The sequence below is a fragment of the Silene latifolia genome, chromosome X (genome assembly GCF_048544455.1).
Source record: "Silene latifolia isolate original U9 population chromosome X, ASM4854445v1, whole genome shotgun sequence".
In the NCBI taxonomy this organism is placed as follows: domain Eukaryota; kingdom Viridiplantae; phylum Streptophyta; class Magnoliopsida; order Caryophyllales; family Caryophyllaceae; genus Silene; species Silene latifolia.
This window is the reverse complement of record NC_133537.1, coordinates 243,296,521-243,368,609: the sequence shown is the minus strand read 5'-3', so window position 1 is coordinate 243,368,609 and position 72,089 is coordinate 243,296,521. Positions and strand designations below refer to the sequence as shown.

The 72,089-nt window shown below is 36.3% G+C and overlaps 1 protein-coding gene across 1 annotated transcript; it reads right to left on the bottom strand.

Annotated features, from left to right (window-relative positions):
* Positions 1-37,912: 37,912 nt before the first annotated feature.
* On the bottom strand, positions 37,913-39,334 carry LOC141619842 (uncharacterized). Its single transcript, XM_074436863.1, has one exon. It carries the CDS (start codon positions 39,332-39,334, stop codon positions 37,913-37,915), a length of 1,422 nt encoding a protein of 473 aa, XP_074292964.1.
* Positions 39,335-72,089: the final 32,755 nt, after the last annotated feature.

The window sequence follows — 72,089 nt, the reverse complement described above, 5'->3', positions numbered from 1 at the left end:
GATCATACATATTATAATGCTGCATTTTATTTATGATTGTCATATTTTAATTTTATGTAATTTTTGAATTATGTAATTTTACTTAGTATGGCCTTAGTTTTAATTGATATTACCCGAAATGTATGGGAATATCGATTCGGTTGTAATTTATTGTGATCTCGTATCACCGTTTTGTAATTTAATAGATTTATTTTATTTTAATTACAAATGTATAATAGGAAATTATGTAATTTTTTATGTAATTTATTTATTCCGGAGTTCCTTGAAGACGGTGCCATTCGAGAAGGCGACCCATCAAAGAAAGCGTTGCCTTGAAGTGCGTGCCAAGACGGAAGTTCAAGGGACCAAAGGAGTTGGTTTCCAAATTTGTAAAATAGTTTATTATATTTACTATTTTAGGAAGGCCATACTAGGATTTTATTTATGCTTTGCATTTTATTTATATGTTGCATGCATCGCTAAATCGCCATAACTAAAACATGCATTATCATTTAGTCGAGTTTATCGACCGTGTCAATTACAATTATCGTAGTTCACCGCTTTAGTTCACTTAAAACGTGATAGATAATAAATTGACATGACCTCTCGCTAAAATAAACAATTGAGACTTAGCCTTACCAAAAAGTAGAAACCATGAAAACCTATTTCATGAGGGAGTGCGCTCGGCCACACCGGGGTACAAACCTTGTTACGTAGGGGAAGTGGGTGATAAATGTCTATCCACCGAATTCATGTTAATAAGGGATGAGTCGGCTACACCTTGCCCAAGTTGATGTGGATTTGGATCATGGACACATTTATTCGAAATTTGGGTTGAACTCAACAAAAGTATTGATAAGGGATGAATCGGCCACACCGTGCCCTTATCGGATGTGTTTTGGGCTAAAGATAAATGTTAATGTAATTTTATCGACCAAGAGTTCTAAAAGTAGAATTGATTAAAGAGTTAATCCACCGAGTTATATTGATAATGGATGAATCGGCCACACCGTGCCCAAGTTAATATGAATTTAGATCTTGGAATCATTTATCATAGTTGGGTAGAGGTCACTATGTAAATGCTATACTTGTTTACAAGTATTATTATAACGATAAATGTTAGTTTTCATCATTCCGTTGTCGCATCGTTCGCATCATTCTATTTCTTCACCACAATTTATATACGATATCATTTCGATTTTAATTCAAATCTCCATTAAAAAATCGTAACTAAAGACAAATATGAATTTTCTTCTAAAAACCTCGTGTTATCCATTGGAAGGATCTCTTGTGAAGAGTATAGATAAAAGTTATTCGTGATCAAAAGGGTTATTGATTCTTGACTAACATATCTACTTACAATGAATTGTTTCTCATATGCTTAATTGAATTAAGTACTTTGAAACGTTAAATAATTTTGGTAACTAGATTTGTAGGAAATCAAAATTGACCAAAATACCGCAACCACTTCAATGGAAGTTTTAAGACTAAAACGAATGAATGAAGAGTAGTCTTCATGAAATTCAATTTTGCTTCTCTAAGCAAAGACTCATTGAAATAAGTGGGAGCATTCTCTTAACCGTTAAGAAAAGGGCGAGGTTCCAAGAAGTATAATTAGAATGGAATTGATACAAGGTAATTGTAAAAGGTAAGTTATTGAGAATAACGATAAATAACCTATCAATCCCGACCGATAAAGTTTCCATTGTCTTAATTGTTGGACGCTAGGAAGGAAACTACCCCAAATTATTGAAGAATCGACAAGTTAGTTGTGGGACATCTAATGGGACCTTCTTCTTTAAATGTTTATTTGATTGACATAAATTTTGCTAATACTACTTCGTCAATAGTAGAAACCGATGGTGGTTTTCATCATTGTATTTGATACATAAGATGATTAAAATATGACGATTAGCAACAATGATGTTGAGAGATAGAGTCATTGTGTAACCAATCTAGTTTTGGGTTTATAGTTGTACTTAATTATGACTATTAAGTGCATAAACTCTAAATAAGAATATAAATTTGTTAAGATACAAAAGAGGTTTCACTTTTGTGACCCTATAAACCACGATTTGATGTATGGCTAGCCCATTATCAAGGTGATTATATTCTAAACCAAACTAGAATGATATATCATGTAGATGATGCAAGACTCAAATTGGTAACCCAAGATTAAACCTTAAATTCTCGCATGATGAACGCAAAGAGTTATCGTGTACTCTTGAAACCATTAGAGATTATGGTATATGCGTATCTTGTATTCAAGGCAAGATGTCTCGTGCCTTTTGGTTGAAAAGGAGATCGAGGTTGTAAATCATTGATCCAAAATAGGTTGATCATTTTCTTTTACCAATGATTTAAGTTGACGCTAATGTGTTTGCTTAATAAGGTAAATAGAGAAATCTTTGAAGAAATTCAAAGAGTTCATGGAATCACGATTTAGTCGTGATGGGATTATCAAAGTAAAGACTTTGATATAAGCCAAATGAAATACGATATAGTATCACAAGTTAATCTCTCTTAGCACGCATTATGGGATAATGTGTGGTTGGATAAGAAATCAAACGCTATTCGATATGGTTTGGACTTCAATCAAGTTACCTTGAGTTACTTGAACCTTTTGGGGAATTTTGTCTAAATTATTTTTCCACTAAATCTAAAACGATTCATATGAGATATGAAATGGTAGAGTACCATGTTTGTAAGTTTTCAAAAGAAACAAGTGCTCATTTTTTCTTACTATAATCACAAGTACAACAGGTTTGTAGCTCGTGAAGCTGTCTTTCTAAAATACAAGTTTATTTCTAGAAGACAGAGTGGGAGAAATTATTCAAGAGCCACAAAGAATGTTATGTCGCAAGTCGCAAGAAACTGGTCTTTCTTGGCGACATGAGACGTTTTGTGTAAGTTGTTGTTTCTTCAAAACCTAGGAGGTTAAAGTCATCACTTTGTTGAAGTTGATGAATTAGTGTTACTTTTAGAAAGTAAAGAGCTTGCAACTTACAAAGAAATTGTTTAATTCAAATTACTTCCGGAAAGTAATGAACATATGACTTACATGAGAGTGTTTAAGTCACAACTCAATACAAGGCTTAGAACCATGAAAATCCGAAATAAAAGGCTTGATTAGTGACAAAGGGTTTTGAACTAATCAAGAGAGATTTCAAAGCTTGATTGGTTGCAAAGGATTTTGCACTAGTTGAAATGCTTAAGTCTATTTGCATCTTCTTAGGGATTGTGTTTCATTATGATGATATACATATAGCAAGTGAATCTAAAACCCACTTCTTCAATTAGAAGGAATGTATTCAATACATGTCATGAGTTTTATAGATTCTTACAATCCTAAGATAATGTGAAACTTAAGAGATGTTCTTGAGTAGGACATCAATGAGTTGAAATCAATGATTTGATCATGGTATAAAAATTTTCCCGATAAGTCGAGAAGTTGTGTTTATACATGAAGTTTAGTGGGAGTTACGGAAATTTTAATTAGTCTTATATGTGGATGACATATTGATCATTGGGAATGATTTAAGACTTTTGGAGTAATATAATACATCTTTAATATCCAGATTTATGTAGATAAATCCACATGATATTAGCGTCAAATAAGAAGTCTTATGTTGATAAGATTCATGACTAGTTCAATCAAGTTGAACATATTTGATTGATTTCATTTGCTTCCGCTGCCGAATCAATTAAATAGGACATGATGTATAACACTTCATATACTTTGAGTATGATGAATTGTTTCAAATCGAATTTAAGTAATAGTTACCAAGTAGCCATATAGATTAATCTTAAGTGCTTGAGGAAGCATTAAGGATGGAAAGCAAATTGTTTTTGATGCAATTTTGTGTAAGGGTGTTACACAAATGACAATTGACAATTGAGATTGCACATGGTTTCAGACAAAACCATAATCAAAACACATTAGGATGGTGAAGGAACCATTGTGGCTATGTTATTTATGAAATGGATTTGTTAGAATCGTTCTAAGCAATAAAGAACAATGAGGATGTTTACAACGGAAATTGAGTACACTTGCAATCATGAGATGTGCAAAAAGGATGAGTCCCGCACACTGTGAAAATAGTGGGAGCTATTCTAAGACTAGAGGGCCTATGTCTAGATTGGATCTAGATACGTACTCAGAAAGTTTTGTAATATAAATGTATACATTACAAAGGAAAACGAGTATGTAGTAAGGTTGAGTTAGGTACAAGAAGTTGATAAAACCTACTAACCAAAGCCTTCTCATAGGCTTAACATGATGAGTCATGTCATTTCAATTGAATTGAGATGAACAACTACATTCAAGATCAAACTGGATTATAGAATATGAAGTAGTAATAAGGTATTGACTATTCATATGTGATAATCACATTTGTCGTTCGAGTTTTTAAAAATATAAAAAACTCCTTTTATACTTTGTTAAATGCAAACGGGTTGTGGAGACAATATTGAACCCTGTTAAAGTGAACCCGGATTAACATGGTATTCGCCCATAGTCACTTATATGAGGTGACGTCTCGAAGTGACTAGAGTGTGATGCGATTGATGGCAAGTTCAAATGCCATACAGTCATATGAGATGACTTGTCGACCACATAGGCAGACTGTTTGGAACACTTTATCGGGCCTTATGACCGCATATAGAGTTCTGGCAAATTTATATAGCCTGGTCGTGGCGAGAGCTACTATAGTATTCTAATGAGTCGATTCTTTTAACTAAAGACTGTTCGCCTAAGGTGGCACATTTTCAGATTAACTTTGATTTGTGTTACTACGACCTTCGTAAATGGGGTCAAATGGGCATATTTTGGGTTATGATGACTGTGGCTAATCAAAGGGAATAAGTGCGATAGGAATTGTCCACCCCCTTGTCAGGGTTAAAACAATATCTCAGGGCCACTCGAGGAGTAATGAACTGGAAATGCGTGGCCACGCTCGGAAGGTATCAATGTTAGATGATTCCGGCCAATCAGTTATTCTCCAGATCGAGGAAACCACTATCGATATGATCACTTGCAAGTACGACCTGAAAGACACCTTGCATTGAGTGGGAGATAGTAATAGGACAAGAGAATTGGTGACGCACACTTGTCGAGGACAAGTGGGAGATTGTTGGATTAAGTGTCCTCCGACAATAATGCGATCACAATTGTTGATCATAATGATCACATGTTTAAATCTCATTTTAAGAATACATGTGGGATGTAATATTTTATAATCAACTGGTCCACACATATCGGTAATGATTGGCTGACTAGAGTTTGAGGTTACTGTCGTGCGATGGTGGTGATCAGTTGATCCCCTTAGGTCATACCTATAGGGAAATACTCTTAATTGATTATTTAATTAATCGTATGCCGATACGAGTTAATTAACTTGCTTCAAATTGACGGATGATTTTGTGAGTAAAGTTAACGTATCTTATTGTAATTAGATTAAATGAGACACGGTCTAAGTAATCGAATTGTTTTATTACTTAGATGAAATTATTGTTTACGGAAACAATTGAAACGGAATGAATAAATTATTATAAATACAGAATGTTGTAGTTTATAATTCGGAAACACTTTTGGTCAAGTAATTATGAATTACTAAGTTAATTTTTATAAGTGACATATTTTATTAATATGTTGATTTTTAATTGTTAAAAATACATTTTATATATAAGATGTCATGTAATGTGTCACATGTGACATATTGACAAAATCACAAATAAAATGGACTCATCCATTTTATGTGTGTGTACCGAAATGGAGGGAGTTTTAGGATAAAAATTGTGTTGATTATTTTTTAAGTGGAAAACACAATAATTACCTATAGTCTTAGCCTTGCATGCCTATCTTTTCTTGGGTAGAAAAACTAGCCCATGCATTGGACATCATACTCCCTCCAACCGGTTTCATCATGGTAATAGAGGATGTTTCCTCTACAATTATTTATTCAATCTTATCATAAAATTTGTAGTGTAAGAAATTAATATACTCTCTACAATTTGTGAAAATTCTAGAGAAATAAACTCACATAATCACTTCCTCTTGAACCGATTTTTCAAGAGCAAAACTATAATTTTTGTGTCAATTTTATAGTAAGACTTATATTATTTCTAGTACAAAATAATATTAGTTATTAAGAGGTTTCCTTGGGTATATGCTTTTGGGAGAGATTCTAAACTTGAATCTTGTTCATCCATTGTTGGAAAGCTCAAGAACTAACAAGAAGGAGATCTTGTTGGTGCCCATAAAACCGAAATCACATAGTAAGGAATACGATTTTCTTATCTCTTCTTATTTAGTTTGCATGCATAAGATTTGTATTTAATTTTATGACCAAATTAATTGTAACATATAAGAATATGTAAAGTAATGAGATATAGATTTCTAACAGTCACCTTACTCTTCTTGTGTATCAACGAACCCAACTTCCATGGAATTTGATGATAATGGGCAAAGTGAGAGTGATATGGATGTGAACTTGAGTGAAAACTCACTCTTTGAGGATGACATTTTAGAGGGAGAGAACTGTGTTGAACTTGGTGAGCCTTGTTTTGACAACCCCTTTGATAATGGTCCTTGTTGGGATGAAGAATATGAGGACATTTGGGAACCCCAAATAGACACCCTTGAAATCACCTTGATTGATAATGAGAGTACTTACATTAAAAGTGCTGATTTTGACTATTTGGAAGATAAGTTGAGTGAATTGCCAACCAACTACCCATTTCATGTTCCTATCATCCATCACATCTCTTATGATTTTTGTCATAGCATTCTTGACATGCTTGTTCGGTCTTTTACTTGGGCATTATTTCATTGCATAATCTTGTGTTGTTATCTATGCTTATTTATATTTCACACCCAAGAATTTAACCGACTTCTACGTGCTTTGAGTGCTAGTGATAATTTCCTATGAAATTGTTCCTTGATAATCTTTAGTTTGATGGAGTTTCTCAATAACCATTAATTTGTATATATGCATTTAGTGTAATTTTGCATTCATTCATTCATTTAATAAATTGCATGAGAGATGAAAGGGAGGGATCTCATATTTTAATTGAGCTTTTTGAAGGAAATTAATGAAAATGAGAAGATGGAAAATGTAAATAAATGAAGAAAAAGGAGATTTTGGGCTTGTGAGCACCTTAGTTATCATTAAAAAGGTGTTGGGTTGAAATTTTTGGAAATCTGCGCATCCCGAATCCAATCTGCGCGGATTAAAAGACAAGAAAAAAAGGAAAAGCTTCCTGCCTCAGAATCCGAGCGGATTCTGAATAAAATGCGCATCTCAGCTACCAACCCAAGCGGGTTATTTTCTACCAGAGTGGGTTGACTCTAAAATTCATTTTTTTTCTCTCATTTGGCTCGTATCATGGCTATATATGCTTCCTATCTACCATCTTCATCTCCTACAATGATTGTAAGAACCCTTTTCTTTCCCTATCTCTCATGTATAGTTGCATTTATGTAGTTGTCTCATGATTAAACCCCTTTCTTCCTACATTAGCAATAGTGTTTAAAATCGGTTTGGGGAGGTTAAACCATGAAGCGACATACATATATCATATAGTTTAGGCTTTCATTTGTATTATATTTCATATTGCATTTACATTAGTTACTTCATATAGTATAGTTGCATTGTAATATATCTCATATGATTAGATTAGTTTGCATTGTAATATATCTCACATGATTCATATAGTTAGTTGCATATAGACTAGAATTCATACATAATCACTAATGACCAAACCTATTCATTTCTACACTAGAAATAGTGTTTAAATCGGTTTGGGGAGGTTTGATCATAGGTGAAGAACATGCATCATATAATATAGTTTAGATTGCATTCATTTGTTATATATGTCATATAGAATTGCATTTAGTTAGAGCATGCATTCATTCATATCATTACATTTATTTAAAAATCCAAAAAACATGTACTTTCTTTTTCATTCCTACTCTTACATGTACATTGAGGACAATGTCCAAAATAAAGTGGGGGATGGGAATTTATAATCCAAAAATGATAAAAATTGAAAAATTTGAAAAATACAAAAACATGTCCTTTTGTTTCATAAACATAAAAACCATAAAATTTTTTGAAAAATGCAAAAACCCAAAAACATGTTCATTTCCTTTATAGTGTAGTCTTGATTATATATTGTGTTTGTATATATTGTGTTTGTCCATCTTTTTTTTTTCACATTGATCGATTACGCCAAATCCGAGACATGAGAATATAGAAGACCGCATGGTATGATCTTTCCAATCTCCTTTTTTCTCTTTATGTTAATGACTATGTGGCTTTATTTTGATTGATGCGATATAAACAATGTGATTATAGGATTGCATTTAGATTATTTGGCATACTAGTTGGTAGAAGCATATGCATTAGGTTGTATATATGTTAGTTGCATCATGGCATATAGTTGCATTTAGGAAAAATTTTGTGAAACCGTCTATTTGGGAAGCTTGACAAGTGTATATAAGGCCCTTCTAGATGCTTTTTCTTCTTAAGACTTTGCTTGTTAGAATACTTGTAAAACACCCTAGGATGTTTCATGCTAGTATCCTTTGACCCATGGATTAAGGCTTAGTCAAGAGTACCTTGTGGTGTGATAACTCTTTGGCTACCGTTTATTCCAAGGTGACCCTTGAAACCATCTTCCACATTCTACCACATTTTGTCATCAAAGGGAATGGGCACAAAATTTGTTCAAATTTGAGTTCAAGAAATGAAATGAAAAGTCAAAAAGTTTGCAATTACATCAAAAGAAAAGAGAAGTAACAAAAATGAAAACTCATATGCTTCAAATATAAGAACCCTCACTACAAATGGGGTGACTTTGAAAATGTTCAAAAGAAAATGCAAAAAGTTGAAAGTTGTCAAGTATTGAAATGCCAAACATCAAAAGAAATGGCAAAAAGAAAGTGGTCTCAAATGTCAAATGCCACAAGAAATTGGGGGAAAAAACAACAACAAAAAGCAAACTCCCACATGAAACTCAAATTCAAATGATCCCTTTATCCATCGAGTCCACTTTTGTGCATGGTAGAGAGGGGACGACCCTTCTTCTTGTCTAGGCAAGAAGGGGAATTCCGCGATCCTCCAATGTTTCTAACACCATAGGGAGTCTTTTCTTGACAAAAGCATTTAACGATTGAGGACTAAGGTACCCTAGCTTGACACAACTTGGAGGTGATTTATTTGTATCCTTCTCGGCTTAGTAGTTCTATAATGGAATGTGTACCCTTAGATTGCTTCCCCTTTAGATAATTTCAGCCATTTAGATGAGGAAAGTGGCTATTCATCTTTGTAGATGCATCCATTACTTGTTTTGTGTGCTTTAATGCTTGGATGTGTCGCCATTTTGGCAAGCCCCACCTTGACTTGCAAGAAGGCATCCTACCTCATAGTTGTCTTGTTGTGAGTTTTAGGGGCGGAGTGAGACCTGCTAATTGTCTCATATCGGGTATATTATTAGGATAGTTTAAATAAAGGTCTAGTTTTGGTCACCTCTTTACTCGGGACGAGTAAATGTTCGGTTTGGAGATATTTGATGTGACTCATAATTGCGCACATTTAGTCCCCTAATTGGCCTATTTTGCATACTATTATAACATTCTATAGCCATTTTATCCGTCAAATGCTTTCTATTTTGCTTTCCTAGTGCATTTCGTATGTTTTGTAGGAAGGAAGATAATTAGGCATAAATTCCCGTCTCCCGTGCATATTCGGAAGCTTTTCGATGATATTGGATGGACTAGTATGAAGAGGAGGTAAGAATGATGACCAAGGCTATAAGAATAAAGAGTATATAGAAAGATCATAGGCTTAAAAGCAAGGATGACGAGAAGGAAGACATTGCAAGAAGAAATTGCTCGAAACCAAGAGTTGCTCCTTTGGCTCTGAAAGTATGATAGATGAAACGGCGTCGAAAAATCAAGTGGTCTAGGCTTTTGAATCACTCCAATAGGAGTCCGGATGAGGAAATGGCGTCCGTTTTACAATCCGAGCTCAAATAGACAAGTTGTCCACCAAGACGCTCGTCCCGAGACCAATCCGCTCGTCCCAAGCTGCAGTACCATTTTCAGAATAGTCTGCTCGTGGATATGCGCATCCCGAGCTCAGGATGAGCATCCCAGTCCTAGGATATGCGCATCTCCTTGGAGAGGAGCAATTCCTCAACTCAACACTTAGCATTGTTATTTACTAATCTACCCTTGCTTAACCTAATGATGTACCACTATATATACTCCATTTGTAATCATCAAACCACCATGTTTCCTTAGATTAAATCAAGTTCTCTTAGATTAGATTAAACCTTCATTAGGAGTAGATGAGAATAGATTACTCTTTAATCTTTCCACAAATCGCACATTAATCTTTCCTTAATTATAGTTCAAGTTTATTATTGGGTAGTTCAAGTTTATTATTGGGTAATTCAAGTTTATTATTGGGTAATTGAAGATTATTGGGTTATTATTGGAGAATTGACAACTCTTCATCAATCAATCAAATTCTCTTCTTTTATTCTTTGCTTTATTATTTGGAATCATCTACATAGGTATAATCTCTTTTACTCTTGTTTAATTATTGTTAATCACATCATTTATTCATCATGTTTGTCTTTGTTAGTATGATTGAAAACCTTATTGACATGTTAAACTTGATCATCAGTGAGTAGTCATTTAGCTAGGATTAATGGGGAATTAGGGAAACAAAAATGGGGAATGATTCATGCTTAATCTAATATGTTTTCATAATTAATTTGCTTGTTTGTTGTGATTCCAACTTATGCACATGTTATGTTTGATGAAATGCGAGCCTATGAATCCTTGCATTTTTTTTACCCATCACTTACCTTTTCAATGAGACTTGTAAGACATAAACCAACTCGAGTCTCATTAGACCATGCATATAGTTGGATAGGGAGGATTAAGTCGACTTGTAGGTGTTGTACAATCTAATCGATTCGGCTCCGGGACCCAAACCTTCTTAGGGATTGTAAGATATACACTAACTCGATCCCATCACAACAATAAGTGCTTGCATCTAGTAGAGAACATGTTTGTATGATCAACTCCCATGAATCCCTTATGAACCCATGATATCCTAAATTTTTAGTCTTTTGTTTACATCCTTCCTTTAATTGTATGTTTTACGTTCCATTGCTTCTATTAGATTAGAATCTTCAACCCATTACAATTGTGACAACCCCAAGCACAACTATAATTAGATTGAATAATTTGAGTACCCACCGTCTCATGGATCGACCTTGACTTAACCACTAACTAGTTGTTTGTTGAGAATATAAATGTGTTTGATTGAGAACCTCAACGACAGTCTCATCAAGCGTGAGCTGGCGAAGTCCCAGGAGGAGACGACCCATTTGCTGAGAGAGCTCGAGGTCAGAGATGTTGAGATCGTCGCCCTTGAGGCGACAGTGGCTGAGCTGAGGGGTTGTCAAGACTAGTTTGCTGGCCTATTTGTACATTTGTACATTTTGGATGTCATTTTGGGCATGAGCCCGTATTTTGATGTACATTTTGCATTTTGATTGTATATATGATGGCCTGAGTGCCTTTGCTGCTGGGTGTTTGTTGTATCTGCAGGTTAGCTTTGAAAAAACAGGTTTGGCATGTGACGGTTTGCGCCGTCATGCTGCCGAAATTCACGTAGCAAATCACAAGCAAAACATATAGCAAAAAGAAATAACGTAGAAAATTAAAATGGACTAAATAAGCGGAAAAAAAAAGGAAAAAAAAAAAAAAAAAAAGTGGCCGAAAATGGAAAAATGACGAAAATGAAAAAAAAAAAAGTGCCCGAAAATGACGCGACCGGACGGTAGGGAGGGCTACCCCCTAAAAAAAGAATTTAAAAGAAATGTCTAAGTGTATCAGAAATATTTTTGAAAAGAGGGAGTGAAATGATTCTCCGAAAAAAAAAAAAAAAACGAGTAAATGTGCGTATTTGGCGAAAATGTCGATTTTGCCTCGAAAAGTGAACCCGTAAAAGATTAGGAAACATAAATTTGGTAACTAATCAAAATTACCAAATTAAGTCCCTATAGGAATAGGAAACTTTAACTAAAACAGATTAGGAAAGATCCCACGGCTGTCAAAAGAGGAAAAGAGCCTGGGGAAGAGGCGCAGCAGGAGCGATCATTCGAAGAGGCGCAGCAGCTGCTGTGTCTTTTCTCCAGCTTGTCTGTTCTCGACATAAATTAGGAAACATCGAATAGTATAAATAGAGACCTCGGTTGAGCTTCTATTCTCACAATTCTCTCTTCCTTGACTCCGTCTATTACATAAAACCTTATATATCCTCTCAAATTTTTTCAACAAAAATATGGATGCCTTTGAAAATCGAATTAAGGAGTGGACGAATGAATTTACGAACGTGGAGAAACACGACATGGGTGCTTTTAACTTAGGATCAATCATAAGTTTGAAAATGGTGAAGGTAATTAGGCCCTTTTTGGATGTTTGTCTTGAATATTGGGACCCGAATTTTCATGTATTTGCTTTTCCGGGAGGCGAAATTTGTCCCTTTCCTGAAGAAATTGCTGCAGTCGGAGGATGGGATGCAGAAAGTGTTCCGGCTATACCCCCTAGCTCTCAAAGCTATACAAATAAATTTAGGGATTTGCTTGGATTGACCAAGGCTGAGGTAGGCCGTCTTGTAACCTCAAAAGGTGTCCGTATGTTTGAATTTGTCGATCGATTTATAAATAGGGAGGACCCCATTATCTCTCATGTGGCGAGGCGCAGAGCTTATCGATTTTGCCTTCTTCATTGATATGTCTTGCTAGAGCATGTGAACCAAGAGATGAGCGGTGACCCGCGATTTTTAGGCATAGTGGAGCAAATGAAACTGCGCAGGAGCTCAACATGCTTAGTTCTAGTGGAGACGATTCTAGGATTGGAAAATAGGAAGGCGAACCGCAAGCATCCTTATCTTGGAAGTCCTATCATTTTATAGGTAAGAACCTGTTTTCTGGTCCTATTCGGCCGTTTGTTTTTCTTTTTTTTTTTTTGCCGGTTTTGGGATATTAACTACCGTCCCCTTTTTTTGTAGATCTGGCTGATGGAAAGGCTGCGGTTGATCGAGCCCCCAGTTGACGTGACAGGATATCGCTCCCGATCAATTGCGATGAGAACAAGGTTATACATGGTGGACTTCACTCGAGTATGCAATTATTGGGAAAATAAACTGAAGAGTGAAGGTGGGCCCTTGATCAGGTGGATAGTTCCTTGGTGGCATCTTAGATCGGTGACTGGAGTATCGTCCTTGGATCCGACACGGTCGATTCGCGTTCCCGCCTTGAAATTCATGGTCCATACTGTAACACCCACGAATTTCTCATTTTAACATTTATAATTTATTTAACCCTTCTATTACTTTATTTTATATTTCAAATTTCTTAATTTAATTATAAATTTAAGCCTAATTTTTATAACATTATAATTTATGGCGTAATTTGTATGAAAATGTATATAATTTATTAAATTATATTTTTAAGGCATAATTTATATAAGAATATATATATATATATATATATATATATATATATATATATATATATATATATATATATATATATGTATATATATGTATGTATATATATATGCGGGATCTCGTGAGTTTGGTTCTTACGGTGAGTTGTGAGTTTGTGTGCTCACAAATCTCAGTCATTGAATAAAGGGAAATAGATGGCTAAGATTGAATCTAATAAAAATCTCATCCATTAGATGAAGACAAATGGATTGTTTAGATTAAACCTAATAATAATAAAAAAGACGCGGCTAAGCTAAACACAATTTCACACGCTGTATTTATTTCTCTCCCCTCTTTTCATCTCAATTCCTCTTTACAGATTATCAAATCAATTTTTTTTTTTACTTTAAACCTTCACCTCCTCCCCTACATCATTATCATCTTCTTCAAACCTAATTACAAGATCTGTAATTTAAAACTTAATAATTTTTTTTGTGTTACCACCAGTTATTTCACTGTTATTCTTTTGTTTTTTTTAATCCCGTGTTATTTTTTTTACCTTTTTGTATGTTACCACCTGTTATTCCACTGTTATTTTTTTATCACGTGTTATTTTTTTACCTTTTTTTTGTGTTACCACCTGTTATTCCACTGTTATTCTTCTGTTTTTTAACCACTTGTTATTTTTTATATTTTTTTTTGTGTTACCACCTGTTAGTCCACTGTTATTTTTCTTCTTGTTTTTTACCACGTGTTATTTTTTACTTATTTTTTGTTACCATCTGTTATCCCACTGTTATTCTTCTGTTTTTTTACCACGTAATATTTTTTTTACCTTTTTTGTGTTACTACATGTTATTCCACTGTTATTCTTCTGTTTTTCAACCACTTGTTATTTTTTACCTTTTTTTTGTGTTACCACCTGTTAGTCCATTGTTATTCTTCTTCTTGTTTTTTTACCAGGTGTTATTTTTTTACTTTTTTTGGGGTTACCATATGTTATTCCACTGTTATTCTTCTGCTTTTTTTCCCACGATTTATTTTTTACCTTTTTTTTGTGTTACCACCTATTATTCCACTATTATTTTTTTGCCGCGTGTTATTTTTTACTTTTGTTTCTGTGTTACCACCTGTTATTCCACTGCTATTTTTTTACCACGTGTTATTTTTTTACTTTTTTTTTGTGTTACCACCTGTTATTCCACTGTTATTCTTCTTCTTGTTTTTTACCACGTGTAATTTTTTACTTTTTTTTGTTACAACCTGTTATTCTTCTGTTTTTTACCACGTAATATTTTTTTACCTTTTTTTTGTGTTACCACCTGTTATTCCACTGTTATTCTTCTGTTTTTTAACCACTTGTTATTTTTTACCTTTTTTTGTGTTACTATCTGTTAGTCCATTGCTATTCTTCTTCTTGTTTTTTTACCATGTGTTATTTTTTTTACCTTATTTGGTGTTACCATCTGTTATTCCACTGTTATTCTTCTACTTTTTTTTATCACGATTTAGTTTTTTACCTTTTTTTTTGTGTTACCACCTATTATTCCACTATTATTCTTCTACTTTTTTTTATCACTTGTTATTACAGTGTTACTCTTATGTTCTCTCACGATTCGCTAATTCTAATTTTCTCATTATGTTACTTTTTTTACCACGTGTTATTCCGCTATTATTCTGGTGTTATTGTATTGTTACTCTGGTGTTACTGTGTTTTTACTCCGGTGTTATTTTGGTGTTATTGTGTTGTTATTGTGGTATTATTGTGTTGTTACTCCGGTGTTATTCTGGTATTATTCACGCACTCATACACTCGATCTAAGACATGGACAATTTAAGACAAACACTTGCATGAATGGTCGTTTATCGAAACATGGCCTACAAAGGTACTCAATTCTGAGCATCTCATAACAAATTAACTTGTCCTCATAAATCTGTTACAAGCATTTCTCATAGAGATGAGAAAAAAGGGGATCAAACAACCTTGAAGCAACTGATAATTAGATTTCTCAGTTAATGTAGCAGCTAATAATTAAGTTGGACGAACCAGTGGGGTAATTGACCATCACATGCTTTGCAGAACGTTCTACCAATAGTCTCTTTCGTTGCCGTGTACACCGAAATTCCACCTTCTTTAGTCAAAAATCTCGACCAAATCAGTTTATAATCCTGAAAAATCAAGTTCAGAAAGACAAAAATTGCGCTAAAATTCATAGTTCTGAAAACATAAAAAACGAATACACATTTAAATAATCGAAATAATTAAGAAGAAAAATCGGAGCAAAAGCGTTAAATTATGAAAACAACATCAATGAAGAAGAAGAGTAGAAATATTATATCAATCACTAAAACCGACACTTGTAAATTTAAAGTGACTATATTCAGGTAAGTACCAAATTCAGAAAATAAATGACGGGTGACCATATCTCGAATCTCATATTAGGGGCTATTAACCTGGAAAATCTAATTATCAGTTAACCTTTTGTTCAATTTCAGGATCTTAAACACCATTAAGTTAGCCTTCTTTTTTCTATAATCAAGTCAAATCACAATTAAGATAAAAGGTGCAGTGATCCAAAAATGAGGATCCAGTCGGATTGCTTCATTTTCATGAAGTTTGTACATGCTATCTCCATGAACTTTTGAAGGCACTTTCCTCCTGTAACCAGGTAAACTATATCCCATCAAATGACCCTAACCTGAAAAGCGTAACCTGATATCTGAACCGAAAAAAGGACTTGAAACCCGAATATGACCTGACTCGACATAACTTCTAGCTAGTAACCACCTGGCTTAAAATTGATCCATATAAAATGACCCTCACAGATACAAAATGGACACTCCACTCGAATTTTAACTATAGAGGACTGTCCAACTTAAGATATATTACATGAGTTCAAAGATGTTTTTCCCGATGATTTATCACCGGGGCTACCAATATAATATATGAACTATATAACTCTTAAAACGCATACTAAATTTTTGAGACAATAGCTAAAAGGGCAGCTGATATGTGTTGTGAGTATATGGAGCATAAAGCATCAACAAGAAGCAAACTAAAGGGAGTATAGAAAATGGTCTATAAACATATGATAGATTACCTGATTCAAACGATAGGGGTCCATATAAATGGTTAGTTTCTCGAAGTACAATGAGCTTCGCAACAATCTCGCTATGCCCGACATACTTCTTTCTTTCAAAGATTCGATTTCCAAAGTCTTGCATTTTAATGTTGTTGTAGGCATACCTCCTAACTCACCGACAGACAAAACCTGTATATTTGCATTGGAGGGTTCTCATGTAATATATGTATGGCAAACAGAAAAACACCGAAAGAGTAGCGTATTTACAAACCTTAACTAACAGGGGTTGCAATTTCAGGAGTCTTAAACACCTTCAAGTTAACCTCCTTTTTTCTATAATCAAGTTCAAATCACAATTAAGATAAAATCAATATGAAAGTACTGAAATTTATATCAAATTGGAAAGTAACGTGTTATTGTATTGTTACTCTAATTTGACCATTTTTATCCCATTGTTACTCTAATGTTATCACTATCCAATTGTTACACTAATCAAATTGATCCTCAACAAGTACACCAAATCCCACTTCAATGTTATACCGCTTGAGCCAGTAATCTACAATGGCCTAATAAGAGATACAGTGTAATAATAGACTCCCATTTTAAAAGATGCTAATCCTACACATACGACTAATTAAATGATAATGAGAAAGTATTATGCTCAACACTAATAGAAGAAACACATAGTAATCTCATTAAACCTACAACAGTTTTGCATTTCCGCGAAAAGCACAAAAATTACACATATTATCTACCATAAAATCTAAATAACAACATCATCAATTCAACAAAATGACAAATAATCAAAATCAATTATTATTATCGCCAACAAGAATGCGAAAGACAAGCAGGAAAGATACCAAAAGAATCAAGCGCCGCTTCGCGACGAAAACAAGACTAGATATGCGACAAGAGAGTGATGTTCATTTCGAGATCGGCGGCGTCTTTTTGAAGGTCGTGAATGGATACTTCTGACCTAATGATCAACAATTGAGAAAGAGAATTCTAGTCATGGTAAACTGTACAAATTAATAAAATAAGCAAAAATCGACATTATTAAACACAAGAGTAGAAGCGAATGCGTTAAAAACGTGAAATAAAGAAGTTAACAAAAATGACAAGAGTAAAAGCTCAAGAAATTACCAGCAATGGAAGGAAAATGGATGAATTTGAAGGAGAAAGAGAACAACAATGCACAGTAACACGGGAATAGCAGAAGTGAGGGAAAGTGGAGCAGCAGTTTATGATTTGTAAGCAAGAGAGAAAAGTTTAAAGAAGCGGAAAAAAAAAAGAAACGGCGACTATATACGACGACAAGATTAGATCTGGGCCATTGAGTTATAATATAATCTAGTGGCTGAGATTTTAAAGCGCAAACTTACAACTCACCATAAGAAACCAAACTCACAAGATCCTATCTATATATATATATATATATATATATATATATATATATATATATATATATATATATATATATATATATATTTAGGATCCGGTGAGAACGGTGAGAACAACTCTCCTCCCTTGGATAATAAAGAGATGAAAGGCTGAGATTATACATCTACCCCACGTCTTATTAACATTTAAATTCACACAACACACCCCAAACTCCTTCACTAACACAACCTACCACCAGAACCGCAACCAGCCGTCACCGCCTCATCAGCAGCTACCACATATGAAGCCGGCGACATCATCATCCACGCCCAAAATCAGATATGACATGTGACACCCTCATTCATTGCGGAAAAGTAAACACATAATTCTAGATAAAAACTGCATGGATATGTTTGTAATAGGTTCATTTGGGTAAAAACCTGTAATTTTTAAAACCGAAAACGAAACCTGAACCTGTTATAAAAATATCCAAATGGGAAGGTGTCAAACATGCAAGGTCTAAAGTAAATCTCATAAATAAAACATCGCTAAAGTCGCGAAACAAAGTTATACAACCCAAATATGAAAAAGGGAGACATATGTCCCTAAAAAGTATATGACATAAAAAGTGTTTAAGGGTCACAATAAAATAAAGCCAATCTAGGTCCCAAGGTTACTTTGCTCGCTAGCTCGTCCATGTACCCCATATATGCATCACCTACCTGCCAATCGCATTTTATACAAATACGAAAGCCACAGTCAGTGGGGAGTAACTCCGAGTTCTCCCAGCCACGAAATGTAATAATTAATATAACATGTAAACATAAGAATATGAATATGAACAACACATAGCCTTAGCATATAGATGCTAGACAATCGTGCTTATCATGTGAACAACAATATAACAACACATAGTCCTAGCATGTGAATACTAGACCAACTCATACTACACTATCATGTGAATCATATAACATCCAGGAATCCAAACTCTATCAACCATAGCCGCCTTGCATCTCACCTTCTATGATTCATAGAATCATCAAACAAGAAAAGACAATATATCTAGAGACAGGCATAAGTTCTTAGTACAGTCAATAGTCACTCTGTAACTCGAGTCTATACCACGAGGTAAGGTAAACACCCTAGTCCTAAACCTGCGCAGACCTAGCGACATGCGGAAAACTACCGCATCCAAGACCCATGATAACAACACATGAGTACCCCTAAGGAGTCCACCAAAGGGTTGGCTAGTACTTAAGCTGGCCACATACTTCTAAGAGTGCGTCAGGAGGTCATGCCCTAACTTGGATATAAACCCACCAAGCTAAGGCACAAAGGCTATTAAGCGGTGAACATATACTCGTCAAAGACTATAAGGGCCTATCTATGGCGAAGGCCGAAATACTCACCTAGGACCTAGTCCCAGCTTGAATACTTTAGCCCACGCCTCACAAGACAAGTAGGACACCCAATTAACCATAAGAGGGGCATATCAATAATAATCCAAATTTCAGCTAACCAACAGTACCATAATCCATGAAAACAAGCTAAAATGGCAAAGAGGAAATAAGACTGAAGCATAAGGCATCCAAAACATCCAACAACCAACATGTGAAATGATAATTACAAATATCAAGGCATAACATAAAACATCCAATAACAACCAATCTCACCTCAAAGACAAACCCTCGACCCGAGTCCCGCGACGGGTCATCGGTCAAATCGAGGCTGACCAGTTTAAACCTAGTTTGACCAAACTCGTTCGGTCAATCTGGCCCAGCTCAGAATCTTGGCCAATTTTGGCCCAAATCACAACATTCATTACAATATCATTCTCATGCAATATTCCAATTTCTATCATGTGAACACTATCAACATAAAGAAAACCTTCCAACTTACAGAATAACTAATTCCACAAAATTCTCGCATAATAAAATAGCATAAATAACCGTCTCACACAAGGGTAAACTTTTCTATAAATTTTAATAGATAAAACGACGCCATTTACTCATACGGACTCCGAATTGAGTGATTCAAGTGGCTAAACCACCTAATTTTTCGATGCCGTTCAATCTGTCATATTTTTGGAAACATTGAAAACCATCTCGATCCGATACTGACGCGTTCCAGCCAAAACACGGACTTGTCACAACACATAATTCCTCATCCAAATTTGTTCCAAACAATAATATACAAATGGGTAACATAAATTAAACATAAGCATACTCATCTTACTCCATTCATTCATTTATCAACAAGATCGTCTCAAACAACAACAAACAACAACAAACGACAACAAACAACAACAAACAACAAATACAACTACTAATGTGACATTAATTCGTCGAGTGACTCGGAATAGTTACCTTAAGCTAGCAAAGAGACAAGTAATAACTTGAGAAAGCTTCTAAAACCCAAAATTATGCATCATCTTCCACAATATATGAGTCTCCTAACTCATCTTCATATTTTTCACCTATAAGAACAACAAAAACACAATTATTAAGCTTAAATTCGAAAACCCTAAAAGATGAGTCTTAAAACAAAATTGGGGGAAATGAAAATAAAGCTTACTAGGAGATGAGGATTGAATAGAGGATTCCAAATATATAATTTTTATGAGATTTGGTGGAGAAATGAAGGATTTATGGTGGATTTAGGGATTGTAAGGAGGATTTTTGAGATGAATTTGGTGTTTGATGAAAGGAAGAGAGAGAGTGAATTATGGAGGAAATGAGAATTGAAAGAGGGGACAAATGGGGGTAGGTGGTCGGTCCAAATGGTGTGAGAAGGTGGTCAATTGTTTACGTTTTGGGTTCGCTTCGACGATAATTAGAAATATTCGTCGAACGCGATTTCCGAGAATATTAAAGTTCTTAAACACGATTTTACTAAAAGATTAAGTACTCATATGCCCAATATCCAAACTCGTTTACCCAACGACCGTAAGAAATGGGAAAATCCAAATTTTACGACTTTTTACCGAAATCTATTTTATCAAAGGAAATGGTTTAAATATAGTTTAAATCAGTTTTAAACATTTCTAAACTATCAAAAATAAGTACATTTCTTCAAAATAAAATAAGATTATATTTTATTAAATAAATTTTATTTCAAATAAATTAATATTAAATTAAAATAGATTAAAATATTACTTTTAAAATAAAATAATGGTTTTCAAATTTACGGGGTGTTACAATCATCCCTCCTTTTATGAAGTTTTGTCCCCGAAACTTAGAAGAAGGAACATCGTATATATATGTAGGTCTATCTCTTTAAAATCAAGTAAACAAAATCTTCAAAATATGGACGTATGAATTATAAGTGTCTTTTCAATGGAACGGACTATCCTCGTCGGCCGTTCAAGAACATCAACATTCCAAATCAAAGACATAAAAATATATATTTTTACACCAACAAATGAGAAAACCAATTATCGGACATCTCCAATAACGAGCTTTACCACTCATTGACGTTAAAACCAGTGGAAAACATTAAAACATTTTTCAAAAATCTTTAGTACGAAACTCTATAATAAGGATAATTACTCCACTAGCTATGACCAAACTTTAACTACGACTTTTAAACAACTAAGCAAGGACTACTAACGCGGAGAGTATTTAAGAGAAGGAGAGGAACACTCGAAAGGATAGCTAAAACTCACAAGAATTAGATAAAGGAAAGAGGATTACCTCACGAGAAAAGTTCGGGATATTTAGCTAACATAGAAGATTCAGGCTCCCAAGTTTCTTCTTCGACATTTCCACAACGCCAAAGGATACGAACTAGGGGCACAAATTTGTTTCTAAGTTGCTTGTTTGCTCTTTCGAGGATTCGGATTGGCCTTTCTTCCAAAGTCAAGTTAGGCTCCAAATATGGGATTTCTTCTTGAATGACATGGCTCGGATCACTAATGTACTTCCTCAACTGAGATACATGGAAGACATCATGAACCTTGCTCAAATTCGGGGGCTACTCCAAACGGTAAGCAACGGGACCAATCTTCTCAAGCACACAGAAAGGTCCAATGTATTTGGGACTCAGCTTTCCTTTTACACCAAACCGTTTCACCCCTTTCATAGGTGATACCTTAAGGAACACTCGATCATCAACCTCAAAGGCAAGTGGTCGACGACGGACATCGGCATAAGATTTCTGTCGGTCTTGAGCGGTTTTCATAAGCTCTCGAATGATCTGAACCTGATTGATGGTCTCAGTCACCAAATCGGGTCCCAACACATGAGCATCTTGGACTTGATCCCAACAGACCGAACTACGGCACTTCCTACCATACAAAGCTTCATAAGGTGCTATCTTGATAGAAGTATGATAGCTATTGTTGTAGGAGAATTCAACAAGAGGTAAGCACTCTTCTCCCAAGAAGTGTGGAAGTCTAAAGCACAAGCACGGAGGAGGTCCTCTAAAGTCTGGATAGTCCTCTCAGTCTGTCAATCTGTAGCGGCATGAAAAGTGGTACTCATCAGTAGCTTACTACCCATGGCTTCTTGCAAAGCAGTCCAGAAACGGGAACAGAATCTCGGGTCACGATCTGAAACTATATCCTTAGGCACTCCATGGTAGCGTACTATCTGCCTCACATAGACCTCATCTAGGACATCTAATCTCCACGTCTCCTTGATAGGTATAAACCTAGCACATTTGGTCAATCGATCTACAACCACCCAAACCGCATCTTTACCGCTAGCAGTCTTAGGTAAAGCCATCACAAAGTCCATGGAGATGGACTCCCATTTCCAAAGGGGAACATCCAAAGGTTGTAGAAAACCCCGGTTTTACGATGCTCAATCTTCACTTTCTGACAGGTAAGACACTTGCTAACATACTCTAGGACATCAATCTTCATCCTAGGCCACCAAAACTGTAATCTCAAGTCTTTATACATCTTGTCACCACCAAGATGAATAGAGTAAGGAGAAAGGTGAGCTTCATCAAGGATCTTCTTCCTCAACTCGGCTACTCTCGGAACATACATCCTACCTTGGTAACGAAGGTATCCATCACTATCCACCACACAATCCTTAGCTTGTCCAAGTTGGATTTTTGCTTGAATGGACTTGAAAGTAGCATCCTCAGGTAGGCACGTACGGATCTCACGGTAAAAGTCGGGTTCTGCACTCAAGGCACTAAGATAGTCAAAGCCCTTCCCAACAAGGCTTATCCCGAACTTTTGAAATTCTGTGGTAAGTTCATCAGGTAACACACGGATAGTGCTCAAAGAGTGACTAGTCTTCCTACTCAAAGCATCGGCCACCACATTTGCTTTCCCTTCATGAAAAATCAACTCGGCATCATAATCATTCACCAACTCTAGCCATCTTCTTTGCCTCATATTCAATTCTTTCCGGGTAAAGATACACCTCAAACTCTTATGATTGGTATAAATGCGGCAATGAACTCCAATAAGGTAATGCCTCCATGTCTTCAAGGCATGTACCACGACGGCTAATTCAAGATCATGAGCAAGATGAAGCGAGGAAAGGAGGTATGAACGGTAATGCTTATGGTCAAAGAAGAAAGGAAATTAGACAACAAGGAAACGCCAGGTACTCAAATCTTAAACAACAACATCAACCTAAGCGGTTCCGAAAACTTCTTAGCAACAAAACTTATAACCACATCACTCCCAAGGATTTCCTCAAAACGCTAATGTTACTTCATCCTAATCTACTCCCTGAAACAGGGTACTCCACTATAAGTGTGATTTCACCACTCCAAATCCTCAAACATCCACAAACAACTTCCACAAGATCAATGTCAAAGTTCCAACAAAGCTATACTCATATCCAACTAGTGTCAACCATGGGTTTCTCAACATAGTAAAATCCTCAATCAAAGATCCAAATACCAAGCTATAAATTCCCAGAAAGGGTTCCTCAAATATTCTACCATTCAATTCCATCCATTTAAAGTCAAGTACCAAGCACTAGTATCCCAAGACATGTCTCACTACACTTTCCAAGGCTCTCAAATCCCAAACCTAAACAACAAAGCCAAGTTCTATAGCCTTAGTAACAAACGCAACTCACACTTGACAACACAAAATTCACCAATCAAGAATACTCACTTTATCAAGGATCTAGGTCTAAGAATCATTAACTATGTATCATCACACTACCTAGGTCTTTCTAACATCACAACCTCTCAAAACCAGGGTTATGGGTTAACCACAAACAATCTCCTCAAAAGTCAAATTCTCCCACCAAGGCCAACATTCCTCAAAAGAAAGAGTACTATAAAAAGGCGTTAAGAGAAGATAAGTAAGGAACAAAACACAAGTTGGGAGGGTACAAGAGTCACTCCTAAGGAAATAAAAGAGAGTTTAGAAGAAGAAGCAAGCATTAAGAAGTAAAGAGTAAGGCAAGGTACACAAAGATGGAGGGATAACTTCGAGGAAGAAGAAGCATTCTTCACAAGTTGAACAAATCTCCAATGCCCGACGATAGGCACCAAATCTTGATCACGACACGGGTAAGCTCACGGTCATTGATCCAAGGGTACAAAAATAATTAAACGACAATGAACAAACATGTTAGAACCTAACAAAGAGCAAACACACTACAGGCTACCGCCTTAGGTCCTTAAGTCTACCCATCTCTCAAGTTTATTATTTTAAGGTCAAGTTATTTATATTGGGGGTGCACAAACGTGCGTCGGGAGCAAATATGCTCTGATACCAACTGTGACACCCTCATTCATTGCGGAAAAGTAAACACATAATTCTAGATAAAAACTGCATGGATATGTTTGTAATAGGTTCATTTGGGTAAAAACCTGTAATTTTTAAAACCGAAAACGAAACCTGAACCTGTTATAAAAATATCCAAATGGGAAGGTGTCAAACATGCAAGGTCTAAAGTAAATCTCATAAATAAAACACCGCTAAAGTCGCAAAACAAAGTTATATAACCCAAATATGAAAAAGGGAGACATATGTCCCTAAAAAGTATATGACATAAAAAGTGTTTAAGGGTCACAATAACATAAAGCCAATCTAGGTCCCAAGGTTAATTTGCTCGTTAGCTCGTCCATGTACCCCATATATGCATCACCTACCTGTCAATCGCATTTTATACAAATACGAAAGCCACAGTCAGTGGGGAGTAACTCCGAGTTCTCCCAGCCACGAAATGTCATAATTTATATAACATGTAAACATAAGAATATGAATATGAACAACACATGGCCTTAGCATATAGATGCTAGACAATCGTGCTTATCATGTGAACAACAATATAACAACACATAGTCCTAGCATGTGAATACTAGACCGACTCATACTACACTATCATGTGAATCATATAACATCCAGGAATCCAAACTCTATCAACCATAGCCGGCTTTCATCTCACCTTCTATGATTCATAGAATCATCAAACAAGAAAGGACAATATATGTAGAGACAGGCATAAGTTCTTAGTACAGTGAATAGTCACTCTGTAACTCGAGTCTATACCACGAGGTAAGGTAAACACCCTAGTCCTAAACCTGCGCAGACCTAGCGACATGCGGAAAACTACCGCATCCAAGACCCATGATAACAACACTTGAGTACCCCTAAGGAGTCCACTAAAGGGTTGGCTAGTACTTAAGCTGACCAGATACTTCTAAGAGTACGTCAGGAGGTCATGCCCTAACTTGGATATTAACCCACCAAGCTAAGACACAAAGGCTATTAAGCGGTGAACATATACTCGTCAAAAACTATAAGGGCCTATCTATGAGGAAGGCCGAAATACTCACCTAGTGTAACACCCCGTATTTTATTAAGTTGGATAAAATTCTTTTAATTGCTATTTTGAATTTAATTACATCATTTAACGATTTATATATATATGCTTAGCTAATTAATTAATTTCATCATAATTCGATACGTTAATTTTAATAATCATTAATAAGTTTATTTAAAGTTAGTTCGAGTTTATTGAAATTAGTTCGAGTTTATTTATTTAATAATTTCCGTTTCTTTACGAGTCCTTATGAAAGTTGTTTTAAGTGAACCCGAGATGGATTTTGGGAACAAAACCGTCCAATTAGCTATTTTGAATTTATTTCACTAAATTAGCAATTTTTATTAATATCCGTTAGTTTTGTAAAAAAATCACTAATAATTCCGATTCAAGCTGATATTGTATTATTTCCGTTAACTAGCTGAGTTTATTTTATTTTCACTCATTAAATTTATTTATTATTGATTCCGTTTTATTACTGAAACTTTTACTTAAACCGGTTAAATTTAACTCGAAACGGTTTTAATAACTATCGAAGTTTCTTAACGATGAAGAAACGTCGTATAATAAATAGCGAAGGCAAAGTGCTCCCTCATTTCTCACGCACATTCTTTCTTCTCCCTTCCTTTTTCTTCTTTTCGTTCTGTATTGATTTTTTTTGATTTTAAATTGATCCGGCCACTCCGTTTGTCATCCGTTATCAATGATTTCCGTTCCATATTGCTGCTCCCATCGTTCCTGTCAATCCGTTGTAGGTAAAATTCATTTTCGTTACGTATTTTTACAAACCCAATTTATATTTTCAGCTTTATTTATTATAAGACGGTTGTAGGTGCTGAGATAGACGGTCTGGTAGAAGATTTGTTAGTCCTAAATGATTAGTTCAATCGGAAAAAGGTAACAATGATAGGTTACTCAATATTACTTGTAAAATATGTTTATTTCGAATCTTTGGTTAGTCTGTTTTATAATTAAGACGGTGTATAATTATATATAGGGATCCTTATGGATGTTAATTAGTCATTGTATAGTTGAGACGGTGTATCTTGATATGTGGAGATGATTAAGACGGTGTATCTTGACCTCTAGGGATCATTTGGGATGCTAGCTAGTAAGTGGTATATTTAAGACGGTGTATCTTTGACATGTATGGATTGTTTTGGGTGATAATTGGTGTGTTTTATAGTTGAGACGGTGTATATTGACATGTAGGGATTGTTTTGGACTAATTTGGACTCTGTGTTGGGGCGATTTTTGTAGTCTTTAGGGTCTGTTTTTTGAGTTGCTTTATACTTGTGGATTTCCGCTCTAAAACCGTTTTAAATGCGACTTAGTTGGCTCGGCTAGGACTGTTTTTTAGGCGCGAGAATGGAGTCTTAAGGGGACGATTGGTACTGTTTTGGACGGGGACGAGAGCTGTCATCGTGGGTTTTCACTTTGCATTTGAGGGCCGGAGTTGGGGTCGAACTTAGGCATCTTTTGGGTTACATTTTAGGCGATTTTTGGGTCAGGTTATGAAGTAGGGTGAAGGGTGGCTATGGGTAGTCGGGTGGTGGTCGTGTCGGGCTCCTAGTGGCCTGGCTGTAGCTTAGCAGTGGCCTGGCCGTGGCCTAGCTAAGTCACGAGTTTGAGGCCATGTGTAGTTGGTGGTTAGTCCGAGTTTGAGGTTGTCATAATAATTTTAGAGCCGTGTCTATAATTTGTTTTGACGCTAGTTTGGTTTATTTAAAATATAATTAAATTAATTTCCGTCTCATATTTTTATATAAAGATAATTCGTTAATATCGTCCTTTCACATAATTATTTTAGGTGGCTCATATGTGGTTGAAGATGAAGAGTAATTTTGGGTTTAGAAGCTTTCTCAAGTTTATTGCTTGTCTCTTTGCTAGCGTAAGGTAACTATTCCGGGTTACTCGACGAATTAATGTCACATTAGTAGTTAATGTTGAGCTTGTTGTTTGTTAAGTGTTTAGGTGATTGATAATGTGCTACTTTCGTTTTTCACATGGTAGAAATTGGAAATAGCATGAGAATAATATTGCAATAAAATTTGTGATTTGGGCCAAAGTAGGCCAAGACTCTGAGCTGGGCCAGATTGACCGAACGAGTTTGGTCAAACTAGGTTTAAACCAGTCAGCCTCGATTTGACCGATGACCCATCGCGGGACTCGGGTCGAGGGTTTGTCTTTGAGGTAAGATTGGTTGTTATTGGATGTTTTACGTTAATGCCTTAATATTTATGACTATCATTTCACATGTTGGTTGTTGGATGAATTGGCTGCCTTATACTTCAGTCTTGTTACCTCTTTGCCATTTTAGCTTATTCTCATGAATTATGAGATTAACGGTTAGCTGGAATTTGGATTATTATTGATATTGGAGATATTGTTGGATTGTCAGTTGAATTGGGTATCCTACTTGTCTTGTGTGGTGTGGGCTAAAGTATTCAAGCTGGGACTAGCTGGGACTAGGTCTTAGGTGAGTATTTCGGCCTTCATCATAGATAGGTCATTATAGTCTTTGACGAGTGTATGTTCACTGCTTAATAGCCTCTGTGTTCCTGACTTGGTGGGTTTATATCCAAGTTGGGGCATGACCTCGTTACTTATTTTGAGAGTAAGTGGTCAGCTTAAGTACTAGCCAACCCTTTGGTGGACTCCTTAGGGTACTCACATGGTTTTATAAAATTGTGGGTCTTGGGTGCGGTGGTGTGTATCCGCATGTCTAGGTCTGCGCAGATTTAGGACTAGGGTTGTGTTGTGTCTTGGCCATGTTTTGATAGAACCTCTGAGCCAAGATACCAGTTCGATTACCTTCCCTACCTCATGGTATAGACTCAAGTTACAGAGTGACTATTGACCGTACTAAGAACTTATGCCTGTCTTTGATATATTGCCCTTTCTTGTTTGATGATTCTATGAATCATAGAAGGTGAGATGCAAGCCGGCTATGGTTGATAGAGTTTGGATTCCTGGATGTTATGTGGTTCACATGATAGTGTAGTATGAGTCGGTCTAGTATTCACATGCTAGGACTATGTGTTGTTATATTGTTGTTCACATGATAAGCACGATTGTCTAGTATCTATATGCTAAGGATATGTGTTATTCATATTCATATTCTTATGTTTACATGTTATATTAATTATGACATTTCGTGGCTGGGAGAACTCGGAGTTACTCCCCACTGACTGTGGCTTTCGTATTTGTATAAAATGCGAATGACAGGTAGGTGATGCATATATAGGGTACATGGACGAGCTAGCGAGCAAAGTAACCTTGGGACCTAGACTGGTTTTATTTTATTGTGACCCTTAAACCCTTTTTATGTCACATACATTTTAGGGACATATGTCTCCCTTTCTCATATTTGGTTTGTATAACTTTGTTTCGCGACTTTAGCGATATTTCATTCATGAGATTTATTTTGGACCTTGCATGTTTGACACCTTCCCTTTTGGATATCTTTATAACAGGTTCAGGTTTTAAAAATTACAGGTTTTTACTATAATGAACCTATTACAAACATATCCATGCAGTTTTATTCTAGAATTACGTGTTTACTCTTTCACGATAAGTGAGGGTGTCACAGTTGGTATCAGAGCATATTTGCTCCCGACGCACGTTTGTGCACCCCAATATAAATAACTTGACCTTAAAATAATAAACTTGAGGGATGGGTAAGATGGGTAGACTTAGGACCTTATGTTGTAGTCTCTTTGTGTTTGCTCTTTGTTAGGTACTAACCTGTTTGTTGATTGTCATTTAATAATTGTTGCGTTCTTGGATCAATGACCGTGAGCTTATCTATAGCTAATGGAGTTATTACCCTTATTATAAAAAAAATTTGAACTAAAGGTTTTGAAAATATTTTAATGTTTTTCACTGGTTTTAACGTCAATTAGTGTTAAAGCTTGTTATTGGAGACGTCCGATAATTAGTTTTATCATTTGTTGGTGTAAAAATGTATTTTTATGTCTTTGAATTGGAATATTGATGTTCTTGAGTGATCGCCAAGAGTATCTCCGTTCCATTGAAAGGACACTTATATTTTACGAAGATCAAGAGTTAGTGCCGATTGCTGAGGATTGAAGATTTGTTCAACCTTTGAAGAATGCTTCTACTTCCTTGAAGATGTTTCTCGTTCTTTTTGTATCTCGCCTTATTCTTAATCTCTTGGTGCTTATCCTCCTTCTAAACTCTCTTCTGTTTTACTTTAAAAGCTACGCTTGTACTCCTAACTTGTCTTTTGTTCTTTGCTTATCCTCCCTTAACGCCATTAGATAGTACTTTTTCTTGTGAGGAATGTTGACCTTGGTTGGAAAATTCGACTTTTGAGGAAATTGTTTGTGTCTGACCCTTAACCCTGGCTTTGAGAAGTCGTGATGTTAGAAAGACTTAGGTAGTGTGATGAGACATACTTGATGATTCTTATACCTATAGATCCTTGATAAAGTGAGTACGTTGGATTGGTGGATTTTGTGTGTCAAGTGTGAGTTGCATTGGTTACTAAGGTTATGGAACATGACATTGTTGTTTATGTTTGGGATACTAGTGCTTAGTACTTGACTTAAAATGGATGAAACTGAATGGTGGGTTTGAGGATATAGGATTGACTAGGTAAGTCGAGTTGTGATTGGCTTCCATAATCACTTTGGACATGAGAGTTTGATAATGTGTATGACCATATGAGAAAAGCTAATGGTGGGATTATTAGTTGGTTTTAGTGAGTGATATTGATTACTATTTGAGGTATGGTATGAGAGTGAGAGTAAGCTACATTATTGGGAAGTTTTAGCACTTGTTTTAATAACTAGAAAGGGTAACGGTATGGTTGACACCAATTGTTAGGTTAAAGAACATAGTTTCAATTTATGGTTTTATGAACTTTGAGGTGATGAAGTGTTGTTACAATTAAGACCTTGTTTTAGGGAATAGATTAGGATGAGGTAACATAAGCGATTGAGGAAACCCTTGGGAGTGATGACATTGTTGTTTGAGATTTGAGTATCTGGCGTTTCCTTGTTGTCTAATTTCCCTTTCTCCTTGATCATAAGCGTTACCGTTCATACCTCATCTCCTCGCTTCATCTTGCTCCTCCTTTAAGTTTGACACTCGTATCTTGTGAAACTCTATCTTTGACAACCTTGTAAATTTGACTTCAATTTTTACCCTATGAAATTCTTTATAGCTCTCTTGTTGGTTAAGTTTGAGCTCTCTTAACATACTTTGTTTTTATGCTATCTAAGTTATTTTCCTTTTTGTACAACTTCTAAACTTTCAAGCTACCAGTTTCGATTCATTCTTAAAAGTTTATGTCACTTCTGCAAACCTAACCTATTTTTAAGGATTTAAAAATGAAAATTCGATTTAATTCTCTAATTGTTCTTTGAGTATAGATTTCTTTATCATGGTTTTGAGTTGCTAAACATGAGATTTTTGTAAATTTTATCCAATTTCTATTCACTTTGATCTAATTATGATGCCTTTGTCAAAGTTTAATATTATATTTCAGGAATTTAACTCCCCTTTTAGTTTAAAAGTGAAACCTTTATTTCTATTTTGGCTTTTTGCAAAAGAAAATTTGAGTAGATTACCTTTCTCTTATTTTGATTTTAACGTTGATCGGATGTTAGAACTAGTTATTGGAAACGTTTGATAACTTGTTCTACGCTTGTCGGCGAATAGTATTTGTTCTAAATTTGTCTCTGACTTGGAAAGTTATCGTTCTTGTGTGCGCGACAAGAGCATTTCCGTTCCATGAATGAGACTTATATTTTTGAAAACTCTTCATTAATGTTTTTGAAGGTATTTTGATTTTTGATTTATACAAATGATTTGCCTTTTGACCTTATCTTTGATTTGGAATGTGATGTTCTTGAATACGTAACGAGAACACTTCCGTTCCTTTGATGAGAATCTGGTTCTGACAGAAAATTTTAGTTGAAACTCTTGAAAGAATTTTGATTCTTACGATAAGTGACCTTTTAAATGTTTTGGTTACTGATTCCAATTCAAGTTTTATTTTTATAACCTTTCATTTATACTTTCAAGTTTCGTGGACGAAACTTTTTAAAAGATGGGGTGATTGTAACACCCCGTATTTTATTAAGTTGGATAAAATTCTTTTAATTGCTATTTTGAATTTAATTACATCATTTAACGATTTATATATATATGCTTAGCTAATTAATTAATTTCATCATAATTCGATACGTTAATTTTAATAATCATTAATAAGTTTATTTAAAGTTAGTTCGAGTTTATTGAAATTAGTTCGAGTTTATTTATTTAATAATTTCCGTTTCTTTACGAGTCCTTATGAAAGTTGTTTTAAGTGAACCCGAGATGGATTTTGGGAACAAAACCGTCCAATTAGCTATTTTGAACTTATTTCACTAAATTAGCAATTTTTATTAATATCCGTTAGTTTTGTAAAAAAATCACTAATAATTCCGATTCAAGCTGATATTGTATTATTTCCGTTAACTAGCTGAGTTTATTTTATTTTCACTCATTAAATTTATTTATTATTGATTCCGTTTTATTACTGAAACTTTTACTTAAACCGGTTAAATTTAACTCGAAACGGTTTTAATAACTATCGAAGTTTCTTAACGATGAAGAAACGTCGTATAATAAATAGCGAGGCGAGACAAGTGCTCCCTCATTTCTCACGCAAAGCATTCTTTCTTCTCCTTCCTTTTTCTTCTTTTCGTTCTGTTTTGATTTTTTTGATTTTAAATTGATCCTGCCACTCCGTTTGTCATCCGTTATCAATGATTTCCGTTCCATATTCTTTGCTCCCATCGTTCTGTCAATCCGTTGTAAGTAAAATTCATTTTCGTTACGTATTTTTACAAACCCAATTTATATTTTCACTTTATTTATTATAAGACGGTTGTAGGTCTTTGAGATAGACGGTGCAGTAGAAGATTTGTTAGTCCTAAATGATTAGTTCAATCGGAAAAAGGTAACAATGATAGGTTACTCAATATTACTTGTAAAATATGTTTATTTCGAATCTTTGGTTAGTCTGTTTTATAATTAAGACGGTGTATAATTATATATAGGGATCCTTATGGATGTTAATTAGTCGATTGTATAGTTGAGACGGTGTATCTTGATATGTGGAGATGATTAAGACGGTGTATCTTGACCTCTAGGGATCATTTGGGATGCTAGCTAGTAAGTGGTATATTTAAGACGGTGTATGCTGACATGTATGGATTGTTTTGGGTGATAATTGGTGTGTTTTATAGTTGAGACGGTGTATACTGACATGTAGGGATTGTTTTGGACTAATTTGGACTCTGTGTTGGGGCGATTTTTGTAGTCTTTAGGGTCTGTTTTTGAGTTGCTTTATACTTGTGGATTTCCGCTCTAAAACCGTTTTAAATGCTTGACTTAGTTGGCTCATTAGGACTTTTTAGGCGCGAGAATGGAGTCTTAAGGGGACGATTGGTACTGTTTTGGACGGGGACGAGAGCTGTCATCGTGGGTTTTCACTTTGCATTTGAGGACTGGAGTTGGGGTCGAACTTAGGCATCTTTTGGGTTACTTTTTGGACTGATTTTTGGGTCAGGTTATGAAGTAGGGTGAAGGGTGGCTATGGGTAGTCGGGTGGTGGTCGTGTCGGGCTTCTAGTGGCCTGGTCAGTAGCTTAGCGTGGCCTGGCCGTGGCCTAGGCAGTGGCCTAGCTAAGTCACGAGTTTGAGGCCATGTGTAGTTGGTGGTTAGTCCGAGTTTGAGGTTGTCATAATAATTTTAGAGCCGTGTCTATAATTTGTTTTGACGCTAGTTTGGTTTATTTAAAATATAATTAAATTAATTTCCGTCTCATATTTTTATATAAAGATAATTCGTTAATATCGTCCTTTCACATAATTATTTTAGGTGGCTCATATGTGGTTGAAGATGAAGAGTAATTTTGGGTTTAGAAGCTTTCTCAAGTTTATTGCTTGTCTCTTTGCTAGCGTAAGGTAACTATTCCGGGTTACTCGACGAATTAATGTCACATTAGTAGTTAATGTTGAGCTTGTTGGTTGTTAAGTGTTTAGGTGATTGATAATGTGCTACTTTCGTTTTTCACATGATAGAAATTGGAAATAGCATGAGAATAATATTGCAATAAAATTTGTGATTTGGGCCAAAGTAGGCCAAGACTCTGAGCTGGGCCAGATTGACCGAACGAGTTTGGTCAAACTAGGTTTAAACCAGTCAGCCTCGATTTGACCGATGACCCGTCGCGGGACTCGGGTCGAGGGTTTGTCTTTGAGGTAAGATTGGTTGTTATTGGATGTTTTACGTTAATGCCTTAATATTTATGACTATCATTTCACATGTTGGTTGTTGGATGAATTGGCTGCCTTATACTTCAGTCTTGTTACCTCTTTGCCATTTTAGCTTATTCTCATGAATTATGAGATTAACGGTTAGCTGGAATTTGGATTATTATTGATATTGGAGATATTGTTGGATTGTCAGTTGAATTGGGTATCCTACTTGTCTTGTGTGGTGTGGGCTAAAGTATTCAAGCTGGGACTAGCTGGGACTAGGTCTTAGGTGAGTATTTCGGCCTTCATCATAGATAGGTCATTATAGTCTTTGACGAGTGTATGTTCACTTTTAATAGCCTCTGTGTTCTGACTTGGTGGGTTTATATCCAAGTTGGGGCATGACCTCGTTACTTATTTTGAGAGTAAGTGGTCAGCTTAAGTACTAGCCAACCCTTTGGTGGACTCCTTAGGGTACTCACATGGTTTTATAAAATTGTGGGTCTTGGGTGCGGTGGTGTGTATCCGCATGTCTAGGTCTGCGCAGATTTAGGACTAGGGTTGTGTTGTGTCTTGGCCATATTTTGATAGAACCTCTGAGCCAAGATACCAGTTCGATTACCTTCCCTACCTCGTGGTATAGACTCGAGTTACAGAGTGACTATTGACCGTACTAAGAAACTTATGCCTGTCTTTGATATATTGCCCTTTCTTGTTTGATGATTCTATGAATCATAGAAGGTGAGATGCAAGCCGTCTATGGTTGATAGAGTTTGGATTCCTGGATGTTATGTGGCTCACATGATAGTGTAGTATGAGTCGGTCTAGTATTCACATGCTAGGACTATGTGTTGTTATATTCTTGTTCACATGATAAGCACGATTGTCTAGCATCTATATGCTAAGGCTATGTGTTATTCATATTCATATTCTTATGTTTACATGTTATATTAATTATGACATTTCGTGGCTGGGAGAACTCGGAGTTACTCCCCACTGACTGTGACTTTCGTATTTGTATAAAATGCGAATGACAGGTAGGTGATGCATATATGGGGTACATGGACGAGCTAGCGAGCAAAGTAACCTTGGGACCTAGACTGGTTTTATTTTATTGTGACCCTTAAACCCTTTTTATGTCACATACATTTTAGGGACATATGTCTCCCTTTCTCATATTTGGTTTGTATAACTTTGTTTCGCGACTTTAGCGATATTTCATTCATGAGATTTATTTTGGACCTTGCATGTTTGACACCTTCCCTTTTGGATATCTTTATAACAGGTTCAGGTTTTAAAAATTACAGGTTTTTACTATAATGAACCTATTACAAACATATCCATGCAGTTTTATTCTAGAATTACGTGTTTACTTTTTTCACGATAAGTGAGGGTGTCACACCTAGGACCTAGTCCCAGCTTGAATACTTTAGCCCATGCCACACAAGACAAGTAGGACACCCAATTAACCATAAGGGGGGCAAAGAGTCCAAACTTGCACACACAAATGATCATACACACCCTAGCATATGAAAGGCTACGCAAGAGCATATTCAGCTGACAATCCAACAATATCTCCAATATCAATAATAATCAAAATTCCAGCTAACCAACAGTACCATAATCCATGAGAACAAGCTAAAATGGCAAAGAGGCAATAAGACTCAAGCATAAGGCATCCAAAGCATCCAACAACCAACATGTGAAATGATAATTACAAATATCAAGGCATAACATAAAACATCCAATAACAACCAATATCACCTCAAAGACAAACCCTCGACCCGATTCCCGCGACGGGTCATCGGTCAAATAGAGGCTGGCCGATTTAAACCTAGTTTGACCAAACTCGTTCGGTCAATCTGGCCCAGCTCAGAGTCTTGACCCATTTTGGCCAAAATCACAACATTCATTACAATATCATTCTCATGCAATATTCCAATTTCTATCATGTGAACACTATCAACATAAATAAAATATTCCAACTTACAAAATAACTAATTCCACAAAATTCTCGCATAATAAAATAGCATAAATAACCATCTCACACAAGGGTAAACTTTTCTATAAATTTTAATCGATAAATCGACGCCATTTACTCATACGGACTCCGAATGAGTGATTCAAGTGGCTAAACCACCTAATTTTTCAATTCCGTTCAATCTGTCATATTTTTGGAAACATTGGAAACCTTCTCGGTCCGTCTTGTCGACGTTTCCAAAACAAAACACGGACTTGTCACAACACATAATTCCTCATCCAAATTTGTTCCAAACAATAATATACAAATGGGTAATATAAATTAAACATAAGCATACTCATCTTACTCCATTCATTCATTTATCAACAAGATCGTCTCAAACAACAACAAATAACAACAAACGACAACAAACAACAACAAACAACAAATACAACTACTAATGTGACATTAATTCGTCGAGTGACTCGGAATAGTTACCTTAAGCTAGAAAAGAGGCAAGTAATAACTTGAGAAAGCTTCTAAAACCCAAAATTATGCATCATCTTCCACAATATATGAGTCTCCTAACTCATCTTCATATTCTTCACCTATAAGAACAACAAAAACACAATTATTAAGCTTAAATTCGAAAACCCTAAAAGATGAGTCTGAAAACAAAATTGGGGGGAAATGAAAATAAAGCTTACTAGGAGATGAGGATTGAAGAGAGGATTCCAAATATATAATTTTTATGAGATTTGGTGGAGAAATGAAGGATTTATAGTGGATTTAGGGATTGTAAGGAGAATTTTTGAGATGAATTTGGTGTTTGATGAATGGAAGAGAGAGAGTGAATTATGGAGGAAATGAGAATTGAAAGAGGGGACAAATGGGGGTAGGTGGTCGGTCCAAATGGTGTGGGAAGGTGGTCAATTGTTTACGTTTTGGGTTCGCTTCGACGATAATTAGAAATATTCGTCGAACGCGATTTCTGAGAATATTAAAGTTCTTAAACACGATTTTACTAAAAGATTAAGTACTACCCAACGACCGTAAGAAATGGGAAAATCCCAATTTTACGACTTTTATCCGAAATCTATTTTATCAAAAGAAAGGGTTTAAATATAGTTTAAATCACTTTTAAACATTTCTAAACTATCAAAAATAATTACATTTCTTCAAAATAAAATAAGATTATATTTTATTAAATAAATTTTATTTCAAATAAATTAATATTAAATTAAAATAGTTTAAAATATTACTTTTAAAATAAAATAAAGGTCTTCAAATTTACGGGGTGTTACACGACATCACCAATCACCCCCTCCGTTACCGCTCTAAATTTTGCATCGCCGACTACTAGAGTTTCAAATTGAAATTTTTTTACAATTGAACTAGAGTTTAAGAGATGAGGGAGTAGTCTGAAATAGGAGTCAAAGAGAGAGAAAATGCCATTAGTTTTGCTTGTTTTTGTGGTGCAATCACATGAATGATTGTTAATTGTCTACGTGTTTGATGTTTTAGCTTCTTGTTCGTGCTTTCCCTTCATTAGACCCAGAAATGGCAATTTGTGAGTGGTTCTTTACTTTCTTATAAAGTTTAGGCTTACGATTTCTTAACGCATATACCCAGAAATTCCCAAGATTAGTTGGAGGATATATACTTTGTTTAATAAAATCCGTAAGCTATTGTATCAAGCAACGGAAGCTGATCTCGTAACTGATGATCTGAAGTGAAATATTGTCCACCTAAGATCGATATCTCTAGAACTTCATCATGAATCCAGTAGAAAATTCAAGACTCTCCATGAATTGATATATGTATTATGGAAAAAAGTATTAATTATGTAATTAGGGGTTTCTTTGTTTTTAGATACATTAAAAATATTATTAGATATATACATTAATTATAAATGGGAAAAGTGTATCCACCATTAAAGAAAGTTTTTTTTGGCAGCTGTAAAAAAAGTGGATTACATGCTCATTGCCCTTTTAGCTAAGCAATGAGCTCGTTTATTAAGATTCCTAGGTACAAAACTAAAACATAAACAGTGAAAAGATGGGAGTAAGGTAACAATATCTCCAAGCACCCCTTTAGCAAGATGATGTTCTTGTTCAATCCCTGCAATTTGGTAGAGCACCTGTAGACAGTCAGACGAAATGTTCAAATGAAATATCCTATTACGGATGGCCCATTCGAGAACATTCCTGATACCAAGAGCTTCAGCTTGACTTGCTGATTCAGCCTTGAACTTGCTTCCCCCCTCAAACAAAATACTTCCTTCATTACTATAAGCTACCCAACCGGCAGAAGCCTCCAAATTATCGAACCAACTAGGATCAACCTTAATGCGAGTTATCAGGCATGACGATTCCTTACCGATGAGATAGAAAGGGATAAAGTTTTTAATTTTATACCTGAGATCTTCCTTTGGACTTAGCTCATCCACCCTCCCCCCTTTTAAGTCAACATTACCCAGCTGAATTGCTTCTGAAGCATAGTAAGATGATTGTGAAACTAACTTGAAAAATACATCTGGAACTAGTCTCGCACCTCTAAAAATGATATTATTTCGTAGCACCCATATATTCCATATAATAGCCAGAAACTGAACAATTCTGTTAACAACATCATCCATTTTCCCAAGGTAGCCAATCCAACTTATGATCCAATCACCAACTCGACAATGCGAGTTATTCAACGTATTAATACCCATACATGATCCATTCCAAATCCTAGAAATAACATGACAGTCCCTGAACAAATGATCCAAAGTTTCCACCTCCTTATAATCATCCTTGCAAAAAATACAAAATGGGTTCACACTAATATTTCTTCTTAGGAATTCATAACCCACCGGAAGCGTACCTGTAATAATTTTCCAAACCAAAATCCTCCATACATGCGGTCCAGGGAGGTGCCATAACTTAGGCCTGCAGAAATTTTTACCTATAGCAGTGATGCGCAATAAATCCTTTTCAGAGCCCTTATCCTCAATAAAAGAACCAAAAGCCACACCATATCCACTTTTTACCGAATAAATACCACTACCATTATGTTTCCAGAAAAGATAATCTGTATCCTGGGAAAAGCAAAGAGGAATGGCCAAAATTTTAGTAGCCCATTCCTCAGTAAAGATATCCCTTATATAGCTTTGGTTCCATAACCCATTCCCATCACATAGATCCCTAACTTTCAAATTCATCAAATGGTTGTTTGGAGAACCAATTAAATCATCCTTGGGAGAAGGAATATCACCATTAACCCAGGGACTTGTCCAAACATTTAGATCCGAATTTATCCCTGGCTTCCATCCAGAATTTTTCCTAATCAAAATCATGCCATGGTAAATACTTCTAGTTCCCCACGACCAGTTACACCTTTTATTAATCATGGTACCGTCCTTCCATCTTTTCCCCCCTATAATTTTATCCTTAAAAACGCGACTAAAAAAGGATTCACTCTCCACCAGTAATTTTCATGCATTTTTAGCCAACATTGCCTGATTAAGGCACTCAATATTTCTAATGCCAAGACCACCCGAACTCTTTGGTAAACTGAGGAAATTTTTGCTACACCAGTGAGCACATCTAGCCGACTTACTTGCCGCCCACCAAAAATGTGAAAATAAGGAGTTAATCCTGTTTGCCACACTTACCGGTATTTTAAACACCGATAGAAAGAAATTAGATAAATTTGATAAGACGGAAGAGATCAGCGTGAGTCTACCTGCTGAAGACAAAAATAATCCATTCCAAGAAGATATCCGCTTACTGACAATATCAACCAAACCCTTAAAGATATCTTTCTTCGAGGACTGAACATCAGTGGAAATACCGAGGTACTTTCCAATACCCTTATTGTGCTTGATATTCATAACCTTAAGACACCTTCGTGCCTTAGCAAGCTTCGTGCTAGGACTAAACAAAACCCCAGATTTATTATCATTCAAAACTTGTCCCGATGCCTTACAATATCGCGACAAAATGCCTTTTAACTGCACCACTGAGTCATTCTTATCATGTAGGAAGAAGATAGAATCATCAGCAAAGAAAAGGTGTGTCAAAGCCTCTGAATTCCTGCTTAGTTTAATTCCTTTTATCAAATCCTCTTGCTGCGCCTTATAAACATTAGCCGATAGGACCTCCATGCATAAGATAAATAAGTATGGTGATAACGGATCTCCCTGACGAAGTCCACACTGTGGACGAAATTGCTGTAAGGGAGCTCCATTAAAAAGCACCTCATAAGAAACAGTATTGACGCAACTCATGATAAGATTAATAATTCTTTCAGGGAACATGAAACCACATAGCGTAGCCCTCAAAAAATCCCATCTTACCCGATCATACGCCTTACTCATATCCGCTTTAAAAGCAAATCTCCCATGCACTCCCTTTTTATGTGAATTTATATTATGAATGGCTTCATGAGCGAGTAGAATATTGTCACTAATTTGCCTTCCCGGAATAAAGGCATTCTGAAAATCCCCAACCAAGTATCCCGTAACACGGGATAACCTATTAGTAATGCATTTAGTGATAATTCGCATAATAACGTTACATAAACTAATAGGTCGGTAATCACTCACCCCCTCCGGATTTTCACATTTAGGAATAAGTGTAATGAAAGTCCGATTCAGTTCTTTCAACACCACCCCCGAGTTTAAAACCGAAAGAACAGCTCTTGTGACATCTTTTTTAACCGTAAACCAACACTTGTGATAAAATACCGCAGGAATTCTGTCCGGACCGGGAGATTTGAGCGCTCCCATTTGAAAAACAGCTCGTCGAACTTCTTTAGCAGTAAACGGTCGTGCCAAGAAATCCCCATCATCACTCTTAACAGTATTCCGAAGACAATGTATCATTTCCGCAAAAAAAGGATCCCCTCTACTAGCACCATCTTCATTCCTAACACTATTTGGGTTATATAAATCATAAAAAGTTTTATAGAACATGGTACCCATCTCCTTATTATCAAAAATCCAAGAATCATTTTCTCCCTTGATCCGTAAATAAAGTTTTTACCAGCCCTTCCTTTAACCCAATTAAAAAAATATTTCGTACATTTATCACCATCAATATTCCATCAAATCTTGGCTCGTTGCTTCCAAAAAACTGCTGCAGCTTCCGCAAAGTTTTTAAGATCATCATTAATACTAGTATAATTCTCATCCTTAACTTCCCTAATAGCTAGATCCATTGCGGCTTCCCGCTTGACATCAAAATCTTCCCACCTTTTCTGCCATTCTTGTTTCTTATCAAGAGCCCACCTCCGAATTTCTTGTCTAACCCGTGCGAGTTTCCGAATAACTTGGAAAGCAGGCGAGCCCGTAACCTTGAAGCACCAGCTATTACTAATTAGCTGCAGACACTCAGCATATTCCAACACCCATGAATCAATTTTGTACGGCTTCTTATTATTATGAGTAGTCAATTAGAAATCCAGTTCAATAGGAGCGTGATCCGAAATTTGAATGGGAAAATGCTTAACCCCCGTATTTGGAAACATAAAAAACCAATCCTTCGAGCCAAGAGCCCGATCAAGTCATTCATAAACTCTCTTATCCCCTTTCCTATTATTACACCAAGTAAAGCGAGGCCCTTCGAAGGGAATATCGACAAGTTCATTATCAATCCTCCAACTATTAAATTTATAGGCGCCACCAATCGGACTTTGATTTCTACTCAATTTGTCATACACATACTCCACTTGATTGAAATCCCCTAGAATAAAAAAAAGGATGATGAAGATCTCTAAGCCACGCTTCCAACTCTTGCAAGACAGTAAGCCAAAACTGAGCCTTAGGCGCACCATAAAAGAACACCAGATAACAAGAACGCCCATTATATTTCTCCCAAAAGAGAATGATGAAGTTACTGCATGTCATAACACAAGCCATTTTAGCTTCTTTTCTCCATCCTACCCAAAGGCCCCCAGATGCACCATTAGCATTTACTCCCTCCGACATCACAAAACCAAAGGATCTAAACATAGGGCTTACATTATTTATATCACACTTTGTCTCAACTAAAAACATAAAATCATAATACTTATTACTAATTAACGCTCTTAACTTTGGAATTGTAGGGGAGAGCGTATTATTAACACCCCTACAATTCCATGCGAGGCTAATCATGGAGAAGAAGGAGGTTGATATGGGTCAACCTCCGCAAGCCCTTCCCCAACATTAACAGAAGTATATTCACTTGAACAGTCCATCTCCTCATCAACATTAACAGAAGCACATTCACTTGAACAGTCCATCTCCTCATCAGCAGCACAAACTCTAAACCCACAAGACTTGGTGACACCAGCAGCGTTATTGATTGAAATATCATCAGTAGTGTCATCCTTTCTAATGCATCTCCGTTTTGCCAATTGAGTTAAGTACTGCTTTGCACGACCAATAGAAGTAACAACATCAACATCATCCGGCACCAGCATGTCATTAATCTCAATCTCAGGTCTACATTTCCTCTTTCATACAGTAGCTATATCTTTCATAAGCAGCCCTTCAGAAGCACTTTCGAATTCACCACACTTGTTATCCTTAGTACCATAATCAACATTCTTCAAACCAATCTTTTTCCCATCATTAGTCACCTGTAAAACTACATCCCCAATATCTCCAGTCCACTTACCCTTACCCTTTTCCAGACACTCCCCTGTATCCTCCCCAAATACTTCATTCAAAGTTTTAACAGATATTGATCCCACCCGAAGCTCCTTATCTTTACGAACAATAGCACTTGGCACCAAAATCAATAGGATTGATCCACCTACAATATTAACTTCCTGAGTATGTTCTTCTTCAGCTTGTCCCAGATTAAGTTGTAGCAAAGTATTCGCTTCCTCTGACACATCAGTGGGTACAACTTTAACAGTATCACTCTCCATTGTCATAGCCAAATCCTCAGTGGGACCTTCACTGCCATATCTTATAGGAGAAACCTGATTAGAAGTAGTCGTATCCGAGTCATCAATAACAATGACTAAATCATCCCCCATCAACTCTTTCTGGGTCATCCTCATTAATACATCCACGAGTCCCTCCCGAGAATCGAACCACTCACGGGGGATTACCCGACCATTGACATTAATCCCATTTACATTCGACATAGTAGAAAGATCGTCAGATTGGTAATGTTGAAAATTATGAAGACAAGCATTATCTCCATAAGCAAAATGGACGTGGTTAAGTGCAACAAAGACACTACACGAGAAAAAGGTTGTTCATTCCATTTGAATATCATGCCGAGTTTAATACATCTCCGTGCACGCGGATCACCAAATTGGAAAAAATCTTTCGATTCTCTATTATCGCAATTAGAATCCAATCTAATTCTAGAATGGGAAATTCTAGAATTATAATTGTTAGCCCGGAGGTCAAGATTAAACATAGTATGCTGAGCCTCTGTAAAATGCACATGAAAACCCCTCGCTTGAAATCTCTGCATCACCTTTTCCACACTAGTCTTAATATGTTTCTTAATTTCAGTACAACCATGTTGTTTATGCCCTATCTTCCCACACATAACACAGTATTTAGAGATTTCTTCATACTTGAATTGAACCCACATAACGTTTCATTATCCACACGCAAAAGAATCCGGTGCAAGTGGTTCAGATAAGCAAACTTTCACCCTAATTCTGATATAATCATTATGAGGTAATGAGTGAAAACTTTCAATTTCGACCTCTCCGCCAAGCATCTTCCGAATAACCCCAGCAACATGTATACTCATATATTCAAAAGGGAGTCCATACACCCTCATCCACAACCATGTATGAGTGAAACGAATGGTTTGTGGAGAAGATAAGGGTTCCCTAGCTTTAAACACCATCAAGGCCCCTTTAAAAGAAGCAACCTTCTTGTGTAGTATATTAAGATAGTCAAGAGAATTTGAGCAATGAAGGATAAATAAATCTCCCATATTGTGGACAGTAATTTCACCTCTTAGTCCCCACTTATCGTCAATAATCTGTCTGATAGTACATGCATTCAACAATCTATAGTCCACATGGTAACCAATCAAACATTCACTCCAAAACCTCCGAGAATGATTCATGACGACCGGGTTAAGATGAGAGATACCATCCGATTGACACTGTGAACATGAAAAACCACCCGACTTCCTCTCCATAAAGTGAGGAGCAAAACAGAATATTTACAATGGATTAAAAGCAGTGAGACGATCAAAGTAATGGAATACGACAACTTCGACACATTTATAATAGAAATATACAGAGAAAAATTGGGGAAAACCAATTTAATTACTAAACTAGAACAACTTGGGGCATTAGAAAACAAATAGAAACTTCAACAAACCAGAAGCCAAGATTAGACATCAAAAAAGATTGTGAAATTTCCTGCGTTGAGCAATAAACCAATCAACAACAACGCATTTTCCGATCGATTACAATGTTGGTGCTGATAAGCCGATCAACCACAAACAACGTTTTTTCCGATCGGTTGCAAAATTGATGATGATTAGCTGAGATCACATATGTCGGCTCCAAATTGATTGCCAAAATCGCAATATTGTTAATGAAAGAGTACTTATAACTCTGAACTTAAGGTTTCTCATTAATAAGGTTACGAGATTGTTGATTTCAGCATCTGCTTGCTTTAATTAGTAGTTTGGATTTGTGATTTGGGTTATTTGATTATTTTAATTTGTATTAGATTGTTGATATCTGATTTTTTTCGTGATTTTAATTTGGGTTTTCTGGAAAAAACTCACTTGTAGTGAGATAAAGCTCTTAGTTTAGAGAGAGAAAATCGATGATAATTTTGAAGAAAGTGTATATATGAGATTTTATAAAAAAAAAATTCACACACTTTATACTATCATAGATACACTTTTTACATTTCTAGATAAATTTTATAAAAATGTAGATATATTTTTTCCGTCTTAGATACATTTTTTTCCTACATGTAGATACACACACATACATTACTAGATACATCAAAATATATTAGAGATACACTTTTTACCAAATTAACTAAATACTCGTACTAATTAACCACACATATAACTAACCGTACTAATTAACAACAAATAAACATTAATCATGTCCCTACACCATTGATCAAGCAAAATTAAGGCCAAGATTATGAATATCCAAGGTTGGGAAGACGTACACACATGAGTTGTGTATTCCAACTTTTCAATTAAGAGATTGTCATACCACTTTTGGCACAAATAACCATGGAAATTTCATTAAGGGCAGACTAGAAGGAATCAAACGCTGAAGACTGCAGATTAATGTCTTCAAATTCTTCATTTTTTTATGTGAATTATAATGAATACAACTATAATAATTGATAATGGAGATGCTAATTAGCCGACTGTTATGATATAGACATCACCGACTCGTCAGCGACTAGATCAATAAGGATTTAGGTGATGTCTGGTCGTCGGCATCAATGAGTGAAGAAGACGAGAGACGGAAAAAGAAGCGGCGTGGGGTGCGACAGCGATGGCCGTGAGGAGTCAATAGTATCGTCGATTGATCGGTGCGCCGGTGATACCGCCAGTAGCAGGTCGGTTGTTGTGAGATGTGTGAGAGGATAAGTCGTAGGAATTTGTTGACTCTTGAGTGGTGTGAGATAGTTTGATTTAATAATGACCAGTAGAGTAATATGTGTTCTCACTGTACTCACCGAGTAATCATTCTCACAAGTTCTTGAGTCTCTCTCGAGGCAAGATCCAGTGAGTCCACCTATATATTTGAGTCCATGAGTCCACTTATGTATCACACACTACACATAACAATATCATGAATATTTTTTTTTCGATTTTTTTTTTAATTTTTTTTCGATTTTTTTTTTTTAAAAAAAAAAAGTGTAAGCTGTATAATATCACAGATTACACGAAACAATATCACAACTTACACTATACAATATCACGAATCTTGTTTCTAATGTAGTTAAGGAAAGCAACTCAAGAAGGCTTAATTAGACCAATGGCTCCCTCGACTTGTTGGCCAACTTGGGTGGTGTTTAAAAGGCGGATGGAAGTGGTGAACTTGCGTCCTTTTTTGAGGAATAATGTAGAATATGTTGATGTTTGCTTAATGTGATATTCTTTAATGTGATGATTTGTAGAATAACAAGATGAGAAAGAGAATACATTGTTATGAAATATTATGGTTTAACATAACTTTAGTTGACACAAAAAGACTTGAAATCGCTTAGGACAAACCGAATATAAATAAAAATTAGCTACCATTCCTCAAAAAACTCGGGTGTCCTAATCAACGCAAAACACGAAATATTGTGAGTTGATCATTCTAAGCGCTCCATCTGTAAACACAAAATAAGCTTGTAGTTTATGAGTGAGTTCCTTTCAATATTATACACCGCTGACATCGCCATATACCCCAGAAATCACCGACAACGTTAACATCACGAGCTACCATCGACTGTCCTAATTCACCGTCGAGCTCCGTCGTCCCCACCACCCACAAAAACAACATTCATGTAGACGATATTCGATCCAACTCCTTTTAACTCGCGTTTATTCGTAAATTTAACTCGCATTATGATGAACATATCGCTTAGCTTATGCAATGTAAATCTATTCGTAAATTTTTTGAAGTTTTCTGTGATTAGTTTGATATTGTCCGGTAAATATTTAAGATTTGTTTGATTTGGTGGTAAATGTTGTTGTAATCAAGTTATTGCAATTTTTTGGTTTATTTTTTGTTGTTTTGTGATGTTGATAAAGAAGTGTGAGATTAGTTAGCTTTATGGAAAATGTCACTGGAAGCCATTTGTTCATCTTCTCATTAATAAAGAAGGGAATTCATGAAATCATCGAATAAGTTGCAGTATCTTTTAGTGTACATTAGTAATTTTAGAATAGGGATTGTAGTTTTAGTGTATTATATTATTTTTATATGTAATTTTTTAATAAGAGTCATGTTTTTTACGTAGTTAAAATCATATTTTGTGGTGTGATATTGTATAGTATAACCCGTGATATTATTTTGTACAACCAGTGATATTGTTTATTGTAAGGTGTGATATTGTTTTGTATAACTTGTGATACTTTTTTACTAGACTCACAAACCCAGATACAATATCACAGGTTATACAAAACAATATCACAACTTAATTTTTTTTTTAATTCTTAAAAACAATCGTGATATTTTTGTGTAGAGCGCGTGATACATAAGTGGACTCACGAGACTCAAAAAGATAGGGTGGACTCATGTGATCCTAATTCTATATATATATATATATATATATATATATATATATATATATATATATATATATATATATATATATATATATATATATATATATATTTTAGTCGGATAATAATAGTGACGGTAATAAAAATAATAATAATTCCCGTCTTAAATTATAGTAGGTTTGAGACGTTTTTCCGTCTAGCAAAAGACCGTCGCATTTCAATTGTGAATCTTAACTAAACTCGGACCAACCATATATCGACAACACATACCACCTACTCTCTCACACTCCACATTTATATATTATTATTATTATTATTATTATTATTATTATTATTATTATTATTATTATTATTATTATTATTATTATTATTATTATTATTATTATTATTATTATTATTATTATTATTATTATTATTATTATTATTATTATTATTATTATTATTATTATTATTATTATTATTATTATTATTATTATTATTATTATTATTATTATTATTATTATTATTATTATTATTATTATTATTATTATTATTATTATTATTATTATTATTATTATTATTATTATTATTATTATTATTATTATTATTATTATTATTATTATTATTATTATTATTATTATTATTATTATTATTATTATTATTATTATTATTATTATTATTATTATTATTATTATTATTATTATTATTATTATTATTATTATTATTATTATTATTATTATTATTATTATTATTATTATTATTATTATTATTATTATTATTATTATTATTATTATTATTATTATTATTATTATTATTATTATTATTATTATTATTATTATTATTATTATTATTATCATTATCATTATCATTATTATTATTATTATTATTATTATTATTATTATTATTATTATTATTATTATACCCGTCCCCACCCCCTTCATTTCCCTTCTTCTTTTGCTCATCACCTGCAACAAACAACATACACAGACATAGCTAACATATTTCTGTCGTCCTTCCAACTCCGATTGTAACAACCCGGATTATAAAACAAAGGAAAAACATATATAAAATGAATATCAGAGTACGATACTGAAAAAAAGGGTCAAGGTGGCGGAAACACCTGACCAATCCGGTTCGCTACTAAATCCAAAACAACTAATACATTATTCAAAGGTTCTTAAAACATAAAGTAAAGTCCTAATTTATTATTAAGCTCGCTTCGCACATTCCCAAGCAAGCATCAACCAAACAAAGAACGAATCCGAACAACTGAAAGGGGGTCGACAATCAGTCGGGAGTAACTAGATGCTCTCCCAGTCATGTTTACAACAATCGAATATAACTAACAATCATTAACAAATGAAATGCAAAACCAGTAAACATGTGAGATCATCTATACTCATGAAAAACCCAACAAAGCTTACCATGACTTATCAACCTTAAACGAATGCAATCATGCAAACCTAGACCATATGCAACCACTAGACCATGAACACTTACAAGACTAGTAGTGACAAACGACCCACCAACGAAAGGCACAAAGCTAGCATTAAAGCATAGCAAACATGGCGACACACAATCCACAGCAACAGAAGGCACAAAGCTATCATCAAAGTATAGCCGAATAGAGCGAACGCCGTTAGAGCGTATAACGCACTGCCTCTAACTGCTAGAGCGTATAACACACTGCCTCTAGCTGATGGAGCGTATAACGCACTGCCTCCATCGGTGTGGAGCGTATAACGCACTGCCTCCAAGGTACTATGTATAGCGTATAACCACTGCCTATATGTCTAAGACCTGGCCAGACCCTCGGTAAACCGAACGACACTCGGGGAACAGAGCGTATAACGCACTGCCTCTGCTACCCCCCCGACCATAGACCATACACCAATCCCCGAAGGGTAGCATTTGTTCGTTCCGATAGTATACAAATGATACTACCGTCATCTATTCAAACCAACCATCAAACAAATGCACAGTATAACTGACTGTACTAACATGCGTGAACAACATCACGACTCAACTCATAGGATAGTATAACTGACCATCCTACTTATCCTATGAACAAGAGTAACCAAAGATATATGCAAATACAATGTCATAACAAGTTGAATGCAATACAACATATGAAACAAGTACAAGCAACCAATGTTATAGTGACTTCAGCTATAACCTTAACTTTAACCATTCAATGTTATAGTAACCCTAATCACAACATAAACTCCGGATGCGAGGCTATAGTAACCTCGACTATAACTTTAGTGAATATAACTCGGAAGTTATACTACCTCAACCATAACCTTGACACGAAACTCAAAGTTATACTAGCAATAACCATAACCTTGAGCCATACATCTCGAGGCACGTTAGTTACAACTATAACCTTGACTCGTACTTCAATGTTATAGTAGGTCCAGCCATAACTAGAGTAGCTACCCAAAGTTGTATTAACTTAAGCTATAACGCTTGAATCATCATCAATGTTATACTAGCTTAGCTATAACTTTGGAAAGAACTCTTGGCCGCCTATCATGCCGCCACTAGGGTTTATTCGTAAACCCTAATTTCGCTCATGACACCCATAATAAACACATAACATCATACGATATAATTAATGCATAAAAACATATACAAACATGCGAAACATATTTAATCATGATAACAAATAATCAAACATGTACCAATCATGCAAAACAATCATTAAATCATATTAATTACATCAATTGGCATAAACACAATTAAAAGAGAAACACCTAGTTACCTTATTAAGCAAATAAAACCCTAGAGATCGTCTTCAACGATATAAACGTCTTCTCTAGGAGCAACTTCCACGCCTTCATTGAATCATCCACGTGCCAAAGATAACGAATCTAATAAATACACTAACTATATATATATATAAACTATAAAAACTATAAAACTATACGAAAACGTAAAACTTACGAAGAAAATAGATAAATCCAAGAAGTAGGATCAATCTAAGCACGAAGAACGATGAAGAACGAAGGAGGAAGAAAGACGGCACGAAACCCTAGGCAGGGTGGCGCGCGGCACAAGGAGGAAGAGAGGAGGAGAGAAACTAGGTTTAGGGTTTTTGTGAGAATTATAAGAAAAGAAGAGCAAGGGTTTGGTTTCCCTTCATATTTATAGAGAAGCTCATGGGTTTATTCTAGGTTTAAGCCCAAAACTTACCCATCTACACCAAGATTCACGTGAGACCCAAGGGAGGAATGGGCCTTCACCGTTTTTTCGAGCCCAACGAGCCCAAAAGACGACAAACGGATATTTTCCCGAAAATAAAAATATAAAATATGGGAAAATAAAATTATAGAATTATATTACGGAAATTAGGGGTGTTACAATCCAACCCCCTAAAAAGAAGTTTCGTCCTCGAAACTTGATAAGAGAACTACCTCACTCGAAAAGATGTGGATGCTTCTCTCGCATGTAGACGCTTCGGTTTCCCAAGTCTCTTGCTCAAACTTCGACTTCTCCACGAACCCGAACCAAAGGTACAACTTTATTCCTTAACCTCTTCTCCGACGTTCCAAAATGCGAACAGACGTTCCTCATAAGTCGAGTTAGGCTCAACCTCGATAACATCAGCCTGTAGAACATGAGAAGGATCACTGCGATAACGACGCAACTGCGACACATGAAACACATCGTGAACCTTCGACAAATTTGGAGGTAAAGCCAACCTATAGGCTACCTCGCCAACTCTCTCGAGCACCTCATACGGTCCAATGTACTTAGGACTAAGCTTGCCCTTAAGTCCAAATCTCTTAACACCTTTCATTGGCGAAACCTTAAGAAAAACCTTATCGCCAACCTCAAACTCAATCGGCCTACGCCGCAAGTCCGCATACGTCTTACGCGATCCCGGGCTGCCTTAAGCTTCTCACGGATCAACCTCACTTGCTCAATCGATTCTTGAACCAACTCGGACCAAGAACGACAAAATTTCACTAGAATCGTCCCAACACAAAGGACTACGACACTTTCTTCCATAAAGTGCCTCAAACGGAGCCATCTGAATACTAGCTTGGTAACTGTTGTTGTAGGAGAACTCTACAAGCGGTAAACTCTTCTCCCAACTAACTTGGAACTCCAAAGCACATGCTCGCAACATATCCTCAAGCGTCTGAATCGTACGCTCGGTCGACCATCGGTTGCGACATGAAAAGCCGTACTCATCTTAAGCTCACTACCCAAAGACAACCGAAGCTTCTTCCAAAACTGAGAACAAAACCTCGGATCACGGTCGGAGATGATATCTTTAGGAACCCCATGAAGACGAATGATCTCACGCTGATAAGCATTCGCTAGTTCCTCGAGACTCCAAGTCTCCTTCATCGGAATGAAATGCGCGACCTTAGTCAAACGATCAACCACGACCCAAATCGCATTCATTCCTCTCGGCGACCTCGGCAAACCCATGACGAAGTCCATCGAAATCGAATCCCATTTCCATGTGGGAATCTCCAAAGGTTGCGATAGACCACCGGTCTCGATGTTCGAACTTAACCTTCTGACAAACCAAGCAACGGCTCACAAACTCGGCGATCTCTTTCTTCATACCCGGCCACCAAAACTTTAGCTTCAGATCCTTGTACATCTTATCACCACCAGGATGAACCGAATAGGGAGTACTATGAGCCTCCTTGAGAATCTTACATTTTAAGACCTCACAGCTAGGCACACACCAACGACCATGGAATCGTAGACCATCATCAGGTCCAACGTCGAAGTCTTTGGCACATCCTTCGCTTATAGCGACTCGAACTCCTTCTAAGTATTCATCCTCTCTTTGCTTAACTCGGATCTCATGAAGGATCTCGGGTTCAGCAACCATCGCACTCAAATCTAAAGTACCAGGAAGAACTACCTCAAGGCTCATCTTCTGGAACTCTCGACTCAAGTCATCAGGTAACACCAACACAGATCTCATGGCATGACACACCTTACGACTCAAAGCATCGGCAACCACGTTTGCCTTACCCTCATGATACAGCAGCTCAATCTTGTAGTCGTTAAGCAGCTCCAACCAACGTCTCTGCCTCATGTTAAGATCTTTCTGAGTGAAGATATACTTCAAGCTCTTATGATCCGTATAAAAGTTGCAAGAGACTCCATACAAGTAGTGTCGCCACAGCTTAAGTGCAAACACCACTGCTGCTAATTCAAGATCGTGAGTCGGATAGTTCATCTCGTGAACTTTCAACTGTCGGGAAGCATAAGCCACAACTTTACCCTTCTGCATCAAGACACAACCCAACCCAAACTTTGACGCATCGCAGAAGACATCGAACTCAACGCCATCTTCTGGTTGAGTCAACACAGGAGCGGTAGTCAACCTTTTCTTCAACTCCTGAAAAGCAGCTTCACAAGCCTCTGTCCAAATGAACTTGGATTCCTTCTTCATTAACTGAGTCATCGGTCTCGCAATCTTAGAGAAGTCATGCACAAACCGACGGTAGTACCCAGCTAGTCCAAGGAAACTCCGTACCTCGTTCACATTCTTTGGACTTTCCCAATCGACCACAGCTCGGATCTTCGACGGATCAACCATAACTCCATCGCCAGATATCACATGACCCAAGAAGGTAACTTCCTTTAACCAAAACTCGCACTTCGAGAACTTAGCATACCACTTCTGCTTACGCAGAATCTCCAAGATGACACGAAGGTGATTCTCGTGTTCGGCCTCATCTCTTGAGTAAATCAGTATGTCGTCTATGAACACCACGACACACTTATCCAAATACTCGCTGAAAGTGCGGTTCATCTGATCCATAAAAACGGCAGGTGCATTCGTCAACCCAAACGGCATCACCACGAACTCATAGTGGCCACACCTCGAACGAAAAGCAGTCTTAGGAATATCCTTATTCCTAACTGGGATCTGATGGTAACCAGACCTCAGATCGATCTTTGAGAACACACTTGCACCACGGAGCTGATCAAACAAATCCTCGATCCTCGGCAAAGGGTACTTATTCTTGATAGTAACCTTGTTCAGCTCACGGTAGTCAATGCACAACCGCATACTACCATCCTTCTTCTTGACGAACAAAACAGGAGCACCCCACGGCGAAGCACTCGGTCGGATAAAACCCTTATCGATCATCTCCTCAAGTTGCTTCTTAAGTTCCTGTAACTCAGCTGGCGCCATACGATAAGGAGCTTTCGATATGGGACCGTTCCTGTAGCAACTCAATCGAGAACTCTACATCTCGCTCGGGAGGAATACCGGGTAAATCCTCGGGAAAGACATCGAAACTCCCTAACCACGGGGATATCCTCTAGCTTAGGCTCAATGAAACACCATGGACACTGCACAGATAAATCTGATGACCCTTTCTACTCATGTTAACCATCTTCATAGCAGAAACCCACTTGACCGTAGGTGTAACCCTAACACCCTGATAAGAAACCCTCGAACCCGTGGGACTCTTAAGCACAATCTTCTGATCACGACATAGGAACCTAGCGTCATAGCGAGATAACCAATCCATACCCAAAATCACATCAAACTCTCCGAGTTTGAATTGACGAGATCGGCGGGAAGGATCGCCCCGCGATGCGACAGTACGTCCTTGAAAAGAACGGAGCAAGAAACAATCTCACCCGTAGGAAGGGATATAGAGGTATGAACGGATGAAGAAGAAGAGAGTCCAGCACGGACGGAAAAGGATTCGGATATGAAAGACATCGATGCACCCGTATCAAAAGAACAAAAGCGGGTAAAGAGTGAACGAGAAAGGTACCCGTAATCACATCCGGATTAGCATCTCGCCTCGACGACTCATAACGAACACTCGGCCGGTCTTGAGCATCAACCTTCGGCGCTTAGTCTTTGGTTTCGAGGACAATCGATCGACTTGTGTCCCTGGAGCCTTACGGGTATAACATGTAAGCGGAGTACCAGATATGCAGTTCGTACCCGGATGGTACGCCTTTCCACACTTGAAGCAAGTCCAATCCTTCTTAGCTTGACCTTGGTCACGTGGAGCATACGGACGAGCCTCATACTTCTGTTTCTTCTGGGAAGAACTGGGAGCAACATAAGGCCTCTTCATGAACTTATTCTTCGCACTCTCCTCAGCCTCGGTAGCAAGGACGGAATCATAAATGCTAAGAGCACGATCATAAGCCTGTTGGAAAGAAGTTGAAGGAATGCCAGACATAGCAGTCCAGACCTTAGGAGCTAGATTCTTCTCATAGCGACGAGTCCTCGAAACCTCGTCCATAGCTACAGAAGTAACGAAACGTGACAGCTTCACGAACTTGTTGGTGTACTCCTCGACGGTCATGGAACCTTGCTGCAGACGAAGGAACTCCTGCTCCTTTTGCCAACGCATCTCCTCGGGATAAAACCTTTTCTTGAGCCTCGGAGAAAAGAGCCCAACCGTATCCTGGTTGAACTTCCGAGCCGCTCTAGCAAGAGCCCACCGGTTGTCGGCCTCGTCCTTGGATAATAGGTGGCGATATCCACCTTCGATCCTCGGGACATCCAAAGAGTAGCAAGGAACAGCTTCTCGATCTCTCGAATCCAAGCCTCCAAAGCAGTAGGATCATTCGCACCCTCATACGTCGGAGGACGGTGACGAGCAAAACGATCAAACACAGTCGGTTGCGGATGGTTGTTGTGGTTGTTGTTATGGTTGTTGTTGTTGTTGAGGTGGTTGGTGAAACCTTTGGCCATAGATGCCAAAGCGGCCTCTAGTCTTCTGATGCGGTCGGCATCGGTCTCACCATTAGCGTTACGCACCATCTGCAAGAACTAAATCTCGTTATAAGTGGTAGAACCTAAGTACCACTCCAAACAACTACTCATACACTTTACAACATAAGAAAACCAACCAATCCTATTGGTTTCTACCCCATTTACTCTCACTCATTAACTAGGTCATTTATTTTAGTCATCCACTAAGCGAGAGTTGGGAGAGTGTTCGCTCTGATACCAACTGTAACAACCCGGATTATAAAACAAAGGAAAAACATATATAAAATGAATATCAGAGTACGATACTGAAAAAAAGGGTCAAGGTGGCGGAAACACCTGACCAATCCGGTTCGCTACTAAATCCAAAACAACTAATACATTATTCAAAGGTTCTTAAAACATAAAGTAAAGTCCTAATTTATTATTAAGCTCGCTTCGCACATTCCCCAAGCAAGCATCAACCAAACAACAACGAACTGAACAACCTGAAAGGGGGGTCGACAATCAGCCGGGAGTAACTAGATGCTCTCCCAGTCATGTTTACAACAATCGAATATAACTAACAATCATTAACAAATGAAATGCAAAACCAGTAAACATGTGAGATCATCTATACTCATGAAAAACCCAACAAAGCTTACCATGACTTATCAACCTTAAACGAATGCAATCATGCAAACCTAGACCATATGCAACCACTAGACCATGAACACTTACAAGACTAGTAGTGACAAACGACCCACCAACGAAAGGCACAAAGCTAGCATTAAAGCATAGCAAACATGGCGACACACAATCCACAGCAACAGAAGGCACAAAGCTATCATCAAAGTATAGCCGAATAGAGCGAACGCCGTTAGAGCGTATAATGCACTGCCTCTAACTGCTAGAGCGTATAACGCACTGCCTATAGCTGATGGAGCGTATAATGCACTGCCTCCATCGGTGTGGAGCGTATAACGCACTGCCTCCAAGGTACTATGTATAGCGTATAACCACTGCCTATATGTCTAAGACCTGGCCAGACCCTCGGTAAACCGAACGACACTCGGGGAACAGAGCGTATAACGCACTGCCTCTGCTACCCCCCCGAGCATAGACCATACACCAATCCCCGAAGGGTAGCATTTGTTCGTTCCGATAGTATACAAATGATACTACCGTCATCTATTCAAACCAACCAACAAACAAATGCACAAAGATAATCGATCGTACTAACATGCGTGAACAACATCACGACTCAACTCATAGGATAGTATAACTGACCATCCTACTTATCCTATGAACAAGAGTAACCAAAGATATATGCAAATACAATGTCATAACAAGTTGAATGCAATACAACATATGAAACAAGTACAAGCAACCAATGTTATAGTGACTTGACTATAACCTTAACTTTAACCATTCAATGTTATAGTAACCCTAATCACAACATAAACTCCGGATGCGAGGCTATAGTAACCTCGACTATAACTTTAGTGAATATAACTCGGAAGTTATACTACCTCAACCATAACCTTGACACGAAACTCAAAGTTATACTAGCAATAACCATAACCTTGAGCCATACATCTCGGTGCGTTAGTTACAAATGACTATAACCTTGACTCGTACTTCAATGTTATAGTAGGTCCAGCCATAACTAGAGTAGCTACCCAAAGTTGTATTAACTTAAGCTATAACGCTTGAATCATCATCAATGTTATACTAGCTTAGCTATAACTTTGGAAAGAACTCTTGGCCGCCTATCATGCCGCCACTAGGGTTTATTCGTAAACCCTAATTTCGCTCATGACACCCATAATAAACACATAACATCATACGATATAATTAATGCATAAAAACATATACAAACATGCGAAACATATTCAATCATGATAACAAATAATCAAACATGTACCAATCATCCAAAACAATCATTAAATCATATTAATTACATCAATTGGCATAAACACAATTAAAAGAGAAACACCTAGTTACCTTATTAAGCAAATAAAACCCTAGAGATCGTCTTCAACGATATAAACGTCTTCTCCAGGAGCAACTTCCACGCCTTCATTGAATCATCCACGTGCCAAAGATAACGAATCTAATAAATACACTAACTATATATATATATAAACTATAAAAACTATAAAACTATGCGAAAACGTAAAACTTACGAAGAAAATAGATAAATCCAAGAAGTAGGATCAATCTAAGCACGAAGAACGATGAAGAACGAAGGAGGAAGAAAGATGGCACGAAACCCTAGGCAGGGTGGCGCGCGGCACAAGGAGGAAGAGAGGAGGAGAGAAACTAGGTTTAGGGTTTTTGTGAGAATTATAAGAAAAGAAGAGCAAGGGTTTGGTTTCCCTTCATATTTATAGAGAAGCTCATGGGTTTATTGTAGGTTTAAGCCCAAAACTTACCCATCTACACCAAGATTCACGTGAGACCCAAGGGAGGAATGGGCCTTCACCGTTTTTTCGAGCCCAACGAGCCCAAAAGACGACAAACGGATATTTTCCCGAAAATAAAAATATAAAATATGGGAAAATAAAATTATAGAATTATATTACGGAAATTAGGGGTGTTACACCGATACCGTCCCCATTTCTCGACCAAATTCCATAATTTTTGAACTACTCTCTTCCTTTTTCCTTCCTCCTTCTTTCTAGGTAAGAAAGTTTCAGTTTTGTTGAGATTTCGAAAATGCCATCTAAAGACAAACTCGGTTTTGTGACTCAACCAACCCGTTTTCTTTCTTTAAGTTGAAGAGCTTGAAGGCTTGAAGGGAGGCTCGTACTTTTTGGACGTTTTCCTCGAAGGTTTGAAGAAGCTAAGGTGACGGTGATAGGTTACTCGACAAAAAGTCGAAATTTCTGCCTTATAAGTCGTTTTATATGTCCATGTTTGATAAAGTTTAGTTCTTTCTGTTTTTCTCATTTGTATGGTAAATTGGTCTCATATTGGTGTTTGTATTGGATTGTTTTGATCCCAAATTCTGTTTTGAGTCCGTTGCTTGAGTTCGGTTTATGGCTCGCATAGACGGGTGGTTGAGGTTGAGTTGATGCTGATTTTGGGACAGTGAAACACTGTTATTAGGACGTGTAGTACCCTGTGTTTGGAGTCGGTTTTCTTATAGTTTTCGGGACTGTTTCGAGGTAGTTTTGTAGGTACATGGGGACTGTTTTAGTACCAGTTGTGGTGCAGTTTTATGCAACTTTCGGAATGTTTTGGGACAGCCGAAGTTGGGTTGCGGATGGGCTGTCGTGGGGCGGTGTTTGTAAGTCAGTTTGGGGTTATGTTGGGTGTGGGTGTATGTGTAAATTATTTACTTCCGTCTTGTTTCGATTTCTGGACTGGTGTTAAAGTTGCCTCGAACTGGACTGTTCTTGGTTCGTTTTTATGCGACTGTGATGGTCATTTTGGAGCGGTTTTTAGGGCTTTGTATGGCCAGTTTGGGGCAGTCGTGGAGGGGTGGTCAGGCGGGCTGCTGTTGGCGGGCGGTGGCTGGCCGTGGGATGCTGGTGTGACCACTGCCTGACTGCCTTTGAGGTGGTCTCGGGTGGGGAGGCATGGGTACACCATGTTCCCATCTACCCTTATTTCCTTTTGGTGTTGATATGACTTAGTTTAATTAGGCTTAGTATTCTTCATCCAATTGGGTTGGTTATGTTTCTCAATTGGGCTATGCGTATATATATATATATATATATATATATATATATATATATATATATATATATATATATATGTATATATATATATATGTATATATGTATATATATATATATGTATATATATGTATATATGTATATATATATATGTATATATATATATATATGTATGTATATATATATATATTATACATATATATATACACATATATATATATATATACACACACATATATATATATATACATATCTTATGTTATTGAGCCACACTTATTATGGGTACCCTTGGTGTCAAGTTTGAGTTATTTGAATTATTTAAATCCCGTCTCACGTTTTATGTCACGTAATTCGTCAAATATCGTTTATTTTTATATTCTTCTCACATGATTTATAATTATGAAATACATTTATTAATTATTCTATTTGTCTATGAAATGACATGTTTTCATTTTAATATAAGTCCAATGTAATTATTCATACCTTGTGTGTAGTCAATGGTTTATCTTACATTTGAGTCATTTATAATTGAATGCTTGTTTTGCTCATTATAAATGGTCCGTTACTATTTATTTACGTTCTTATTCAAGTGACAAATATTGAATAAATGGGTTACTTATTCATGTTCATGAATATAATTTGGCATGAAATGTCTTACTTGGATTATCATAGGCTCATTACATGTATTAGTCTCATTCTAAGTTGTTTCGTATCATTTGGTTGAGTCGTATTCTTATGATAATGCCTTTATGCTATACCATTTTGCTTGACTTGTCTTTACGCCTCTTTCGGACTGTCCAGCCGATTGTGGGTTTAGCTCATATCTTCCGTCTCTTTCGGACTCTCCCGCCGATTGTGGATTCTCGATTTCCGATTTAGGGTTCGGGTCTTGAATGCGGACTGTCCTGCCACATGTCATATCGGGAACTGTAATGTCCCGAGAGTCTGGCCAGATTTAGACTAGGACTTAGTCTTGGGAGTACCATTGTCGTCCTACCAGGGGAATTATATATTTATATATGAGTAGTAAAGGTTTTGCTTGGTTATAAATATTGGTATTTGTCTTTCAAGGCAAGAGTTATGCCTTGTGTTGTTTGTCTTGGTCCTATCGGATACTAGGGGTGAGCTATAAGCCCTCTAATTGCGATATGATCGTCGGAATTGATGCTCCCATCCATTCTTATGGTGAGATGCAAGCCATAAGTATGAATGACATTAGTAGCCACGTCCCGTGCAATGCTTGCTAAGTGGTTTTCCAAATAATGGCTACAGTTTCTATTCTTGTAATTTGCATTGATTGATCCCTTACTTAACTGCTTCACATGATTCGGATTCTAATCTCATATCTATGTTATAATTCCTGGAAATGCGTGGTTTTGCATAAATGACCGTATTCTTGTCTTTCATATTATTTAATTGTCTCACATGAATAGTTTAATCTTGATTATGCTAATGTTGGTCTATCTTGTTCCATCTCATTTAATTGTCATGTTTACATATAAACTTGATATTCTTATCTTTTGTAAGTATCTTATATGACTTACCTGTTTTAGTTCTTTGTTATGTTTATTTTGACAATTTGTGGCTGGGAGAACCTTGAGTTACTCTCCACTGACTGTGGCGTTCATGTTTACATGAATGACAGGTATGAGTTGGTGCATTTATGGGGTGAAGACATGTGTGAGCTAGCGAGCACCTTGGACTAGTAGTCGGTTTAATATGATTTCTTAGACTCACCTTTTATCATTTTGTCATTCGAGGGATATATTTGCCCTCACCTTGACTATCACGTTTGTATAATTTAATCTTTATTTCCGAAATCTTCATTTGTGTTTTGGATTTTAGTGAACCCGCACTTTCAATTTTAAAAGTTTCAAAAATCTCCTAATTTCCGCTTGAATTTATAAGTTATGTTTTCCACTTTGTTGCGGGAGTTCACAGTTGGTATCAGAGCCTATGTTGCTCCCGACGCACACACATGTACCCCAAATTTAAATTTGAACTTGACTTTAAATAATAAATGAGATATGGGTAGAACTAAGGACCTAAGTTGGTAGTCTCTTTGTGTATGCTTCGTGGTAGGTTTTAACATGTTTGTTGATTGTCATTTATTTTTGTACCCTTGGATCAATAACCGTGAGCTCACCTACGTGAAGATCGAGACCTGTTGCCTATTGCCGGGAATTGAAGATTTGTTCAACCTTTGAAGAATGCTTCTACTTCCTCGAAGATATCCCTCGTTCTTGTGTACCTTGCCTCATCCATTTACTTCTTGATGCTTATTACTTTTTCTAAACTCTCTTTTCTTCTACCTTGGAAACTAATCTTGTACCCTGAACTTATTCTTCGTTCCTTGCTAATCCTCCCTTGACGCCCTTTTAGATAGCTCTTTTTCTTTTGTGGGGCGTTAACCTTGGTTGGATAATTTGGTTTTGTGGAGTTTGTTGGTGGTTGACCCATAACCATGGTTTTGAGAAGTTGTGATGTTAGAAAGACTTAGGTAGTGTGATGAAGCATACTTAGTGATTCTTATACCTAATTCCTTGATAAAGTGAGTATAATTGATTGGTGGATTCTGTGTGTTAAGTGTGAGTTGCCTATGTTACTAAGGTTATAGAACTCGGCTTTGTTGTTTATATCTGGGATTGGAAAGCTTAGGTTGAGCGTTGTTACCTTACGAGTAAACATGGAGTAAAGTTTGTGATTTCAGTTTGGAAAGAGATACCTTTAGGATGTTGATAGCCATACATAGATTGGTGTTGCCTTTTGACGTTTGTTGGGTATGAGTATAGCCTTGTTAGTAGTTTTGATCTTGTTTTGTGGAGGTCGTTGTGAATGTTTAGTGATTGGGAATTGTTGAATCACGAGTGTGGTGAAATACTTTGTTTCATGGAATAGCTTAGATGTAAAGTGGCGTAAGTTATCTTGAGGAATATCTGGAGGTAATGTGATTGTGAGATTTATTTCATTAGGAAGTTTTCGGAATCGTTTAGGATGATGTTGTTATTTGAGATTCAAGTATCTGGCGTTTCCTTGTTGTCTAATTTCCCTTCTTCTTTGATCATAAGCGTTACCGTTCTTACCTCTCTTCCTCGCTTCGTCGTTCTCCTCCTTTAAGTTGATGCTGGTAACTTATAAAAACTCTATCTTTTACATCCTTGTTGTTTTAACTTTAACCCTTGCCCCTAGGAAGTTCATCATAGCTCTTTTGTTGGTTAAGTTTGGACTCTCTTCGCGTACCTTGTGTCTACGATGTCTAAGTAACTTTTCATATCTTACAACTTCTAAACTTTTAAGCTACCATTTTTGGTTCATTGTTAAGAATTTATATTACTCTTACAAAACTTTACCTATTTTAATGGTTTAAAAATGAAAATTTGATTTTGTTCCCTATTTGTTCCTTGAGTATAAACTTCTTTATCATGATCTTAAATTGCTAAACCCGATAATTCTTTTAATTTTATCCGATTTCTAACTAACTTTGATCTATTTATGATTTCTTTGTCAAAGTTTTATGTTATATTTTCAAGAATTTGACTCCTTTTTGAGTCCAACCATGAATCTTTTAATTTTCATTTGGCTTTTGCAAAAGAAAATTTGAGTGGATTACCTTTTTCATTTGGTTTTAACGTTGATGGGATGTTAGGACTCGTTATTAAAGGCGTCTAATAACTTGTCCTACACTTGTCAGTGAATGATTTTTGTTTTGAACTGGTCTTTGACTTGGAAAGTTAGCGTTCTTGTGTGCACGACAAGAGCAATTTCATTCCATGAAGGAGACTTATACTTTTGAAAACCCTTCATTGATGTTTTTGGAAGTATTTTTAATTTTGGATTTCTGCAAATAATTTGTTTTTTGACCTTGTCCTTGATTTGGAATGTTGATGTTCTTGAATGCGCAACGAGAACACTTCCGTTCCTTTGATGAGAATCTGGTTCTGTCGGAAAATTCTACTTGAAACTTTTGAAAGAATTTTAATTCTCACAAAGAGCAACCTTTTAATATTTTAGTTGCCGATTTTAAAAAGGTCCAGTTTCATCTTTATAACCTTTCATCTTCTACTTTCAAGTTTCGAGGACGAAACTTTTTAAAAGGTGGGGCGATTGTAACACACGCGAATTTCTCATTTTAACATTTATAATTTATTTAACCCTTCAATTACTTTATTTTATATTTTCAAATTTCTTAATTTAATTAATTATAAATTTAATCTTAATTTTTATAACATTATAATTTGTGGCGTAATTTGTATGAAAATGTATATATTTTATTAAATTATATTTTTAAGGCATAATATATATATATATATATATATATATATATATATATATATATATATATATATATATATATATATATATAGAGAGAGAGAGAGAGAGAGAGAGAGAGAGAGAGAGAGAGAGAGAGAGAGAGAGAGAGAGAGAGAGAGAGAGAGAGAGAGAGAGAGAGTCAAGATCCGGTGAGAACGACCATTCGGTGAAAACGGTGAGAACATCCCCCAACCCTTGGATTAGAATCAAATTAAAGGCTGGGATTTCATCTTTAATTAAACTCTTCATGCCCACTACCACACGGTCCACACATCCAACCTCTTTTTAGACCAAAAAAAAGAACTTGTCTTCTTTCACGCATCCAACTAGTGTAATCGTCACGTCACGAGTCAAATCAATACACTCGCTGCGCGAAACATCTCACCAAAGACCATCATCGTCGTTAAACGAGCATCAGCAGCGTCAGACCATATCGCACCACTAGAGATCTCCTCATCATCATTACCTTCGCTTTCTCCGTCACCATCATCAGATTCATAACTGCAACACTGTTGAAGCTAAACGAAATTCATTTACGCAGTTTATATATTGATGTATCTCATAGCGATTTTGATGTACCTAGTAAATAATTTTGTGTATCTATGTTAAGATACATTAAAATAAAATAGTGGTTAGATACATAAAAAATTAGTGTACATACATCAAAAATTAAATTAGTGTAGATTTCTGCCAATTTTAATCGGTAAATTAGTGTACATACATTAGAGATCCGTCGTCGTTTCAAGAAATCGAGCGCCATGATTTATCTTGATTGAACCGAGGAACGAAAGATAGTGAAGAGCAGAAAAAGAAAAAGAAGATGAGGCCTAATAAAAAGCGAAGGTAATGATGATGTACATACATCAAAGATGAACTAATGAAAAGCGAAAATCAAGAAATTGAAGTAGCTTTAAAATTAAAAATAAAGCCTCAACTCACTAGTGCAGTAGTGTGTAATAGAGGATATTAAGTGGAAAAATTATAGAGGGAGAGAGAGGAAAAGGGATAAATGAGGTCAGTATTTATATTTAGTCCGTATAAGTTGGGTTTATTTTCATTTTCAGCTTGTTGCGAGTCTTCAAGATTTTGAAATTCACCTTTAAATCTCAGCTCATTCATTTTCCTCCACGATGTTTTGATAAATGCTTGAAACATTATTTGCAAATTCATTAAAGATTAAAAACTAACAGGGGACTATTTTTCATTAAATTAAGAACAATGTATATCATCTTTCAGCGAGATCTAAAAATGGGATACCATCTTTCTGACGCAACATCATAAATGCCTTCAAACTGGACTCATCCAAACTTCTTACTGAATTGTCTGCCAAGTCCAACATACATTGTTTGTAGAGGAATACATTGTTTACCGCAATTGGTTAAATGGCTGGAACTCCGGTAAAAAGCGTTTCACCGACAATCACTATCATCAACCAACCCTCAAAAATCTCAGACCCTATCGCACGCACCATTGGACAAAGATTTCTTCTTCATCATCACATTAGATTGCTCCTTCCAACCATCATCAATTTGAGCTACACGAAATTAGTGTACCTCGTATCTAAATTGATGTATCTCAAACCAATTTGAATGTACCTACTAATTAATTTTGTGTATCTATGTTAAGATACATTTAATTAGTGGTTAGATACATAAAAAACTAGTGTAGATACATTGAAATATACAGGAAACAAACGAAGGGGAGGAAGTGAGGTAGTCGTCGCCGGCGACTTGCCGTCTGCAATATACTAATTCGACCAAAGATGCCTCGTGTCTGATTCCGTCAGCCTAACATCACACAATCTCATCAACCACCATTAGTAGCGCGAGGAACCCTGTGACACCGTCGAAACCATCAGAAGTCGTGTCGACTGGTGGTTTGTCGATAACTCACCGGCATCGGAACAAACAGTCGTGTCGTTGTCGACTGGTGGCTTAGTGGTGATATGGTGGACCGCCCTCATAAGATTCTCCGGCAAGTACAGATCTGTAGAGGGTGCATGAGGGGTCACCGACGTTGCGGTCATTAGGTTGGTTGGAAGCTAAGATCATTGGTGGTGGTGGTCTTTAATCAGTGATGAGGGGGAGAAATTGTAAGGTTGAAGTTTGATTTTGGGGGCAGTACAGTTACACGTGGGTTGTAACTTAAGTTTGTTCAATTACTTTGTTGTCACCGTCGATATACTTTTTATGGTAGTACGTTCTCACTTTTTGCACCGAATAATCGTTTGCACCGGATCCTAAATATATATATATATATATATAGATATATATATATAGATATATATATATAGATATATATTAGTCGGATAATAATAGTGACGGTAATAAAAATAACAATAATTCCCGTCTTAAATTATAGTAGGTTTGAGACGTTTTTCCGTCTAGCAAAAGACCGTCGCATTTCAATTGTGAATCTTGACTAAACTCGGACCAACCATATATCGACAACACATACCACCTACTCTCTCACACTCCACATTATTATTATTATTATTATTATTATTATTATTATTATTATTATTATTATTATTATTATTATTATTATTATTATTATTATTATTATTATTATTATTATTATTATTATTATTATTATTATTATTATTATTATTATTATTATTATTATTATTATTATTATTATTATTATTATTATTATTATTGTTGTTATTGTTATTATTGTTATTATTGTTATTATTACTATTAATATTATTATTACTATTATTAATTATTATTATTATTAATAATTATAATTAATAATAATAATAATAATAATAATAATAATAATAATAATAATAATAATAATTATTATTATTACTATTATTACTATTGTTACTATTATTACTATTATTGCTATCATCATTATTATCATCATCATCATCATCATCATCATCATCATTATTATTATTATTATTATTATTATTATTATTATTATTATTGTTATTATTATTATTATTGTTATTATTATTATTATTATTATTATTATTATTATTATTATTATTATTATTATTATTATTATTATTATTATTATTATTATTATTATTATTATTATTATTATTATTATTATTATTATTATTATTATTATTATTATCATCATTATCATTATCATCATTATCATTATCATCATTATCATTATCATCATTATCATTCATTATTATTATTATTATTATTATTATTATTATTATTATTATTATTATTATTATTATTATTATTATTATTATTATTATTATTATTATTATTATTATTATTATTATTATTATTATTATTATTATTATTATTATTATTATTATTATTATTATTATTATTATTATTATTCTACCCGTCCCACCTCCTTCATTTCCGTTCTTCTTTTGCTTATCACCTGCAACAAACAACAGAGAACACAGACATAGCTAACATATTTCCGTCGTCCTCCCAACTTCGATCCCATCCCCATTTCTCGACCAAATTCCATAATTTTTGTACCATTCTCTTCCTCTTTCCTTCCTTTTTCTTTCTAGGTAAGAAAGTTTCAGTTTTGTTGATATTTCGAAAATGTCATCTTAAGACAAACTCGGTTTTGTGACTCAAGCAACCCGTTTTCTTTCATTTAGGTGAAGAGCTTGAAGACCTGAAGGGAGGCTCGTACTTTTTGGACGTTTTTCTCAGAGGTTTGACGAAGCTAAGGTAACAGTGATAGGTTACTCGACAAAAACGTCGAAATTTCCGTCTTATGTGTCGTTTTATATGTCCTTGTTTGATAAAGTTTAGTTCTTTACGTTTTTCTCATTTGTATGGTAAATTTGGTCTCATATCGGTGTTTATATTGGACTGTTTTAAGCCCAAATTCTGTTTTGAGTCCGTTGCTTGAGTTCGGTTTATGGCTCGCATAGACGGGTGGTTGAGGTTGAGTTGATGCTGATTTTGAGACAGTGAAACACTGATTTTAGGACGTGTAGTACCCTGTGTTTGGATTCGGTTTTCATATAGTTTCGGGACTGTTTTGAGGTAGTTTTGCAGGTACATGGGGACTGTTTTGGTACCAGTTGTGGTGCAATTTTATGCAACTTTCGGAATGTTTTGGGACAGTCGAAGTCGGGTTGTGGGTGGGCTGTCGTGGGGCGGTGTTTGTAAGTCAGTTTGGGGTTATGTTGGGTGTGGGTGTATGTGTAAATTAATTACTTCCATCATGTTTCGTTTTTTGGACTAGTGTTTAAGTTGCCTCGAATTGGACTGTTCTTGGCTCGTTTTTATGCGACTGTGATGGCCGTTTTAGAGCGGTTTTTGTGGCTGTGTATGGCCAGTTTGGGGCAACCGTGGAGGGGTGGTCAGGCGGGCTACTGTTAGCGGGAGGTGGCTGGCCGTGGGATGTTGGTGTGACCACGGCCTGGCTTCCTTTGAGGTGGTCTCGGGTGGGGAGGCATGGGTACACCATGTTCCCATCTTCCTTTATGTCCTTTTTGTGTTGATATGCCTTAGTTTAATTGGGCTTAGTATTGTTCATCCAATTGGGTTAGTTATGTTTCTCAATTGGGCTTGCATATATATATATATATATATATATATATATATATATATATATATATATATATATATATATATATATATATATATATATATATATATATATATATATATATATATATATATATATATATATATATATATATATATATATATATATATATTATGTTATTGAGCCACACTTATTGTGGGTACCCTTGATGCCAAGTTCGAGTTATTTGAATTATTTAAATCCCGTCTCACGTTTTATGTCACATAATTCATTAAATATCGTTCATTTTTATATTCTTTTCACATGATTTATAATTATGAAATACATTTATTAATTATTCCATTTCTCTATGAAATGACATGTTTCCATTTTAATATAAGTCCAATATAATTATTCATACCTTGTGTGTAGTAAATGGTTTATCTTCCATTTGAGTCATTTATAATTGAATGCTTGTTTTGCTCATTATAAATGGTCCGTTACTATTTATTTACGTTCTTATTCAAGTGATAAATATTGAAGAAATGAGTTACTTATTCATGTTCATGAATATAATTTTGCATGAAATGTCTTACTTTGATTATCATCGGCTCATTACATGTATTAGTCTCATTCCAAGATTCGTATCATTTCGTTGAGTCGTATTCTTATGATAATGCCTTTATGCTATACCTTTTTGCTTGACTTGTCTTTACGCCTCTTTCGGACTGTCCTGCCGATTGTGGGTTTAGCTCATATCTTTCGCCTCATTTGGACTGTTCTGCCTATTGTGGGTTCTCGATTTCCGATTTAGGGTTCGGGTCTTGGATGGGGATTGTCTTGCCGCATGTCGAATCGGGAACTGTACTGTCCCGAGAGTCTGGACAGATTTAGACTAGGATTGAGTCTTGGGAGTACCATAGTTGTCCTACCAGTGGAATTATATATTTATATATGAGTAGTAAAGGTCTTGCTTGGTTATAGATATTGGTATTTGTCTTTCAAGGCAAGAGTTATGCCTTGTGTTTTTTGTCTTGGTGGGCTATTCGTTGGGCCCAAAGTAATATGTGGTTCATACCCGTTCCGGTTGGCTCGTTATGGGTATCTGACTCATATCTCCAGTGGAGGTAACTAGCACCCCCGAGAAACGTGAAAAGCTAAGGAAGCACGAGCCTGTAGACTATAAAATCCGTGAAGTGGCGAAGGAGAACCAAAAGTACTTAACTGAAGAGGAAGAAGAGGCCGGATATCGGGTCGTCCGTCCGTCGAAGAAACCAAAGAATGCACCTTCGAGAAGATGGTGGTGAATCGAAATGGGAAAGCTAGACCACGAGAATGACTGTTGGTGATTAGGTCGGAAATAACGCAAGAGCGTCCCGCTCGTGGACGAGACAAGGAATTTGACAAGGGTGACAAAGGCAAGGGGAAAATGGAAGAGTAGCCTTAGTCATTTTTGTAGTATTATTTATTATTATTTGAGGTAATAAATGGCGGGGTTTTTAGAATCATAGCCTAGCATTTTAATTTTCAGCATTTTAAATTTATATGTATTTGGCGTATTACTATTATTTAAGGAATAATGAATAAAAGATTTATTAGTTAAGAAACTTTTATAAATTTTCTTTATTTATTCTTGTCGAATTTCAAATGCAACATGCAAATGTCCTTCTATTTACATTTTGAAATGAAGGGTTGTATCCTGTAAAGTAATTGCCTACGTATTCATTAGAAAAAATGAAATCAAACCCTAAGCATAGTTTAAAAAAATGTGAAAGAATAAATGTTCGAAGCAAGAGCTTGTAATGAACTTAGAAAAATAAGCGTGTGCTTTACTTAATCCTAAGAAAATGCAATTAAGTTTGATGATATGAGGATGTCAAAATGTCAAAACGCAAGAGCGAAATGTCATAAGCTTTTTACCGGGCCAGGGGCCGTTATTATTTCGTGTCGCAAGAGCGGCCCGTGGGTCACGCGAGGTGCGTTTTATCCTATTTCTAAGGGTAGTACCATTTCAATTGGTCTAGGTTAGTTGGATTATAAAACTCATTCGCGTCTAGGTCTGTGATCTTATGCGCACCCCCTGAAAGCATGGACTTGACCAGAAATGGCCCTGCCCAATTGGGTTTAAATTTTCCCCGTGGATCGACAGGCAAGAGAGCTATGACTGACTTGAGTACTAAATCCCGTTCCTTGATATTTCTGGGTTTGACCCATTTATTAAAGGCTCGTTTGATACGTGCTTGATATGTCAGCACATTGTGCAATGCGCGTAGCCTCCGTTCGTCCAAGAGGACGAGTTCATCATACCTATCCCTATTCCATTCAACTTCTGGGATTTGACTTTCGAGTAAATTGCGTAGAGATGGGATCTCTAGCTCTACTGGTTACACAACTTCCATGCTGTAAGTCAAATAGAAAGGAGTAGCCCAAGTGGGCATCCTAACTGACGTGCGATATCCCCATAATGCAAAGAGTATTTTTCTAGGCCAATCGCGATAATTGTCGATCATTTTCTTGAGGATTGTGACGATATTTTTGTTAGCTGCCTCTACCGCGCCATTAGTTTGAGGTTTATATGGCGAGGAATGGTGATGCTTGATCTTATATTTGTCTAGCAATTGTGCAGCTTTGGCTTGAAAATGTGACCCGTTGTCACTAATGATTTCATGTGGGCAACCATATCAACAGATGATATTGGTTTGTATGAACTTTTCCACGTGTTTGGCTGTAAGGCTAGTGTAAGATGCTGCTTCGACCCATTTAGTAAAATAGTCGATAGCTACTAAAATGTAACAGTGACCTCCTGTCCCAGCTAGAGTGATTTTCCCGATGATGTCTATTCCCCAAGCAGAAAATGGCTAAGGAGATATCATGGTATATAACATTGAGGGAGGAACATGTTGCACATTCCCGAAGATCTGGCAATTATGACAATGCCTGACGTATTTGATGCACTCTGACTCCATTGTCGTCCAGCAATACCCTAGACGCGCAATTTTCTTTGCCATCATAGGCCTACTCATGTGAGGACCGCATTCTCCATCGTGAACTTCTTCCATTACTTTCTGTGCTGTGAATGATTGAGGCAACGTAAGGGGACACCAAGTGGTGTTCTTTTGTATAACTCTCACTGCATGAGGAGGTACTAAGAGGCAAGTAGGCGTATGACGCGTTGTCCCCTCTTATCCATATCTGGTGGGTATGTACCATTGAGTTTGAAATTTAGAATGTCCTAGAACCAAGGTTCCTCTGGGTTTTCCTCTTCATCTGTAAGGAACATAGGTTGGCTATGACCACCGTTCGATGCACAAAGGCATTTCAACCATGTTGCCTGACATATTAATCAAGGATGCGAGTTTTCCAAGAGTGTTCGCAAACTTATTTTCTTCACGAGGCAGGTGTAAATAAGTAACCTGATCGAAGAATTGAGCAATATGATCTATCCTATCCTGATAGGGTGCTAGACTTTCACTTCAGATTTTCCAGGATCCAGTGATTTGGTTAATGATTAAAGATGAGTCCCCGTAAACTCGAAGGTTCGTGATGCCTAAACTCACTGCTGCTTGTAGACAAATGAGGCAAGCTTTATACTCTGCTATATTATTTGTCACCTCGAAGTCGAGTTTGACTGAAAGTGGTGTATGCTTGCCTTCAGGACAAATGAGCAACACTCCTATTTCAAATCCTCACAAATTGGATGGCCCATCAAAGTAAAGATCCCTAGAATCTGTACTGGTTTGTAAAATATCCTCATCTGGAAACGACCACGTGTTTATTGCTTGCATATCGTTGATGGGATTATCTGCGAAGAATTCAGCCACAACGCGTCCCTTTATAACTTTCAAAGGTACGTATTTGAGATCAAACTTTGAGAGCATTAAGGTCCATCTTGCCAAGCGTCCATTGAGGACGGTTTTTTCGAAGAGGTATTTGACGGGATCCATTTTAGAATACACTTTGATCGAGTAGCTAAGCATGTAATGGCATAGCTTCTTTGTTGCCCACACAAGAGCGAGACATGTTTTCTCGAGAGGTGTATACATACTCTCGTACTCTAAGAACTTGTTACTAAGGTAGTAGATAGCTCTTTCTTCTTTTCCAACAGTCTGTGCGAGCATAGGCTCCATGGTTGTTTCGGTAACTGTGAGATATAAACTAAGAGGTTGATCTTGTTGAGGAGGCATTAACACTGGTGGCTTGGCCAATATCTCTTTTATCCTGTCGAATGCCTTTTGACCATCATCGTCCCATATGGTATGGTCCGTATTCTTGAGCTTTTTGAAGATAGATTCGTAATTCATAGTGAGTTTCGATATGAATCGACTTATGTACTACACTTTGCCCAGGAATCCTCTAATCTCTTTTTCTGTTTGGGGTTGTAGCGTCTTGATTAAGGCCTTGATCTTGGATGGATCAATTTCTATCCCCCTCTGGCTGACAACGTATTCCAGAAGCTTGCCTGACGTTACTTCGAATGCACATTTCTGAGGATTGAACCTCATGTTGTATTTGGACAATTTGAGGAAGAATTTGCGAAGGTTAGCGATGTGCCCTTTCTATCCTTAGATTTAACGATCATATTGTCCACGTACACCTCCACTTCATTATGCATCATGTCATGTAGCAAAGTAGTCGTGGTGCGTTGGTATGTAGCCCCATCATTGATTAGCCCGAATGGCATAACAGTATAATAGTATGTGCCCCACTGAGTGCGAAGGCTGTCTTGTACATATCTTCTATAGCCATTTTGATTTGGTTATACCCTGCATACCCGTCCATGAA

Excerpts from the sequence above, each read along its gene's own strand:
- LOC141619842 (XM_074436863.1), bottom strand. The coding sequence starts at position 39,334 with ATGATTAATAAAAGGTGTAACTGGTCGTGGGGAACTAGAAGTATTTAC.